This window comes from Cucumis melo, chromosome 3, assembly GCF_025177605.1.
Source record: "Cucumis melo cultivar AY chromosome 3, USDA_Cmelo_AY_1.0, whole genome shotgun sequence".
NCBI lineage: Eukaryota > Viridiplantae > Streptophyta > Magnoliopsida > Cucurbitales > Cucurbitaceae > Cucumis > Cucumis melo.
The window spans coordinates 9,318,157-9,390,245 of NC_066859.1; the positions used below are offsets into that span (position 1 = coordinate 9,318,157).

The window sequence follows — 72,089 nt, forward strand, 5'->3', positions numbered from 1 at the left end:
TTAGTTCTCCTTTTCCAACTTCATGTCCAATTAATGTCTGAATTCTAAAAGGTGTTGGATAAGAACTTAAAGTCCAACAAGTTTTTATGTTTTGAATTTAATAAGTTGATTTAGATATTCGATATTTTTCAAAATTTATGAATGTTCTGGACGTAGAATTGAAAGTTTAATTAGAATTAGAATTGGATATAAAATTCAATTTTAATAGTTTAATTAATTATCGAAAATTAACTCTATTGATTAAAAAGAAAAAGAAAGAAAATAAAAGGTAAGAAGAAAACGCATTAATTGAACACTACGTAAAGTTTGACTTTAAACCAAATAGACAAACTTACGAATGGTTGGACTGAGCTGAGAACTTAGAATTTAACGTAATTGATTTTGATTAAATTTACAAAGTTTGAGAAACATATGTTTGTGTAATTTTAATGTTTCAAGTTGCAACTAGTTTAAATAAGAAAGTTATACAGATATAAATTTGTTCAATTTGTGATAAGTTTGTGAGTTAGTATTTTGTAAAAGTCTAATAGATTAATTGTGACTTCTTTTGCAAACAACAGTGTCATTGGAGGCCTTATCATCGCAATTGGGCTTTATGCAGTCGTTTGGGGTAAAAGTAAGGATTATTCCACCGCCGACCACCTCCAAAAGCCAAACGCCGCCGCTGTACCAGACCTTCCAATCGTTGCCTCTCAACTCCCTGCCGAACAAGAAGCTTATCTTCAACCTTCCAAATGAATTTAATACAAATTGCTGCCCACAAAATCCATTCACTTGTAGACCTCTTTGCCTTATATTTACTTATGTCATAAAGTATCATAGTTTTTCTTTTAATTGAGTTTACAGACACGATCTCATCGTTGACGAGATTATATGTTTGAATCAATTGAGTTATGCTTAAATACATTTTACTTTCCAACTTAAAAGATGGTGTATATGTATAGACCTAGTTATTATAATAATGTCTTTCCAACCTATCTAAAACTAATTAATAAATATTATATCATCTCTTGTGGCACCCAAACACCGGAAGGTAGATGTGTGGGTGAAAATGTTAAATGAAAAATTTGTGTGCACGATTCGTGGTTGTCTGTCTGTGGGATCGTGGATGCTAGTTGTGATGGACTATGAGCGATCATAGTTGTGCAATTGTGATAAGCTGTGAGCGATCGTGGTAAGCTGTGAGTGATTGTGGTAAGCTGTGAGCGATCGTGGTAAGCTATGAGCAATGTTAGTAAGCTGTGAACGTTCATGCTACTTTACTAACATTAATCGTTGAACTATTTCTAATTGTTGGAAGAATTTTTTCATCGATTGTCATAATAATGGACGGTTACTTATCCGTTGGAGCCTCCCCCATCCACTATAAAATCACCATTCCGCCTCTCATTTGGAATATATCAAAATTTCCACCTCTTTGAAATCTCTCCAATATGTCTCAGTCAATCATCTCTCTCAGCCTATTATTTCTCTTGGCCAAAACTTTATTTTTACTCTTTATATTTGTTTTTTGTATATCGAGCATAAAAGTGTCTATCGAGTGTTGGAATTTTGGTATGGTTCTAGTGTAGTTCATACCGACGAAATTAGAGGTTGTTTTGTCCTGGAGATGACGGGACACGTGAAATTATATTGGCACATTTGAACAGAGTCACAAAACATCTTAAAGAGAGCGAGATCTACGACTTAACCTATTAAGACGATTCTTCGATTCTTCTGTTGGGATGGTTGGTGCAATTCAAGGAGACATTATGACCTCCGATCTCAACCAACCATTCCGCTTTGAAGGAGCACATTTCAAGCACTGGAAACAAAAGATGTTTTTTTTACCGTCAAAAAGGTTGTCATCGCTTGCACTACTGAAGAGTCAATGCTACCTGCCCAAAATCTAACTGAATAGGAAATTTGGAACCATGTTGCATGGACAGAGTCCGACTTCATATGTATGAATCTTATTCTTAAAGGACTTATTGATGAGCTTTATGATTACTATAGTACTATGTCCACCGCGAAAGAAGTATGACACCAAAGAGGTTGGATCCAAGAAGTATGCAGTGAGTCGATACTTACAATACCAAATGACTGACGACAGATCTATGGAGGTCCAATCATACGAGTTGTAGAAAATTGCTAATGAAATTATTTGTGAAGGTATGCCACTTAATGAGCAGTTTCAAGTTGCTGTTATTATTGATAAGTTAGCATTGTGGAAGGACTTTAAGAATACTCTAAGGCACAAGACGAAGGAGTTGTCATTGGAGAGTTTGATCACCCGACTAAGGATTGAGGAGGAGGCCCAAAAGCATGACAAAAATGAGGATGTGAACATTGTTCCTAGGAAGAAGTCCATTACGGTTCTAAAACCAAACCTGAAACCAAAAGGGAACAAAATGAAGGTTTAAAACAGAGGTCCCAACCACCAGAAGAACTCTTAGAGACCCTAGTCTAGAAGTTCGGTACATATTGTGTACTATTATAACTGTAATAAACCTAAACGCCTAACTAGAAATTGTAGAAACAGGAATCGTTCTACTATGCCGAAAAATCTGATAGAAGAGGATCTAGTAGCTACGATCACATAAATAAATGTGATTGGGTGTTTAAAGGTTGGTAGTTATACATTGATGCATTACTCCATGTCTGTCATAACCTTAGTTTATTTAAAAATATATATATAACGAAACTAAGGATAAGAATGTCCTTCTGAGGAACCACCACACAACCAAAGTAGTTGGCATTAAAGAAGTGAAACTGAAGGTCACATCTGGCAAGACAATCATCCTGAAGGAAGTTCTGTACACTCCTGAAATTCGAAAGAACTTGGTCTCGAATAGGATCAGATCTCTTTACCTTAACTGAAAATAATGTATTTCTAGGAAAGGGATATGCAACTGATGGCACGTTTAAACTAAACTTGGAAATGAATAAGAAATTGTCTTCTGCTTACATGTTGTCTTCTTTTAATATATGGCATACTGGACTTTGTCATGTAAATAAAAGATTAATTAGCAACATGAGTAGATTAAACCTGATTCCTAAGTTATCTTTGCATGACTTTGAAAAATGCACATGTTGTAGTCAAGCTAAGATAAATAAAACTTCGCATAAATCTGTAACTAGTAATTAAGCCTCTAGAATTAATTCATTTTAATTTATGTGAATTCGATGAAATGTTAACTAGGAATAGTAAAAGGTGCTTTATAACCTTTATAGATAATTTTTCTAGTTTTACTTTTTTTTTTATTTACTTAAAAATAAAAGTGTTACTTTTGACATGTTTAAAGTGTTTGTAACTGAAATAGAAAACCATAATTCAGAGACTTCATAGTGATAAAGGAATTGAATATGATTCAGTTGCTTTTAATAAGTTTTATAACTCAAAAGAAATAATACACGAAAGAATTGCTCCTTATTCTCCTGAAATGAATGAAAAAGCTGAAAGGAAAAATAGAACTCTAACTAAGTTAATAGTTGATATCTTGCTTGATTCAGGAGCAGCATCATCTTGGTGGGGTGAAATAATTAAAACAGTTAATTATATTCTTAATAGGATTCCTAAATCAAAAAAAAAAAAAAAAAACCGCACCTTACCAAGTCCTTTAAGAATAAAACATCAAACATGTCTTATCTCAAAACTTGAGGTTGCCTAGACTATGTTAGAACTCCTAATCTTAAAAGAAGAAAACTAACCAGTAGAGCTTATGACTGTACCTTTATAGGATACGCTGGAAATAGTAAAGCCTATAGGTTCTATGACTTAGAAAATAAGGTAACTATAGAATCAAACAATGCAAATTTCTTTGAAGATAGATTTTCTTTTAAATCTAGAAATAGTGGGGCCTAATTAGTCAAACTAGTAGGGGCTTAAGTTCCAGTAGCTTACCTTCAATTAGAATCAAAACCCAAGGTAAAGAAGTAGATCATAAACCTAGAAGAAGCAAGAGAGTGAGAACCATAAAAGACTTTGAAGAAGACTTCGAAATGTACAATATAGAAGATCCTAAAGATCTAACAAAAGTCTTATCCTCGGTAGATGCCAACTTATAGCAAGAAGCTATCAATGATGAAATGGACTCATTCTTGTGTTCTTTCTCTTTTCTCGTTGTTTTCCTCTCTAAATCTTAGATCTCTATCGTTTTCCTTTTCATTTTCCTCTCTTAATCTCAGGTCTCCGTCATTGGTTTCGTTGAATGGTCCATTTTCAACCTCTAACTTTCTATTCTCTTCTCCTTCTTTGTCCATGGTTTCATTAAAGGCTAGATTTCCAAACCTTGCCTATAAAACTCTAATTGTTATCTATCGTTGGTTTCGTTGATGACTTCGTTTCATCGTGTTACCATCGAAACCTTTCTCCTTTTCCCTCTTTGGTTTCTTTGAATGGTTAGGTTTCCACCCCTTGCCACCGAACACCGAAACCCTTCCTTGCATGTTCGAAGAGGCTTCTTGGTGAACATGCAAAGATCTCTTCCTTGCCGCTCTGACTTTCCCCTTGCTGATCCTACTTGTACCCCGAAATACCTGTGAACATAGAGATGTTACTTCTATTGTGAGATCCGAAGAATGGTAGAGGCCTCGATGTTTGAGCACGGTAGAGGTGTTGTCAGTTTACAACGGGTTTGTATCCCAAGCCCTTAAAGCCAATGATGAGGTCCTCTTCTGAATTTTCTTATTCTTTATTTGTGTGTTGCTTTTTCATTTTTGTTTGTTCGTTTTTCATGTATACGTTTAAAATAATGCTTATGTGATATGTTCTTGGAAATTTTTCTGGTTTGTGTTCTGATGCACTCAATCTTGTTCATTTTTTGGCATTTTTCACTTTCCATTGTACTCTTGATCATGTTTCGATTGTTTTTTTTTTTTTTATCATTTTTATATGTTGCTTTTTCATTTTCTATTATTATATGTGTTCATTCTTTGCTTACATTTTTATTACCCTCTACTCAAAAAATGTTTTTACTGCTCATTCCTTTTTATTTATTAATGCTTTTGTATATTAAATGAATTCTATCTTCCAATTCTACCATTGTTATTTAGGGTTAAAAAATATTTTTAACTTCTTTTAAAACCATATATGTATATAATGTCTTTAGAAACCTATGCTAATGGTTGTACTCCTTTGACTGTCAAGAGTTGAGAGTACCTCGAAATAGTGGGAGGATTGTTCATCAGCCTGACCATTACCTATTTTTATTGAAAACCAAATCATCATACTTGATGATTGTTTAAGAGGATCCATTAACTTATAAACAGGCAATGAATGATGTAGTTTATCTATCTGACATTAAGAAATGGTTAGCTACGCAAATCCAAATCTAATAAAAGATTTGGAATTGTGCTATGTGTTCTAAAGATCCAAGTTGTTTGGAACTACAAGAACAGAATACTAGCCAGTCTCAAGCATCTTATATAGACAAAATGATGTCTACATATAAAATGCAGAATTATAATTAAAAGGAATGGATTGCCATTAAGAACATCCTAAATGATTTAGGAAATTCAATAGACTACGTGCTCGTGTATAGTGCTAAGGATATGATCTTTACTTGATATACTAATTCTGATTTCTAAAGATGCTAGAAAGTCTATATTGAAATCAGTATTTACTCTAAATAGAGGAGCAGTAGTGTGAAGAAGCGTAAAGTAAAATTGTACTACCTTATCTAGGTATTTGTACTTTGTATTGACGTTATAGTAACCCTGATACTTGTTGAGCAAATCATGGTTGTTTGGTTTATAAAGTCCTTTACGACTAAAGTATTTGAAGGTCACCTAAATAGTTTAAGTCTACAAAGTTTGTGTACTAGGATAAGTGGGAGAGTTTTTGGGTGTATGCCCTAGTTTATTGTATTCATATGTTTATTGTACTCAAATGAGTAATTCTCTCATGGTTAAATTCAATATTTTTTTCTCACACTAGGAGTTTTAGTCCAAGTGGCAGTTTGTTGGAATGTATGTCCTAAAACTCGTAATTTGTAGTTAAATTATATTCTATTCGATAAAGTGGTTATTGAGGACTTATTAGTGAAAATATAATAGTATGATTTTGAATCCAATAAACTAAGGTCCCAAGGCTATCTGGTGTAGACTTGAACTTTATGTAGAGACATAAACATGGATCAAGTTCGAGTATATAGCCCAAACGGTCTATAGTGTATGAATAAGGTTGGGCGCCTTATTCTGGGAATACTATGGATGCGGTCTACTTTGTAGTTAGTACAAACAATGTGATTTTGAATCGTTCATGTAGAGACATGAAAGTAAAGGGCATTCTATGTAAAGTTTATATAAGACTGGAATCATGAAATAGTCACTTTTAAGTTATAACACCATTGACTATATAAAACTGACTATTTCGACTTATTGATGACCTAGGTAACTTAATCTTAATCTTGAGCTAGCTATGAACTTTTGTTCAAACGACATTATCCTTAGATTTGCATAAGTGAGGGTAGCTCAACAACGTTGGCCTAACAAGCCTCTCATTTCAAGAGTAAGATCGGGTGGATGAAGAAATTCACTCCTACCCGTTTTAGGGTTAGTAAATAGGTTGTTCCCTTATGGACTGAATCCAAGTCTTGAACAAGGGACCACACCCTCTCATTGACCCGAGAGGAATTCAGTTTATAGGTTGGACCTAAAACCAATTGTTTAATAGTGGATCAGTGGGATATAAGAAACAAGATGTAATCTCGATCGTAAAATGGTACTTTGACCCAACCTTGATTACAAACAACCTGTGAAGGATTAATTTGCTGATTATGGTTATATCAGATGGACAAAAATATATCCATAATGAGAGGAGTGCAACTATGGGACTTTAGTGGAATGACTGATTAATTAACGAATGTTGATTAGCTCGATCTAAAAAGGTTTAGCCAATTAATCTCGAATCGTTCGAGCCCATGATCTATAGGTCTATTAGGTTCTTCTGCTAGCTCATATGGAATTAACTTAGAAAAATATGATGGAATAATTCGAATTGTTTGAATTATGTAAAGAGAGAGAAACTAACGAATATATGTGATATAGTTGTCAGTTATCAGTTTTAGAAAGAGCTTTATATTTAAATGTGATTGGAATATTAAAAATATGAATACGGATTCATATTCAAAAGCTTGGAATTGATGGAAATAGTCAAAGTTGAATAAAGTCAAAATGTTGACTTTTTACTTTGAACAGTCAAACTTTGACTAACTTTATATTCAAATGTGATTTGAATTTCATAAAAATGAATGCAAATTCACGATCGAGATGTTGAAGTTACTCAAGACTGAAAAAATGGTAAAAAGTTAAAATGTTGACTTTTGACTTTTACTAGAATGGTCAAATAACCATTTTACCCCTGATCAAAGATAGTGGGAAAATCGAACATTTTGTTGGATAATCCCATTAATTCTTAGTGGGCTAAGTGGAAGCTCATGTTGATGACACCAAGCCCACTAAGAGAAATTATAGGGATAGTTGCAAATGTAACAATTGTATTCAAAATAATTAAGTATATAGCAACATTTTAAAAAAATTGCAAATATAGCAAAATCTGTCAAAATATATCAATGATAGGAGTCTATTAGTGATAGATCATGTAGCAAATGTTGGTCTATCAATGATAAATCATAAGAGTCTATCAACGATAGAAGTCTATCATTGATTGATTTTGCTATATTTGCAATTTTTTTAAATGTTATTACATACTTAATAATTATTCTAAAAATTGCTACCCATTGTAATTACCTGAAATTATAATAGTGATTAATTCTACTAATTATAAGTGGAAAGTGAGGTGTTGATTTTAGGTGAACTAATTACATGCAATAGGTTATTTAAAGGGCATTTTTAAATATTTGAGGACTTTTGCAAAAAAAAATAATTATTTTACATTTCAAAATTTCTTCCAATTTTATTTCTCTCCCAAAATCTTAAACCTTAATTCTCACCTCAAAATTCCATCTCTCTCTAAATTTCCTTCACATATTGGGTCTCACCACTCGATTTTAAGTTCGGAAGATAGTAGGTCAACTCTAGTGATGGTCACGACTTCACGTTCAGAGGAGATTGCAAGGATCGAGAGACTTCAAATTTGTGTTTCTCTTAACCCTAATTTAGTATAATTATGGTAGAATTATACTGCATGTTAATCACTAAATTTAGTTTAGTTGTAATTAGGATAATCTAAAAATTCCACTACACATGTCTCGTATTCCATCATGTGTCACATCTCTTCTTTCTTGGGATTTTTTAGTTGTCTATTGTGCATAATCTTCATTAACAGTGCATCATTAATTACTCTTACCCATCTATTACAAATATGATATCCCATTTTTCATTCCATTTCATTAACATTCGTGTTTGAACATTCATCCTTCCTTCGTTGGTATGTTTCCATGCTTCATTTACATGGTTAATTCATTTGAATTTCATATTGAGTTCGTCTTTCTAAAACCCTTCATTTTGTCCATGTTTAATTCTTCTTCCATTTTTAGTTAACGTCTTTGAAAAGCTTTGTTGTTGTTCCGAGATAAATTTGTTATTGCTTTCATTGCATTGCATCTTTAAAAATAAAATTTGTTGTTGTCCAAGTTGTGTGTTTCTGTTTTTGCTGCATTGCATCTTTCAACTAAAAATTTGTTGCTTTTCATGTTGTTTGTTATTGCTCTCATTGCATTGCATCTTCAAAATATAGTATGTTGTCGTCCATGCTGGTTGGGCCCCAAATTTTTGTTTCATTGCATCTTTAAAACATATTTCTCCTACATGAACTTCAAGTTCAAATGATTGAACAAATTTCGCTGCTCAGAGGCTCCCATTTTCCCCTACTTTCTTTGCTTTCTATCTCTTATGTTCACTGTTTCATTCTATTCTACAGGTCCATTTCGGTTATGGAATTGGTGTGTCATTTCAACTTTTCTTATTTTTTTTTTCCCACTTGGATTCATCTTAATTAACTTTTGTTTTTCATCTTTTGAGGATTCTCCTTTTCATAACTTATTTTTGTGAGGTAATACGGTTGTTATGTATTGGATAATTTATTTCCTATGTTTCAATGCTCTTAATTTTACTATATTGTACTAATTAGTCACTTCTTAAATAAACAATTGTACTATATTTCTACGTGGATTTGGTCTTATTTTTTCCAATGAATATATTGGTATAGTTTTATTACGAATATATCATAGTCATCTGCATTACTTTGTTGGATTTACACTTTGAAAAAATACTTATGAAATTTCATTTCAAAGTTTTTCTTAGAAATACGAACTATGCAAAATTAACTTAGGAAAGACATATAGGAAACATAAGATAGTCATGCAACAAATAATAATAAGTTATGAATAATAAATGAGAAAAATAATACATTGCAAGAATGAATTAGGAAAGTGGCTTGTTAAAAAATATTGAATAGAAAAAATTAATTTTAAAAAATGGTCTTTTCAAAAATATAACAAATCAGCAAAATATTTACACAGTATAAAACAATTCCAAAAACGAAAAAAGCCCACAAGCCCACATGGAAAATACCAAAAATTTCCCGTCAACCACGCTGTCAACAACGCGCATGTAATATATTTGGTACACGATTGTTTAAATTTGACTATAATTTATTTTTTCAATTCTATCGTTTAATTTTGTTACATGATCGTTTAATTTGAATATGTTTAAATTTGGTTACACGATCATTTAGATTGAACCCAAATTTAAACATTTTTTTTAGATTTGCTACACGATCGTTTAGATTTAGCTAAACTATTTTTTTCAATTCTTTTGGTACAAGATCGTTTATTTTTTTTTACACGATTGTTTATTTTTTTTCAAGATTCTTTAGTCCAAGATCGTTTAAATTTGGTTAAACGATTTTTTAAATTCTTTTGGTATACTATCGTTTAGATTTGTCTACACGATGATTTATTTTTTATACACGATCGTTTACACTTGGCTACTCCAATCTAAATAATTTTTTTCAAGATTCTTTATACACAACCTTTTAGATTTTGCTATTTTTTGTACACGGTCCTTTAGATTTGGTTACCCAAATTTAAACAACGTAAAAAAAAAAAGAGAAAAAGAAGGTTCTTTATATACGATCTTTTAGATTTTGCTACTTTTTGTACACTGTCTTTAGATTTGGTTACCCAAATTTAAATGACGTAAAAAAAAGAAGAAGAAAAGAAGAAAGACATGGAAATAAATCGCAACAAAAAAAAAGAAGATGAAAAGAAGAAAAACGATGGAAAGAAATCACAGTGGAAAAAAAAAAGAAATATGATGGAAAGATTAAACGAATTAAAAAAGAATAGGAAAAGAAGAAAAACGATGGAAAAAAATCGCAGCAGGAAAAAAAAGAAGAAAGACGATGAAAGAAATCGCAACGAGGAGAAGAAGAAAGACGGAATGACAAATCTGAAATATTTAGAAAACGACCAACTTCATAGGCCTAATTACTCGAGCCGTAAATAGTTTGATATTTGGTTACATTAATCAAAATTAATCTTTAGAAAATATGTTAGGCAGTTTAATATTTCAAAAACTTCCCAATTGGAAACTAAAGTTTCAAATTAATTTGGTTTCCAATTTTAATATATCAAAAAATATCATATAAGTTTATTTTGAAATTTAAAAAGAAAAAGAAAGAATTACCAAAAAGGAATATTCAAATTGGCTACCAGAGTGAGAAATAGAAGAGCGATGAGGAGAGTTGAGAAAATCTTTTTCTTTTTTTTTTTTCCAAAACAGAAAAGAGAGATATCAAAAGCATTTCTATAGTGCCAAACCAAAAGAGAGAGGCAGAGAGTGGAGAAACGAAAAGAGGGAGACAGAGAATGGAGAAGCAATTTTTTTTCCATAAGAAGAGAAAGAGATAAAAGATGTTTGGAATTTTACAAAAAAGTGTATATTTAGGTTTTTGGAATTTTACACTTTGAAATTAATACACCTTTTTTAAAAACTGTATTAATTTTGGACTTCTTTTTCAAAATTGTATGAATTTTACAAAAAATAGAGATTTGACTTTCAAAATTAATACACTTTTTTACGATTAATTAATATACTTTTTTACAAAATTAATTCACTTTTGAAGAGATATATTTTTTTACAAAATTAATACCTTTTTGAAGAGAGAAAATTAATACACTTTTTTTATTTTACAAAATTACAAAAAATTTTGGAATTTTACAAAATTAGTATATTGCAAAAGTACTGTATTGTTTCAAATTCGTCATATTAAGTTTTTTTTTTTTTTTTTTCAAATTGTTACTTCACAAAATTAATAAAATTTTTAAAATTTCTCATTTTAGGTTAGGTTATTAGGTCCGTATCTTTTCTTTAAAGAAAACTAGTTTTTTTCAACAATGTATAACTTTTTCAAAATTAATATAGTTATACATATTTTTCAAAACTTATTACCGCAGATAATGACTTACGAAAAATAGAACTGAATAGATTATTAGTCCTGATCTTGTAATGGATCCACAAGACATTGCTAAAATGCTAATCGTATTCACAATCTCCCAACGTCATTCACTAATAACATTGGAGTTATTAATGAACGACTACAAGAGGCTAGGGAATACACCCTTCAACACCAGTGATCGAATTAGGCCGTTAGCGTACTTCTACCTAATCCATGAGTCTGACCTAGTCTGTTGTCAAAGTACTAGAATGAATAGAAGATGCTTTGTCATTCTATGTCATCTACTTAGGACGACTGGCAGATTAGCGTCAACGAAAGTCGTAGATGTGGAGGAGATAGTTGCCATGTTCCTCTGCATACTAGTGTACGACGTGAAGAATCAAATCAAAGGGAGTTCTTGCGGTCTTGTGAGATAATGTCTAGGCATTTCAACATAGTCTTGTTGGCAATTTTACGCTTGCATGACGAGTTGTTGAAAAACCGCATCCTGTACTGAACTCATGCACATATCCTTGATGGAAGTGATTTAAGGTAAGCTATTTTATCTATGGTTGTTAGTTGGACGTGTCCCATTTACAGTTTGCAAATTTACAATTCTCCTACAATGCAAAATTACGTAGGTGCGTTAGATGGCACATATATAAAGATAAATGTGAGCACAAAATTGCCTAGGGTTTCTTGGATCTATACAGAGGAGAAAGATATCTCCTGCAAGAGTGACGTGGCAGGGGTAATGAACCTACAACACCACAAGTCTTTAACATGAAACATTCATCTGGATATAATGTGATTGAAACAACGTTCAGATTGTTGAAAGGTCGTAGGGCAATCCTACGAGAACAGTCACACTACCCAGTTCAAGTCCAGTGTTGAACGATAATGTCTTGTTGTCTCTTACACAACCTCATAAACAAAGAGATGACTAACACTGAAATGGCAGAGGATTACGATGAGGGTGATTCGACCTACGCCACTATTGTAGGTGACGACATTCACCACATTGAGATCTCCAATGAATGGAGTCAATAGAGGGATGATATGACTAAAGAAATGTTCAATGAATAGGAGTTACGTAATCATTAGTACTATTATAGTTATTTACCTTTTGTAAATGTGTAGCCTATTTGCTTGTTTTTTCATTAGTTTTGATTTATTTGTTCTTTTATGTGCATGTTATGATGATCAATCACTAACAAATTGAAATAAACACAGTTTAGTATGTTGCATACTGTCCGCCATATGTTACTCATTTCATTAACATGTGTATATATATTTACTAGTATGGCAAGTTCTTCCCGAGCACCTAAACACATTAGGATCAAAGAGGAAGAAGCAAAATCGGTCAAGTGCTTAGTGAGTTGATCTCTGTCGTTAGGTAGAAATCCAGTAATGGTACTTTCATACATGGGTATTTCACATAGCTCTAAAGGATGATGGCAGAGAAGTTGTCAAGCTATAACATCTAGGGATCGCTAACAATAGACTATCGAATAAAATCCCTTAAGAGGACGTTCTAGGCTATCACTAAAATGCAAGGCCCAGCATGTAGTGGATTTGGTTGGAACGACGAATACTAGTGCATCATTACTGAACGTGATGTATTTGATAGTTGAGTAAAGGTATGTATCTTCTGTCAACTATTTTACGTTTATAATCATAATCAACAACTAATATATTGAAATGTTTGCCCAAAGTCATCTTGCAGCCAAGAACCTCCTAAAAAAAATCCTTTTTAAAATGATCTATTGTACGTTTCTGGGAAAGGTCAGGCTGTAGGAGCACGAGCAAAGACATTCGCTGATGTAAGGTCCAATGTGTGAGGCAGGTTTGATGGCTTTCCCATTAACGATGCTAATGATCCAAAGATCTCAACAATGTATAGTCAGGGACTGGACATGTCGCCTAATGAGCTCATGGGCACATGACTTGGTCAATTGAGTGAAGGGAAAAATGCTTCAAGTGAAAGCAAAAGGAAATGGGGAGAACAGATGGCTGAAACGGTCGAAGTCATTTGCAATGCAATGGAATTCGTGAATGACCAGCTGAAGACCATTACAGAATGGCCAAAAGAGCAACGTCAAGCTGAGGACAAATATGGTGTACAATACGTGAAACAATTGCAGGATATCCCTGAACTGAATAGCCGCGATAGAGTGCGGCTTATGCAGATCATAATGCACAGTGTCCTAGACATGAAAGCATTCCTAAGGATACCCATCGAGCTTAAATTGGAGTATTGTACCGTGCTGCTAGAAGATAATGCTTGATGAATTGTTGACTTTTTTTTCCTTCCTTCTGTTGGCAGGTTCTTAAGTTTTTATGTGTTCATCTTTATTTGTTAATGTATTGTAAACTCTTTTGTTAGAAAGCCTATCCATGTTAATGAATTCATGTTTGGGTGAATACATATGGCGAATGTCTTTTATCTTGCTTTCTTACCTAAGTAACTACATAGGCAAATCGTAGCAATGTATGCTTAAACTAATATCGAACACAATAACCTAAAGCAATAAGGAAATGAGTTTGTGGAGATTAACTTAAAAATAATCGAATGAGGATCCTAATTAACAAGATTTAGTTATATCAATTCGGAATTATGTGTTTTTCGTTAAATGTTTAGGGGTAAAAAGAGTAGTGAAAAACAAGATTGAAGTAAGATTTATGAAATGAACGTCATGATTAAGAAGATTAAATAAAATCATTTAAAGAAAAAATTTATTTCATGTACCATATATAGGCATGCAAAAAAAAAGCTGTGAAAAAGTAAAATTGAAGCTAAATTTATGAAATGAATACCGTAACACCCAAAAATTTTAAGGTAATTTATTTTAATTACTTTAAGTTTAATTTTTTTTTTTAAATTTTGGGTGTTATTTGGTGGATTTATTTGATATATGAAGATTGGATTTTAGGAGATATTAGGAAAATATCTTATTATTTTAGTGTTTGGAGTTGATAAATTAATTGGTTGTAATTGAGAAAATTTGATTAAATATATAGTTGATTGCATAAATAATTAAATTGTGAAGGTAAGTTATTTATGCATGTGGATAATATATTTTAAGTAGAGATCTTTATTTTTTTTTTTAGTTAAAGATGATTGGTTTGGAGAGAGAGGGGAATTTAAGTTTAAAAGAAAGATTTTGTGAGATTTAAATGAAGAGAGAGTGTGACGATTTTGGGAAAGAGAAAAAGAGAAAATAAAAATAAAAGGAATTATTTTATTAAATAGGCCTTTGGATGTGTGAAGACACTATTCATCTTCTTCCTCAACACAAAAAACCGTAACTTCTATACCTCCAAACCCTAGCAAGTCAATCCATCATCGCCACCCATTCCGCTCGATGACCGCCGTGCAAGCCTACCCATCTCCGTGCAAACCAGTCGAAACCCGAGCCGTCACATTCTTTATCGTCAGTCGTTTCCCGTCGATGAGCTAAATGAGCCGCCCTTGTGAACCAAGTGCCATCGACCGTCTAAACCAGCAACGGAGCCGATCGTCTTCACGCTACCCGTCTCAGCCGACCATCACGTCGAGCCGTCCGTCAGCCATCATTGGAGCTCTACCCCAGCCACGTCGGAGATCGTCGAACACCCGAGCATCGTGAGTTATTTTTCGTCAGTCGAGCACGTTTGACCGTCAGAAGCCGTCGCGAGCCATCCCCGTCAGCAAACCGTGCACGTTAAGCTGAGCCACGCGCGTGCTTGTGCGAAGCCGCCGAGCCGCTCGTGTGAGCCAAGCCAGCGTCCGAGCTGCCTCTACGCGTGTAAGCCGCCTGTCGAGCCAATTTTCTCTGCCTTAGACAAGCCGATCACTGTCTTCCAAGCCGTTTTGAGCCACCTAGCCTATTCTTTAGATTTTCACCTTTTTAGTAACCCCAATTGGGTCTTGCATTAGTACCCATCAAATATGAATTTCGGACTCTGATTAATTAATTCTTGGATTAATTTGACTAGAGTTAACTGAAAACTGAGCTGGAAATTTTTCCAACCAAGTCTAAATCAATTTCGGCCTCGATTTTTTGGTAAGTAAATCAACTGGATTTTGGACCCTTAATCTTTTGCGAGTTAATTATTTAAACTTAGTTATTTACCCCTATCGTTTAGGATCTTTCTTGGGAAGCTCGACCTAGCTGTCAGGATCTTAATTCTCGGTTTAACTAATCGCCAGGTAAGAGACTCTACTACTAGACTTTTGGTTGAAACTAAGAGATCGCATGTGTATATGGTTATGCCTAGACAATAGCTAAATTGCATAACTCGATGTTACTGATAATGACTGACATTGTAATGATAAGTGACGCTGATGACTGACGTTATGATATGACTAGTGGTATGTTGATGAGGACGACAGTGTTATGTTTATGGTTAGGGTATTTTGGATGAGTATGCTATGATTGTTATGTTATGTCATGTTATGATAATGTTATGACACGTTACATGCTATGGATAGGGTTACTGTTAGCTTATTCTATTAGAGTCGTACCCACATGAGTGTTCCTCGGGATTACCACCTTTTTATGATTGCGTGGTCCGACGGGATCACCAGTCCAGTATGACATTGACATTGACATAGACATGATTATGAGTGATTCGACGGGGTCACTCACAGTCCGACTGTCTTAGTATTTTCTTCGGATACCCTAAAGATCAGTTTGTCCTAGGTGTTTCCTTTGGGTTCACCGAAGACCAGATATGTTCCCACGGGATCACAGATTGTACATGTTCGGGGACATGCTAGTTCAAGGGTACCACTTTACAGAACTCTAATAGGAAGTTAACAAGCACCTACCGGGACTAGTAGTGGGTCCCTTACTGAGTATATTTTTATAATCACTCTTTCATGTTTAATTTTTCAGGCAGAGGTAAAGGTAAGGGTAAGGGCAAGCTGGCGACTGACAAGAAGTGACCGTGGCGAGCCATAGGGACCATCTTACTTCCATTTTATGTCATAGTTCAAATTTCAGTATTTGTATTTTTATTTTATTCTTTTATTATTATTTTATTTCTTTAAAACTAGATAGGGCCCGAGTTAGAATTTTATTTTTAGACTTATTTCTAAATACATTTGTTTATGCTTTTAATGAGAAACTCAAGGTTTTGTTTTATTTTTCTATTTTAAATTTTATAAATTTTATTTATCTCTTAAATTAGTAATGACTTCGACTTAGTATAAGGAGTTGGGTCGTTACAATTAAATAAAATCATTTCAAGAAAAAATTTTACCATATATATGCATGCAAAAAAGATAGTGGAAAAATCAAGATTGAGGCTAAATTTATTAAATGAATATCATAATTAAAAATATTGGATAAAATCAATTGAAGAAAAATGTATACTTCATGTACAATATATATGTAGGAAAACAAAGTAGTGGAAAACTTAGATTATAATAATCTCCACCTAAACACAGCTTATAATAATTATAACCTACATCCCAAACGCAGCTATATATAATAACACAAACTATAATAATCTGCACCCCAAACACAAACTATAATCGTCTGCACCCCAAACGCAGACATAATAACACAAACTATAATAGTATGCACCCCAAACCCAGACTATTATAATCCATAGACTATTATAATACTCAGACTACTATAATTCTTAGACCATTATAAGTCACTCCTCGCCTTAAACGCCACCTGAGTATTTTGGTAATGTATGTATTACAATGTCCTTTACAAGTCAAAACCACTGAATGCGGGTACTATGTGATGAGATATAAGAGAGATATAATTACTCAATGGAGCATAGTAGTCACAGATTTGATATATTATTGTGTTTAAATGATTGTTTAAATTATTTTAGACAATTCAAGTATACAACTTAACAAATCAAAGTATTAACTTCAACATTTTGGACTTCATATCAGAATGATACAAGGAGCTCGTATAGTCAATTCAAGTTGGATGAAATGTGAGTAGAGCTAGTTCATTTTTTAGGTGGCCATATGTGCTTAGGGTGATTAGCTGAACTTTTTTGGGTTAACTAGATATATATTTTTTCTATTATTTTAGGTGAATCCATAATAATTTTTTAGTTCGTTTAGATTTTTGGATTAGCTAAACATATATATTTTGTTGATATTGGATACAGGTGAATCAAAATGTTGATATGGTACATTTTCAGGCAAGGCATATATTCTGTCATATTAGACATAGAGCTAGGTAGAACAATTTCTTCATATGGTAAACGTTTGGGTTATTGTATTTGTAATAATCAACTCTATGTATAGTTCAATGATTACAATTTGTTAAATATTATCTCTTAGATTGAAAATTTGGGTTGATTTATTTGTTCAATTAATATGTGTAATTTAGCAACTTTACTTATGTGTTGTCTGGGTTGTGTGTCATTGTAACACGTGCAATATAATTATATGGTTGTTTCAAATGGTATAATTTTTCACTTAGAAAATCGTGACATGCAAAACTTGTCAAGAATTAACTAAATTATCAATTTTTTAGTATCAAAAAAAGCTTTTGTCTGACAGGTAAAAGTGTCAAGGTTATTTATTCTTGACGAATACTACATTTCAAGAACAGATTCTTGACATGTAAAACATATCAACTGATCTCATATACTTGACATTTATAATGTGTCAAGTACATTTCATCTTAATGTTTATAAGCGGTAAGAAAATAAAGCTCTAATTCTTGATACTGGATTACTTGACACATTTAAAATCGTGATGTAAACAAATACTTAACTAGGAAAAAACGTCAAGTAATGTTATTTTTGTAGTAGTACACCCTCCTCCAAGCACCAAAATACTCTTAGACAACTCCAAACTCAAAGTCTCATTAATTGTTATCCTTAACTCCTTGAAATCTACAAACAAAATGAGAATAACATTAAAATTAAGAACTTAACTTTTAAATCTAAGAACTTGAATATGTCAAGTTTTACCCATTACTATCAGGATCAAACTATAAGCACAACTTTAAATAAAAATCTATGAAATAAAATCAATACTATATACTGATAAAATATTAACAATGATAAACATAATTTGACATTCATGAGTAATGATCAGAACTCAAACACTAATTCTATTTCCTTATTTTCTTATTATCAATTAATTAGGATAATGGAACGAATCTCCTTACATGAATGCATACATTGAATCGAATACAAAATAAATGATAAAGGGAGAATAAAAACCTAAAGGAAAGCTAAATTTATAATAAAAGTTAAAATTGAAATGAAAAATCTTGCCTTGTGTAGCTGATAAAAGTGAAAAGTCCCCCAAAAGATTTCAGAAGTTTCATCAACCCTGAGCTTCCTTTTAGATCGCACACACCTTCTAGCATCGCCACTTGACAAAAGCTCCAACGCTTTCGCTAAATCTAGTCGTTTGGCTTCAAATTCTGTCAAAAATAATTTTAAAACTTTTCAAGTAACTGTAAGCTATACCCTTAGATTGATTTCAACTGGTTAAAGCATTGATAACCGCCCTTAATAGTTGCATGTTTAAGTCTTCTAGTTTGAACTAAATAAAACAAGGTATTATTTTCTCTTCAAATTACGAGTTAACCATCCTAAGGAATTTGATAGCAACCACAAAAATGGGAGGAAAAAAAAAGAAAGACCTTAGAAATGGTAGCTATTGTGCATGGATGTTTAACTGTGTGAATCCAACTCTAGCGATCTTTATTATCACTGGTTGGCCATCCTTTGGATGATTTCCCTCTCACGTGGTATAGAAGAAAAATGAGTAGAAATGTGTTAGACCTCCACTACTATTTACATATAGTAGAAAACAGTGACACGTGAGAACGAGGAGAGAAATAAGGGAAGAGGGGACCACAACTGTGGGTCCAGCAGTTAGTTAGAGGAGAAAGTTAAAAGCTCAGGGAAAAAGGAGCGAGGCATGAAGATTTTAATGAAGGCAAGGGGCTGCTATACTCCTTGAGAGAGAGGAGAAGCAAAAGGACATAGACTTTTGTTCTAAGTTCCTTTTGTGAATTTTCTTTCATTGAATTGTTCTTAGCTTTTTTGTTCCATCTCAATGAGCCAACTTATCATCACCAGTGTACAGTTCAAATCGTTAAGGGAGAGGGGAGAAAACAAAAGAGAGAGAGAGCCTCCCACGGACATTCCTAAATAATCCCCCATACAAGAAAAAAAAACGCCTCACTCAGAATAGATCAATGGTTAACTGTTGTTCATCCTCTGTTACAAAAATAAAGCATTACACACTGGTTCAACACATACCAAGCACAATAACTGATGTAGTTCCATTTCCTACTTCCTCGTCTTGTGTCCAGCTATGTTCAATCATCGACTGTCAGCAGCAAAGGAGTCGTGTCATGCTAGGTCGGTAAAGCATTGAACAAAGTGAAAAAGGATGGAAATAACAAGCAAAAACGCTAATGTGGTAAATAAAGAGAAGAATAATAGAAAATTACTAAGAAACAGAAAAAAAAAAAAAAAAAAAAAAAAAAGAACATTAATAGAAAACATGTTTTTGCTGCTAGATGTGCAATATCCAATTCTTGGAGAGTGGCATTTCCATCATTGGTAACAACAATCCCTGTTGAATCACCAGAGAGAGTAGTCAACAACTAACTCGCAGGAGAGGAAACAAAATTAATAAAACCATGTTCGTTTCAAATATTCATAAGATGGGGAATCACTGGATGCTACTTGAAACAATTAAATAGTGACAAAATATTTTCACTTGCGACGAGAATATAAAAACAGCTTCGTATAGTCATCGAACCATTAAAAGAAAAGGGGAAAAATACAAACACCTCCTTGAGCATAAAGTAACATCTTCAACATAGATCTTAGGCCCAACGTGGTAAGAATAATATCAGCAACAGCCCGCAGGAGAAGTGGAAATGACATGAAATGGCAAGAACTTCGTATTAAAGTAAAGGATAAGAAGCAAATTATTGGAATTATGTGAGAATGTCGATCAATAGGGAATTGTTGTGTTGTGACGAACCATTGTCCGGAAAGCAATTTCGACCGATCGTGGTGTTAATCGTGTTGACAGTTGCTCCCCAAGGTTAACACAGCTTCCTAAATCTGACATGCACTCGTCAGAACTAGAAGTAGAAACAAGAACCAGACTCAGAACTCAGAGAAGGTAAGTGAGGGGGAAGAAAGAATTTGGTAGAGAGGAGAGGATTGTTTTCTGATGATGAAAGAAATAAGAAATGAGGCTCAATTTATAAGAGAGGAGCTCCAACTGCATTTCGGAAAAGACGTCGAATGAAAGGACGAGCACATGGGTCGACAACAGCTGGAGAACGTTCGAGTGACTCGTGCACACCGAAAGCTGTCGAGTGACCCAGTGGTATCTATCAGAATTATGAGTATATCTACTTAATCTACTGACAGTATATGCAATATCAGGTCTAGTGTAGTTCATCAAAAACATAACACTACGTACGATCTTTGTATATTCAGGTTGAGACACATTGTCTCCTTTATTCTTTTGTTTACTAGCGTCATGGGGAGTTCTTATTGGAGAAACATCAAAGGAATCAAATTTCTTTAATATTTTCTCAACGTAGTGAGATTGACACAGGGACAAATCATTTTCATTCTTCCTGATTTTAACACCAAGAATTATGTCTGCTACTCCTAAGTCTTTCATTTCAAAATGTGATGAAAGAAACAACTTGGTATCATTTATCAACTCCATGTTTGTTCCAAAGATCAATATATAGGCATATTATTATGCAACCAGTTCAAAACAACTTTGAATAAACACACGTATCTGAGGAATTTACTTTAAATTCATTGTTTATGTATTGTTAAATTTTTCATACCATTGTTTAAGAGCTTGTTTAAGACCATAGAGAGACTTTTTAAGTTTACATACTTTATTTTCTTGGCTATGAACTTTGAACCCTTCTGGTTGTGTGATATAAATTTCTTCTTCTAAATCACCATTTAGAAAAGCAATTTTTACGTCCATTTGGTGAACAAGAAGACTATGTATGGCAGCTAGTACAATCAAGAGCCTAATTATGGTGATCTTAGTTACAAGACAGTAGGTGTAAAAATAGTCAATACCTTCCTTTTGAGAATAGCCTACTACCACTAATCTCTTTCTATTGACCCATTTAGTCTTGTTTTACTTTTGAAGATCCACTTACACTTAATTGACTTACTTTAGGAAGGTCTACTAATTCCCATATTTGATTCATGGTTAGTGAATCCAGTTCATTCGTAATAGTCTCCTTCCACATACTCTATAGAGTTTAAGGCCTCTTGGTAAGTTTTAGGATCTTCATCTATTAAAAACAAACTTGTGAAATTACTGTCAATTTCATTGCGTCTTTCCACTATAAAGGTGCTTAAGAAATCCAGTCCAAAATGTTTCTCAGTTCTTTGTCTTTTACTTCTCCTGGTTCTAATTCACATCTTACGTTCGAAGTATTAACAGTTTCAGAAACTAGCGTTTCACTAACAACTAAGGGATTTTCGGGATAATGCATACTTCTAGACAGACAAGGAATAGACAGAGATTTCTTTAAAAGAAACATATGCTAAAAGAATTCTGCATCCCTAGATTCATTTATAATTTTATCATTTAGACACATAAACCTATATGCAGCTAATTTGAGCATAATCGATAAATATGCAGTCAAATGTTTTAGACCCTACCGTAGATTTCTTCAATGCAGGAAATGGTACCTTAGCCAAGCATCCCCAGACTTTTAAGTAGGAGAGATTTGGTGCATATCCTTTACTAAGTTCGTAAGGAGTTTTGTCCAGCTTTCTGTAGGGAACCCTGTTAAGAACAAAACACGTAGACAACACGACTTCTCCCCACATATTATCAAATAGACCAGAGCTTAACAACATGGCATTCATCATTTCTTTAAGAAATCTATTTTTCCGTTCTGCTATGCCATTTTTTTGTGGTGAGTAAGAAGCAGTAAATTCAATAATAATATCATTTGACTCACAAAATTATTTAAGAGTTTTATTAGAGTACTTTTACCTAATCTTAATCTTTTTATCTTTTTACTTAACTAATTTTCAGTTTCTACCCTTAATTTTAAAAACATGCTACTAGCTTCATCTTTTGTTTTTATCAAGTAGATCTTAGTAAATCGAGAGAAATCATCAACAAAAGATATATAATAATTTTTACCACATCTACTGGTAGTGTTTTTGAAATCTGCTAGATCAGAATGAATTAATTCTAATAGTTCGGTACTTCTAGTTACAACTGGTTTGAAAGGTTTCTTAAATAATTTACTTTCTACACAAGACAAATGCAATTCCAACCAACCAAAAAAAACTGATCAGAATGTGTCTAAGCTTTCAAAATGACCAAACAATGCCTCAGCGTAAGCTATAACTCACAACCTACCAGAATTTTAAAACGTGTGAAAAAAAGCAATTTAAGACTCAACATGTCAACGAAGTGTGTAAGTGCAACAAACTTTGTTTTAAACAAACCTAAAAAATGTTCAAAATGACCTAACAATGTTTAAGTGTAAGTTGTAACTCACAACCTACCAAAATTTAAAAAGGTATGAAAAAAGCACTTCAAGATCCAAAATCACAACAAAGTATGTAAATGCAACAAACTTAGTCTCAAACCAACCTAAAAAGTGTTAAAACCATGTGTAAATATCATTTGAACTTTCAAAATGACCTAACAAATATTAAGTGCATGTTCTTAACTCATAACCTACCAAAAAGTAAAAAAAAAAAAAAAAAAAAGAGCAAAAAAAGTACTTTATGACCTAAAATGGCAACCAAATGTATAATTGCAACAAACTTAGTCTCAAACAAACCTAAAATGTATTTGAAACGTGTCTAAGTATCATTTGAACTCTCAAATGACCTAACAACACAAAAGTGTAAGTTCGCAACTCATAACCTAACAAAAAGTTTAAAAACTGTGAAAAAAAGGATTTCAAGACCCAAAATGGCAACAAAGTATGTAAATGCAACAAACTTAGTCTCAAACAAACCTAAAAAGTGTTGAAACCGTGTCTAAGTATCATTTAAACATTGAAAATGACCTACCAAAGCATAAGTGTATGTTCGTAACTCATAACCTACCGAAAAGTTAATAAAGTGCGAAAAAAGTCCTTCATGACAAAAAATGGCAACTAAGTGTGTAAGTGCAACAAACTTAGCTTCAAACAAACCTAAAAACTTATCATAACGTGTCTAAGCTTTCAAACGACCTAATAACGCTAGTGTAAGTTCGTAACTCATAACCTACAAAAACATTCAAATAGTGTGAAAAAAAAGCACCTCAAGACCCAAAATGGCAACCAAGTGGTTAGTGTCATAAACTTAGTTTGAAACAACCTAAAAAGTGCTCAAATCGTGTCTATGTATCTCTTGAACTTGAAAAATGACCTAACAATCCTTAAGTGTAAGTTCCTAACTCATAACCTCCCAAAAAGTTCAAAAAGTGTGATAAAAGCACTTCAAGGCCCAAAATAGCAAGTAAGTACGTAAATGCAACAAACTTAGTTTAAAAAAATCTAAAAAGTGTTCAAAACGTGTGTAAGTATCACTTGAATTTTCAAAACGACCTAACCTTGCTTAAGTGTAAATTCGTAACTCATAACCTACCAAAAGTTTCAATAAAAGTTAAGAAAGCACTTCAAGACCCAAAATGGCAACCAAGTGTGTGAGTGCAACAAACTTATTTTGAAACCAACCTAAAAAGTTTTGAAAACATGTCTAAGTATCGCTTGAACTTTCAAAATGATCTAACAATGCTTAAGTGTAAGTTCGTAACTTATAATATACCAAAAAGTTCAAAAAGTGCGAAAAAAGCACTTCAAGACCTATACTGCCAACCAAGTGTGTAAGTGCAATAAACGTAGTTCCAAACCAACAAAAAAACTATTCAAAATGTGTCTAAGCTTTCAAAACGATCAAACAATGCTTTAGTGTAAGTTGTAACACACAACTTACCAAATTTTAAAATAGTGAAAAAAGCATTTCTAGACACAACATGTCAACCAAGTGTGTAAGTGCAACAAACTTAGTATCAAACAAACATAAAAAGTGTTTAAAATGATCTAACAATGCTTAAGTGTAAGTTCGTTACTCATAACCTACCAAAAAGTTTAAAAAGTGTGAAAAAAGCACTTCAAAACCTAAAATGGCAACAAAGTATGTAAGTCCAACAAACTTAGACTCAAACCAACCTAACAAGTGTTGAAACCGATCTAAGTATCATTTAAACTTTGAAAACGACCTAACAAAGCTTAAGTGTATGTTCGTAACTCATAATCTACCAAAAAGTAAAAAAATGGCGAAAAAAGAACTTCATGACCCAAAGTGGCAAGCAATTGTGTAAGTGCAACAAACTTAGTCTCAAACAAACCTAAAAAGTGTTCAAAATGTGTGTAAGTATCACTTGAACTTTCGAAACGACCTAACGTTGCTTAAGTGTAACTTCGTAACTTGAAAAAGCACCTCAAGACCCAAAATGGCAACAAAATGTGTAAGTGCAACAAACTTATTTTGAAACCAACCAAAAAAGTTTTGAAAACTTGTTTAAGTACCACTAATACTTTCAAAATGATCTAAGAATGCTTAAGTGTAAGTTCATAACTTATAACCACCAAAAAGTGCAAAAGAAGCCCTTCATGACCTATATTGCCAACCAAGTGTATAAGTGCGTAAAAAGTAGTTTTAAACCAACCAAAAAACTGTTCAAAACATGTTTAACCTTTAAAAACGACCGAACAATGCTTATCATAAGTTGTAACTCACAACCTACCAAAATTTAAAAAATTATGAAAAAAGCACTTTAATACCCAGAATGTCAACCAAGTGTGTAAGTGCAACAAACTTTGTTTCAAACAAACTTAAAAAGTATATAAAACGACATAACAATGCTTAAGTGAGTGTAAGTTCATAACTCATAACCTACCAAAAAGTTTAAAAAATGTGAAAAATGCACTTCAAGACCCAAAATGGCAACAAAGTATGTAAATGCAATAAACTTAGTCTCAAATCAACCTAAAAAGTGTTTAAATCGTGTCTAAGTATCATTTAAACTTTGAAAACGACCTAACAAAGCTTAAGTATATGTTCGTAACTCGTAACCTACCCAAAAGTTTAAAAAAAAAAAAGCAAAAAAAGTACTTCATGACCCAAAATAGCATCCAAGTATGTAAGTGCAAAAAACTTAGTCTCAAACAAACCTAAAAAATGTTTAAAATGTGTCTAAGTATCACTTGAACTTTCAAAGTGACCTAACAATGCTCATGTATAAGTTCGTAACCACAACCTACCAAAAGGTTCAAAAAGTGTGAAACGAGCACTTCAAATCATATACTGGCAACCAAGTGTGTAAGTACAACAAACTTAGTTTCAAACTAACCGAAAAAGTGTTCAAAGCGTGTGTAGTTTTTGAAAACGATCAAACAATGCTCAACTGTAAGTTGGCAACTCACAACCTACCAAAATTTCAAAAAGGGCGAAAAAAGCACTACAAGAACCAACATGTCAAACCAACTTAAAAAGTGTCTAAAACGACCTAACAATGCTTCAGTGTGAATTCATAACTCATAACCTACCAAAAAGTTCAAAAAGTGTGAAATAAGCACTTTAAGACTCAAAATGGCAACCAACTGTGAATCTACCTTATCCTTTTTAACAAGAAAGGGGTTGCTGGACTTATGCAAAATAGAGTTTGAACTAGGAGTGTCTACAACTTTACCAGTACGAAGAGTAAGAGCACTTACATTTGCAACATCAGATTATGAAGGAAGCTTACCCTTAGACTCAAGTTTACTCACCGTTGAAGCAAGTTGAGACATTTGGCTAGTTAAACTAGAAATTCCAACCCTTGTTTCTTGTTGAAAAGTTAAGGTATCTTTTTGAAAATCTTGCATTATTTGTTGAAAAGTCAAAATTTTCAAACAATAGAACAAAGTTCTTTTTTTTAAAAAAATAAGATCTAGTGAAATGTAACACAAACTTCATAACATAGTTAATAAGATAATGCAATATTGTAAGATATTGCTTATACATATACATGTATACAATGATTAAGGTACATAAATTAGATTTGAATGTAAGTTCAACCTAAAGTTGATCTATTCAACTAGAATAATAAGATAACTAAAGTGCTAAATAAATTTTAGAGCAACAAATGTGTTAGTGCTTTGATACTAGAAGCTCGTCAATTTGAAGGAAAGTTTCAAAACCATGTATAAAAGGAAGCACACTAAAACACGAAGAAGACAAGAAGATATATTTTTATTGTCTTCCCTTATTTGAAAGGAGAATGCAAACAAAGCAGTGCAAAATCACCCTTCAAGATAGCTGACTTATTTATACAGAGTGTAAACAAGGCACCAACACAATGTTTCTCTAAAACATGACACTACATTACATTTCATAGTGGTGATACTATGAAGGCTAAAGTATCAGACTTTATTAGCCATTAAGCTTTGTTATCAATGGTCATTGGTATTGCCTCTTGCTTAATTATGCAAAACTCATAATTACAATGTCTTATGTCTAAAACAGTTCATTTCAGGATAGAATAAGACTGAGAAATTAGCTATTTGGTTTTGTAACTTACAACAGACTTAGCGTGCTCCAACTTGTTCATTTTTGCAAAAATATTACCGTAAAATTGTGCATTTCTCTTGTTGTATTCCCTCACCTTCTCTTTTAATAATTTGCATTCAATCGTCGCATCCCTGCATCAACAATGTAATGATACACATGCATGAGCACTAGCATATATAAACATGTTTTGTTATGGTTAAACTGCTGAACTTGACTTTAGACGTTTGTGTTGTATACATGTTACCTAAGGAGTTTGTCAACCTATGAAACACTGACACTCCATATCGGGTAGTCTCTGGGTCGGGTTTGTATTTTTTTATTATTAATTTCAAACACTTAAAGACACATTCGAAACACTTTTGGAACACTCTTGAAAAAAGAATTTATGTTAGACCCAAATTTAAAGGTAGAATCAATTAGATAAAAAAAAAAAAAAAAACAAGTATAGATTTTGTGCCTTTTAGTGTCCATTTAGTATTTTATGTCTAAGTTATATGTACCTTAACAAACAAGAAATAAAATAAAGCTTCTTACAATGTGTTCGTATCCCAAGAAATAAAATTGGTGCATTTATGTGTCGTGGCTGTGCTTTTTAGTTATAGTCAATGAGCTACCTATTATCTGAGTCAATCTCGAGGGCTTTCTTGATATCTCGCTTAGCAAGATCAAGATCAACAAGTTGAATATATGTTTAAGTCCTTCTATATAAAGCTTTCACGTTCCTATTGTCAAGTTCCAACACTTGTTGATTAAGGGAAATTTGATGTGTATGTTAAGCCACTAAGCAAATCGATCCTACAATATCACCATAATTGGGGCAAAGTATCACAAAATGGACCTTTGTACAGAGCTTATCTGCTTGGTTGTAGTCTTTTAACTTTTAGTTTGCAAGCAGCATTGTTGAGGTTGCACGAAATCTTTAGTGCCTTGCTCTATTGCTTCTCCTCGTCATTAAAAGAAGTATCATATTCAATGTAGCGAACATCCTATCAAACAGTTGGATGATGAACAACAATGTTAGCCAACCTATTTTTTAGAGTTTCCAACCATTTTGAACTTCTCATGTTGAACTTTAAAATACCTTTTCATATCTTCTCGATGTTCTCTCATATTTTCCAGCTTTGAACATAGTGTTTCCTTCTTCCTTCTTTCCCTGCTACTTCTATTTTCTCTTCTACTTTGTTTAGGTCCCAAGATTCTTTTTCATGGAATAACAAAAGTTGGTATTAGTTTAATTGAACCTTCTCTTGTGAGAAACTTAGCAAAAAATGGATATTTCAAACATACTTTGACGAATGAAACTAGCTGAACTTCGTCATATACATTTGAGTTTGCAAGAACCACAACTAGATCTTGTGATGAATCAAAAGATCCAAAAGCATATTGTGGATGGATCGTCACGAAGGCAATTTCTCCCTTCTTCATCTTTCTCACAGCCAAATCGAGTCCTTTAATGACTTGTTTTGTTCCATATTCTGGATTACAGCTTAGTTAGTAAAACCATAATGATACGAATCCTTCCATGGTTAACGAACATCACCAAGATCAACATACCTTCGTCAATTTTGAACTCAAACAGTCTTTCATCATCACCCTTTTTAGTAAAAAGGTCTCATCGGCCAGTTTACTAGTAAGTTTCACTAGCAAGAATAGAAGCTCAATGTAGTTAGCTACTAAGTCAAATTACAATTTAAATCATTAGTAGTTATAGAACAACTGAAGTACGATTATATCACCTTGCACCACTACTCCCTCGTTTAGTTGTCCATTCCTTCTCCCTCCTTTTATGTCTTCTTTAACACCTTCTAATACCTGGTGATCTCTTTAGCAGTTTTCCAAGAATCCAATTAAAGGGTTATTTGAAGTGTACCATTTGGAGGCACAACATCTTATCAATAGTGAATTTGAAGAATCACCACACCCATGGATTTAAGGTCCAAAAGAACTTGAGAGAAGAGAATTTGCTTCACTCACATTGTGGTCTCACGGTCAACGAAGCTTTCTCCCCCTTTTCATCGCCTTTACAGTTGTTGCTAAGTTAGGACAGAAGTACCCTACACAAGCCAAGTAAGAAACTCCGACACCCCTTAAATTCAAGACAACAAGATTTCAAGTGCATTGAATAACCTACCCTTTTTGACACTGAATTCGACCCCATCAGACTTCGAGATCAAGGTACCATTCTCAAGACGAGCCTTATAACAAACTCTAAGAGGGGTTTGGGGGAAGCAAATGAATAAGGGGGAAAGGATTATGAAAAGGAAACGATTATGATAATTCTTCTTGAGGGAAGAAATAAGTGGAAGGATGTAACAACCCAACTTTTCAAACTATGTTGAGGTCATTACTTCAATACTAAAACACTTCATCAAAACATAAAACTTCGTAAAACTTATTTAAAATCAATGAAACATCCAAAAAATAAGAAAAATCTATCTTCGAGTCCTATTTCAAACAAATTTAAAAGTTCACAACATCATTTATGAAATCATCAAAAATAAATAAATGTCCTAAACCTAACGGTCATTTTCAATCCTCAAAACTAAAAACAGTAAAAACATTATGTGAAAGCATTTGAAAGAAAACAACACGTTCTCATATGGCAATCACAAGTCTTTCTTGCCCCTCGTCGGTCTACCTCTCGTATTACCTTTTCCTGAAAAGTTAAACATGAAAAGGGTGAGTATAAAATATATCCAGTAATAGACCCACTATTGGTCCCGTTAGGGGTAAAAACGATTAGCTTTCTATTAGGGGGTATCCTGTAATATAACAGTCTTGGGATCCCGTAGGATACACATATCAGTCTAGTGATCCCATAGGATATACACATTAGTTTAGTGATCCCGTAGGATGCACATACCAGTCTAGTGATCTCGTAGGATGCACATATCAGTCTAGTGATTTCGTAGGATACACACATCAGTCTTGTGATCCGATTGATGCACAACATGTAGTGATCCCGTAAGGCACCGTGCCCACAAGGTATACACCCCACAGATAAAGCTAACAGTTATCCCTCAGTCCATTCTAACCAGTCGAAGACAGTTACATTAAAACATATTTAAACCTAAAAATTCATTATCTACGCATAACTAGTCAAACCATAACTACGCATAACTAGTAGTAGTCAAAATATTTATTATCTACGCATAACTAGTAATAGTCAAACCTGTGACGACTCAACTTTTTATACTAAGCCGAGGTCATTACTAATTAAAAGATAAATAAAATTTCTTAAATAAACAAATAGAAAATAAAACAAAACCTCAAACTACTTATTAAAATCATAAACAAATGTATGTAGAAATAAATTTAAATAAAATCCTAACTCGGCCCCTATGTAGTTTTAAATGGAGAAAGTAAATAAAAACAAACTCATAAATACTAAAATCTGAACAAATAACATAAGGCGGAAGCAAAAGTGTTCCCTATGGCTCGCCATGATCACTTTTTATCATTCACCAGTTTTCCTCTGCTCTTACCTCTACCTTTGCCTGTAAAATTAAATAAGAAAGAGTGAGTATAAAAATATACTCAGTAAGAGACCCACTACTAGTCCCGCTAGGTGCCTGTTAACTTGGTATTAGGGTCTTGTAAAGTGGTACCTCTAAACTGGCACGTTCCCGAACACGTGAGATCTATGATCCCGTAGGAACATCTCTGGTCTTCGGTGAACCCAAAGGAACACCTATGACAAACTGGTCTTTAGTATACCCGGGGGAAATACTAAAACAATCGGGCTGTGAGTGATCCCGTCGAATCACTCATAATCATGTCTATGTTATACTGGACTAGTGATCCCGTCGAACTACACAGTCATAAAAAGGTAGTGATCCTGAGGGACACCCGAGTGGGTACGACTCTAATAGCTAAAGATAACAGTACACCTTATCCAAAGCATGAACATATCATCACATCATCAAAAACATGGCATAAGTATCAACCATAGCATTCTATTCAAATATTATCACCATAACATATCTCAATCGGATCTATCAGTTATCATAACTATGGAATAATTATGACTACCAATCACCATACACATTATCATATTATGCATACCAGTTACATCACAGCATAATAGAAGAATTTCTTACAAGCTCTCACTTCAATACGAAGGTCTAGTAAGAGAATCTCTTACCTCGAGACTAGCTTAACAAAATTATCCTAACAGTCACGATCAAGCTTCCCAAGGAAAAATCCTAAACAATAAAGGTAAATAATTAAGTTTAATAATTTAACTCGCAGTTGATTAGAGATCCAAAAATCCTATTGATTTAACTTACCCAAAATCGAGGCTGAATTCGATTTACACTTAGTTTGACAAATTTCGAGCTTAGTTTCCAGTTAAATCTAATCAATTTAATCCAACATTCAAAATTTAATTAATTAGAGTCCAAAAATCAATCTTTGTTGGGCACTAACCAAAACTCAATCAAAACTTACAAAAAATAGGTAAGAAAACAAAAAATAAGCTTGGTGGCTCAAATGGCTCAACTAGAGGGGAAAAATTGGCTAGCAGCTCGACTGAGGGAGGGAAACCGGTTGGTCGACTCGACTAAGGTGTGCACGCGGCTCGGGAGTGGAGAGCAGCTCGGCCAAGGTGTACGCACCGCTCGAGAGTGGAGGGCGGCTTAGCTAAGGTGTGCATGCTGCTCGAGGCTTACGCACGTGTGGCTCGACGACTGGAGACGTTTGGGCTTTGTGTGCGTAACTCGCGGCAGATGGATCGACGGACAGACAATAGCTATCGACGGCTGACGAAGATGGCCCGAGTTCATAATGATCTCCAGCGTGGGTCGAATGGGACTCTGACGATAGTGCACGTGATGACTGAAAGAGACAACTCGGCTACGCGATGAACCGTGATGGAAACAGATGACAACCGACAGATGCGACGGCTTGCATGGATCGGCGGCCGTTCGACGATCGATGGACAGACTGAATGACGGCGACAGAGACAAACAGAGATGGAGACGGACAGAGGCAAAGACAGCTCGGGTGAAGGTCGGGCGATCGACGGACAAGTCAGGCGACGGCGCCGACGGTTGAGATTAGGGTTTTTAGGGTTAGGGTTTAGTGAGGGAGATAATAAATGGTGGTTTTCCCAAGGCCTATTTAATAATAATAAATAAATTAGTGTTTTTTTCTTTTTCTTTTATTTATTTTTCTAATTAAACCAACCAAATTTTCTCTCACTTCATTTAAAACTCATCGAATCCTCTTTTAAATCAAATATTCTCTCTTTCCAATCACATCACTTTATCTTCCTAAAATATAATAACCCTAAATAATTACATTATCTTTATAATATAATTATTTTATCCTCAATTCACTTAATTATACCCTTAAATAATTATATTATCTTTATAATATAATTATTTTCACTTCAAAATCAATTAATTATACAATCAATGTACAATTAATCAAATTTCTACAAATACAACAATTGGATATTTTTCCAAAATATCAAATAAGTTTCAATTTCTACCAATCAAATATTTCAACAATTAAATAACACCCAAAAATTCAAAGATTAAATTTAAGATAATTACAAATAAATTACCTTAATTTTGGGGCGTTACAAAACCATAACTACGCATAACTAGTATTCAAACTATTCATTATCTCCTGACAATAAATCTTTTGTCTCTATATCAAATAGTACAAAATTTCTATAGAAAATCCTTCTTCATCTCTTTATCTTTGCTAATTTTAATAAATCTCTTGTGTGTGGGAATGTTTATTTTGAAGCTTCTAATCAGTTCCAATGGCGGATGATGAAACATCGTCTTCTTTAGTAAGCACTTTCGAAGGGGGTGAAAGATTTTTTCGATGAAAAACCCAATGAGGTCGAAGGGGTATCGTTAACGCAATCGGTGGAGAAGACAGACATTTAGTAAGGGTTGGGAAGGACTGCGTGAGGGAAAATCGGAGAGTGTGGAATGGTTGTGGAGATTTAAAGGAAGGAAGAAGATGAGCAGCCAAATTGAAAGGAGTGCGTGAGGGGAAATGGGAGAAAGGAGTTCAGTTGTGGAGACTTGTAGAGAGAGTGAGAGGAAGGAAGGAGATGAACGATCAGATGGAGAGGAAAAAAGGAGATAGCTGTAACGACTCAATTCCTTATACTAAGCTGAAGTCGTTACTAATTAAAAGATAAATAAATTTCATAAATTTATTAAAAAATAGAAAACAAAACAAAACCTCAAATACTCGTTAAAATCATAAACAAATGTCTTAAAGATAAAATTAAATAAAATCCTAACTCGGGCCCTATCTAGTTTTAAAGGAAAATAAATAAAATTAAATAAATTAAAAATGCATCACATCAAATGACATAAAGCAGAAGCAAAAAGAAATCCTTATGGCTCGCCACAGTCACTTCTTGTCATTCGTCAGCTTCCCTCTACTCTTACCTCTACCTCTGCCTAAAAAACTAAACAAGAAAGAGTGAGTATAAAAATATACTCAGTAAGGGACCCACTAGGTGCCTGTTAACTTCCTATTAGAGTCCTATAAGTGGTATCCCTAAACTGACACGTTCCCGAACACGTGCAACCTGTGATCCCATAGGAACATGTCTGGTCTTCAGTGAACCCAAAGGAACACCTAGAACAACTGGTCTTTAGTGTACCCGAAGGAAACACTAAGACAATTGGGTTATGAGTGACCCCGTCGAGTCGCTCATAATCATGTCTATGTCTATGTCATATTGGACTGGTGATCCCGTCGAACTACACAGTCATAAAAGGTGGTGATTCCGAAAGACACCTATATGGGTACGACTCTAATAGCTAAAGCTAACAACACAACCTAACCATTAGCATGTAACATAGCGTACATCATCATAAGCATGGCATAAGTATCGATCATGTCATTTTAACCAAACATTGTCATCAAAGACATAACACACTCGTCGTCATCAATATACTAACAGTAATAAACATGGTAACAGCTATATAATGACAGTCATTGTCAATAGCATCAAGTTATACATTTTAGGTATCATTAATGCATAACCATAAATACATGCGGTCACTTAAATTCAATTCGAGGGTCTAGTAGTAGAATCTCTTACCTGGAGATTAGCTTATCCCAAAATTATCCTAACAGTCACGGTCAAGCTTCCCAAGAGAAAATCCTAAACAATAAGGGTAAATAACTAAGTTTAATAAATTAATTTAACAATCGCCTAGGGATCCAATTCCAACTATTTCAACTTACCTAAAGTTGAAGATAAATCGCAAATTTATCCTTGGTTTAGAAAAATTCTTCAACACAACTCCCAACTGATCTACCATAAAAATAATTCAATCAAATCCATAATTAAATTATTTAGAGTCCAAAAATCAATATTTGTTGCGCACTAACCAAAATCCAACTCAAACTTACTCAAAAATAGGTAAAAAGTCACAAATAAGCTTGGTGGCTCAATATGGCTTGGCTAAGAGAAAAACTGGCTAGGTGGCTCAGCTGAAGGAAAACAGGTGGCTCGGCTCGGTAGGGAAATGCCTCGAACGGCCGGGGCGCGATTCAGATTCAAGCAGGTAGCTAGCGCGGGTCGGGCAAAGGTGTGCGCACGGCTCGGCGAAGACGCGGCTCAAACACGTTGCTCGACTACGCACGATGCACGGTTGGGCATTCACGGCTCAAGCTTTCTGAGCGTGACCCGCGACGAATAAAACGTTGGCAAACAGCGACTACCAACGGTCGACGGAGACGACTCGACTACGCGATGAACCGTGACGAAAAATGGACGACCGACGACTTTGCGACGGAGATGCTGACGGAGACGGAGACACTTGGAACGATCGGCTTGCAAAGACGAACACGACCGACAGGGCTTCGATGGCGATGCACGAACGCTAAGGCGAGGATGGAGGAGAGGATCCGCAGAAACAAACGGGGGCGGCAGCGACGATGGGAGCTAGGGTTAGGGTTTTCCTCTCTCTTTTCTTTCTTTCTTTTTTTTCCCAATGGAGAAGATGGCACAACTTCTGATGCCACATTTAAACAAAAAATTATTATTATTATTATTGTTGTTGTTGTTGTTGTTGTTGTTGTTGTTGTTGTTGTTGTTGTTGTTGTTGTTGTTGTTGTTGTTGTTGTTGTTGTTGTTGTTGTTGTTGTTGTTGTTGTTGTTGTTGTTGTTGTTGTTGTTGTTGTTGTTGTACAGTTTTAAAATAATAATAAAAAAATTCTTAATTTAAAATCATTTTTATAATTAGCTAAAATAAATTTATATCCATAAATCATTCCGTTTCTACCTCAAATATGGTAAGCACTTTCTATTAGGAATTTTCAACCTCAAAGAATTCCCACAGTACAAAATTTGCATAGAAAATCTTTCTTCATCTTTCTGTCTTTGCTAATTTTAATAAATCTCTTTTGTGTGAGAAAGTTTATGAGAAACTGAGTGAGATAATCAAATTAACCTCTAGTTAAATCTAAAGTATTTAACAATAGTAATAGCCAGAGGAACAGAAGAAGTAAATAACACAAAAAACTTTGGTAACTCAGTTCGGCCAATGTTCCCTACGTCTGGGGAGCTGCACACAACTCTGATGAGTAATATTATTAAGATTCGCTCTTAGTCAATATGCATCGATACAACATACGATCTCCGTTTAACTATATGACTACTATAACATGCTTATTAGCTATAGACTTCATGCTCCCCCTAAATGTATGAGTGAATTTACTTGACGATGTCTTCATACTCCTCCTGAGTTTAAGGTGACCACTTTGATCACGGCTTCGTCTTTCTCATTACACATCATAAGAATCATCAAAAATTAACACGTCGAGACCATAGATAGATAATCGCTCTACCTTCTTCCGCTCATAGTTATTGCAATAAAGATTTGACTAACAACTCTAAAAGCTTTCAAGTTGTTATTATTGTTATTATTGTTATTATTGTTATTATTGTTATTATTGTTATTAGTATTGTTGTTGTTGTTGTTGTTGTTGTTGTTGTTGTTGTTGTTGTTGTTGTTGTTGTTGTTGGTGTTGCTGCTGCTGCTGCTGCTGCTGCTGCTGTTGCTGTTGTTGTTGTTGTTGTTGTTGTTGTTGTTGTTGTTGTTGTTGTTGTTGTTGTTGTTGTTGTTGTTGTTATTATTTATCCTTTTTCTTTTTCTTCTTTCCCCAAATAACCATCCAAATTTTCTCTCACTTCATTTAAAACCCATCAAATCTCCTCTTTAAACTCAAATTTCCTTCTCTCTCCAATCCAATCACCTTTATCTTTCAAAAATAAATATCTTTACCTAATTATATTATCCACATAATATAATTATTTTAACCTCAAAGTCAATTAATTATACAATCAAATATATAATTAATCAAATTTTCTCCAATACAAACAATTAAATAATATCCAATAAGTTCCAATAAAGTTCAACAATTAAATGACACCCAAAAATTCAAAGATTTAAACTTAAGATAATTAAAAATAAATTACCTTAAATTTTGGGGTGTTGCAATAGCACACGAATTGAGAGGAAAGAAATGGATTGGGAGGAAGAAAGAGAATGATTAAGAAGGAATAAGGGGGATTAAACCTATTCCTCTCCCCCTTTCCCCTATACGTTGCCCCAACATGGAAAGGAAAGTCCTTTCCTTTCCCTCCCCCAAACAGCCACTCAAGTCTCACATTAAGAAAAATTCATCCTTACAAAGTTCAAATAATCAAAATTTACACCAAAAAAGTCCATATAACCATATTGATCAACTTTCTAAAATAAGTTAACGTTAAGCAAAACGATTCACCCCTAAACAAAAAGTTAAGAAACAACCAACATGAGCTTAGCTCAACTGGGATCTGTATATATTCTCGAGAACAATAGGTCTCGAGTTTAATTCCCCCACCCCCAAGCTATACTTAATAGACATTTTCAAAGAAAAAAAAAAGTTAAGAAGCACCCTTCAACTAAAGTCAAGCAAAAATTGCACAACCCACCCCATCAACACAACTAGTAAAGCAAACCCCTGAAAATAAAAGATATTAATCATACTACGAGCTGAGATAATAGATACAATAGCTAACGAAAAAAGCTATAATAGACCTTTTATGATCTTTTCGAAAGTCCTAATAGCCTATGTTATTAAAAATCTATGACATTTTATAGCATTTTTGTAAAGCTATAATGGATGTTATAATAAAGTATAAATATCTAGCTTAAATATGTTGCTATATATCCATTTGATAACATTTTTTAGTAAAGCTATAATATATTTATATAGCTAAAATAGAATGCTATCTTTAACGTAGAACGACATTCTTTTAAGGTTATAATATATTATTTATAATATATTATTTATAGCTATAATTATATGTTCAAGCAATGCTATTTAATCTATTATAATTACTATTATGATTATCATCATATTAACCAAACATCATAATTGAAATTCAAACACATGAAATACAACATAATAAACTAAACACCATAACTTCCGTTGATAATTCATCAACATTCAAAATAAAGTATTAAATAATTTCTTGGAATAAAATTGTTATTCAAACTAAACAAGCTAAGATAAAGTACCCTAGCTCTTAAAATGCACTTATTCATCAAGTATTCAAGGTTCAATGTAGTTGAGTGGTCATTGTTCGTTCTCTTTTGTTTTGGTAAGGTATCATTTCATCCACCTACATGAATATATAAAATATATATCAATGTATGATTACAAAATACTAATAATAGATGCAAGAGACATGCAAAGAAACGATCTTATCTCTAATGCTCCTAAGAATTGAAACTCTCCTAGAATACTAAAAGAAATATGTATCCAATACCAGACTTGTGACTACAAGAACTTTCTTAGAATAGAAACAAATTTCATTGGCTAATGAAATAAAATAAACTCTTTGGAATCACAGCACCAAAAAGTGAATAACATAAAATTCCTAATTCTTTTTCCCTGCCTGTACTTGAGCAAAAGCACCAAATACAAAACGATATTACAGGAAATGTCCGACCAATACCAAAATCAAAGTAATCCAACTTAAAGCAATTGTAATCGCGCATTGGATGTTTGGTTATGATCAATGAGAAGCTGGAAATTTGATTGAATAACAAATACCCGGATCATCCCATAGAGTTGGACGTACTAGTTTACTCTACGGAAGGATGCCTTACATCTTTTCTTAACTCCCCTGTTGTCTCCACTTACTTTGTCACATTGCATCTGCAATATAGAATGTGTAACTTTAGCCTACTTCGATACGATTTAGTTTTAATTTTAAAAATTATTCTATAAAGGCTTCTTGCACTAACGTTTGTTCTTTTTTTTTTTTTTTTTTTTTTTTTGTTATTTTCTCTTTTGGAATACATTTTTAATATTTTATCCAAATTTCACAGCCAAACATCATTTGTAATTATAAGGAATAAGGATTTCAAAAATGTTTTTCGCAATAGTAGATTAAAAATTGACGTACAGTGGGGATTATGAGTCTATAACCACTCAACTGAAAAACAAAAAAACAAAAAATATGACAATCAAATAGACCCTTGTTAACTAAGTTCGTTGAGAGGAAAATATACAGATCCTTTTGAGAGGAAACAGTACGAATCAATTTCAACCCTTGCATTAATCGAACTGAAGCTAGCGCCTATAAACAACTAGACGATAACAATACACAAAAAGGGAATCCAAAAAATATTCAACCAACGGAGAAACTAACATACATGAAAGGACCAAAAAAACAAAAGCAACAAACGTTGTTGAAGAAGAAAGAGGTTGGAGACCTATAGACAACGACAAAGGTTGGACGAAAAGGGGGTTGTGCGAGGCGGTAAAGCTTTAGCGAAAGAGAGGAGTTTGGTATTGTGGCCATCTGAAATCGCATGGAAGGGTTTTTGAAATTCGAGAATTAGAGGGAAAGAGATGTGAAATTTTGGGTAGCCTTTCTAATTTTTTTATTTAAGATATTTTCTACTTTCATTTTTCAACAGTACTATCGAAAATGAGTTATCCTCAAAAGCTATTAAAAGGCCCATTTCTTCTAGTACAAGTCATCCCTCAACCCAACCCTCAAGACAGCAAATCAAGAAAAGAGAACACATCCCTCAAACCCACTTTTCAACAGATCCTCCATTAGCAAAGTTCACCCACGAAAAATGGAAACAACAACAAATCATGTGAAGAGAACTCAATAAACTCAAACCCACCCCTCAAGATCTTAGTAATTAAGCATAAGGTTCACCCCACCTTCAACACAACAATGTTAAGAAAATCAAGAAAAGAGAACAACAATATATTAATAAGCAAATTTTGTCCCTCACCCTAAAGAACAACAAAAAATTAAGAAACTTAAACTTACCCCTCAACATCCTAATAATTAACCATAAGGTTAACACCACCTTCAACACGAGTGTTAAGAAAATCAAGAAAAGAGAACAACAACATATTAACAAGCAAAGTTCATCCCCCATCTTAAAGAACAACAACAAATCAAGAAACTCAAACTCACCCCTCAACATCCTAGTAATTAAGCAAGGTTCACCCCTTAAATGAAAACAACTTACAAATGAAGAGAACAGCAACGACATATTAAGCAAAATCATTCACCTAACTAACACTACAAGAAATTTAGTCTTTGACCTCGGTTGAAAAAAAAGATAAACTAATGTACAATGTTGGTTGGAGGAAAAACGAAAATGTGAATCTCTAATGTCGATTTTCGACCGACATTAAAGATTCTGAAAAAAAAATGGATCTTTAATGTCAGTCTAATCCATTTTTTAAGAAAATAATGTTTTTTAAGTTATGATGTCTAGTGGCAATTTTGAAAATAACAACTTTAATCATTTTAGTGCTTCATCATTCTAAGATGAAGAATGAATAACACATGATCAAGAGTGAATAGCAGTTGCATGGGAAATTAAAAAAGGTATCACACTTTTGGTTTTACATTTCTAAAATAGTTTTACATTTCTAAAATAGCATACTTTTAAATACCTCGTAAATTTGTTTTTCTTAGTCAATTTTGGCTGACCTTGACCCCAAGATTCTTCTCAAATTTTAAAAAATCGTTTCAACTTCTTTTCTCGATCTATCTCAACAAAACTTGACATCGAAGTTTTGGGTCTTGTTTTTAAATTTCACTCAAATTACCAAAATACTCTTGGAAGCCCGAACGTCTGATATTTGTAAACCCTAAACTTTTTACTTATCCTGGTTTAGACGAAACGTATTTGATCCCAAAACTTAAGAGATTTGACTAATTTTTTAGCGCCCATAATTTCAAAAAGTCATCCTCAAGCTTAAATCTGTGTCGAATGATTTCATAGTTTAGGGCTGAATTTTAAGTTCTATTGTAATGTCTTTTAGGAAATATGAGGTGAATGGGAAAATATGTAGTTGGTTTTCTATTGTATTTGGATATAGAACTCGATTTTAAGTTAATGCAAGTAGTTTCGTTTGATAAATCTCTACAATTACATGAATTTGGACTCATGTAGATGAAGAATCTCGATTGAGATTGATGAAATTGCCTCAAGATTTGTTGAATGCATCCCGAGATTTTTTGCATTTCATATGCATTTTGTAGCTGGGTAATCTTGGGGACTCGATTTTGCCCGAGATTAGGCCGAGATACGTTACAAATGTATATAAAACCCTTGTCTCGCAACATCCCGATGCAATGTTACCCAAGTTCCATTGTTAAATCATGTTATTCTCGATCGAGATAGGCCCAAGAGTGCCTTGAGTTTTAGGACATATTACTGATTTTTTTTTTTTTTGTGTGTTTTCTATTTGACAGATGCCTCTTGTCACCAAAATTTGCAGTGCAGGCTTCTTCCTTGTAAACTTGACCTGTTGTTCACACCTAGTGAGAATTGTCTCGAACATTAAAACCAAATTTACCTAGGTAGATGTATATGTTTAGAAAAACCATGTTTGGACATTTCTTGGACATTAAGTTGGTTTTCAATGGACCTCTATGCCACTACATGTTGCTTAAAGAGGTTTAGGATGAACTGCAGGAGTTTATTAGGTTTAACTACTAGGTGATAAGGTTTTGACATTATCACCGGGTTTACGTATAGGCCGAGACGTGCGGTTGAATTTGAAGAGGATAAAAGCCCCTAGACTACGACGATTATATTTGAGCGATAGGACAAATATGAATAGTGCTAAGTTGGATAAAGATTATCTGAATATTCAATTCCAGAGTGACGATGATGCGGTGAAGGTATCCCTATTTTGTGTTGATCTCCTAACAAAGAAAAAGATTGTTGGGAGTTTGAATGTTTTTCAATTATGATCTCCCGACGACCATGTACACATCGTCGGGAGTTCCCAAAACTTAAAATAAATTATATTTTATTATGGTTTATATCTTTTTCTATATCAACTGCCTAAATTTAGGAGCATTGTTAATCAAATAAATATTTTCAGAGAATGAACAAATAAAATTTATAGAATTGAGTAAAGGAAAAGTTTCCAAATTCATTAAAAAAAAAATAAGCAACATAAATTGTTATTTACATTGTTGTTACATATAAGAGAGAAAAGGTGACCAAAATTTTGGTCCATACATTTGAACCATTTCCATTCAACAATTTCTATTAGGCAACAACTTATTCAACCACTACAAGAAATCTAACATTTAATGTCGGTTTAAAACCGACATTAAAGGGCTTTAATGTCACTTGACAACCGACATTTTTGTGAGCGTTATTAAAAGCCTTTAATGTCGGTTTAAAAACGACATTAAAGGCCTTTAATGTCAGTTTTCAACCGACATCTTTGATAGTGTTATTGAAGCCCTTTAATGTCGGTTGGGCTTTAATGTCGGATTTAAACCGACATTTTTGATAGTGTTATTGAAGCCCTTTAATGTCGACTGGGCTATGATGTTGTTTTAAAACCGACATTAAAGAGGCCAATAATGTCAGTTTAAAACCGACATTAAAGGCTTGTTTTTGTCCATTTTAGAAATTTATATTTATTTAATTGTTGTATTATTGTCCATTTTTTATAAACCAACATTGAATCCATATAGATAAATATTTTTTTCTCGCTCCAACAAATTAATAAAATTAATACTATTTTAGAAACTATAATATTTATCTTTTAAATTTGTATACACAAAATGAAAACTTAATATTGTGTTTATATATACATTCTACAATAGTACATGAAACAAGATCCTAATACAAGACTTAAATAAGAAATTCTAAACGCATTCTCAGTCTTCAACCTTCAACGATCGTCTGGCTATCTACACAATCGCTTAGCTTTCAATCTGATGACCTCAATCATTCTACAAGCAATATCAAAATTATTGTTGAGAAAACATAGTAGATGGGAGAACACACAAGAAGGCATAACTCTTAATTACGATCTTCGACTAAACAGAGCAAAGAAACCCACACTTCCAACCAAAATAAATTTGAAACTCAAAAAAGATTTCATATCACTTGCTTCAATTCTTAGAATTTTTTTTAAGAACTAATCATCAGCAGCAGCATATACTGTTGTGACTTATTCTAACATATCACACACACATATATATTGTAACTTACTTTTCAGATCAAAGCTTTCAATAGAAAACATATCACGAAATCATTTGACGTCAAGAACTAACCTCAGTTAAAGAAACTGTTGGAGAATTCAGAATATCGACCTATTCCTCTTACAAACTAACTAATTCAATAACCAGAGAAAATTAAGCATTAAATCTACACAAATCCATAGGAAAAAAGATGATGTCTTCAACTACTATCCATTTACTTACAAGAATTTCAGTATTTTATACTGCCCAGGACTCTAAATTGTTTTGGCCTTATTTTGTTGGGAGTGTTCGGTTTCTTATCACAGAAAATTGTTAGGTTGTCATACATTATTTTTTTTCTTTCTGTAACCTAGAGTGGAAGTTCTTTATGCAATAGCTTCCCACAATCATAACCTCTTAGTTGTTTTGGACTTTTTTATGTGAATTATTTTGTCTCGAGAATACTTGCAGTTCACCCCTTGCAAGGGCAGGTTTTAATATGTTTGCTGCATCAATAGCTCCTTCTGCAACCCCTGCTCCAATTAATGTATGCACCTCATCAATAAATAGAATTATTTCATCACTTTGTTTTATTTCCTCCATCAGTTTCTTTAATCTTTCTTCAAACTCCCCACGATATTTTGTGCCAGCTACAAGAAGGCCCATATCCAAGGTTATAACCTTCACAACAGATGATTCTAAAAAAATTAACTCAATAACAAGTGTGCCAACAAATGGAGAAAAATAGCCAACAAAACCAAATTAAAAAAGAAAGAGTGTAGAACGGGTTAAACAAACAAAATGGTTCCTTGATTTGTATCAAGAGAACAATTACCAGAAATAAATATCATACAAAGTTTATGTTCCTTGTCTTGTCTGCTGCTAGCAAAGGGCAGCCTACTTGTATACTTCTGTTTGGTAGAAATAAATACTGTCTGCTGCTGCTAACAAGCATCTTCATGAAAAGGATCTATACTTCTTTCAGCCTTGGAATTATTTTCAGTATTTGTACTATCAAAGACAGCTCCAGTATTTACCACTCCATTTCTATAAAGAATATCTAATTCTTGAAAATATGGACGTCTTACCATTTGCAATACTAGCTTTCCCAGTTACGATGGTCCTTTTGAAATATTCTTCACAGCCTAAATAGATGAATAGAAAGTATACTAAAATAGAACGAACCTCCTATGTATCTCTTTGATACTTCCATGATCTCTTTAAGCAATTAAATCATAGTGAGCTCAAAGCCAAGTAACAAAAACAATGAGTGTCATTAGATTCACGTTGTAGATACCTTTTTCTCTCAAAGACATCCCCAAGCCCCAGCAATCAAGCCATTGAGTTTGCTTCAAGCTATTTTATAAAGCCCCTGGACCACTCACTTACTATAAAACCAAAATCGAAAAAGGAAAAGTCATTTCTATGAGTTCCACCACAACAAAAGGAAGAGATGGAGAATATTTCTTCTTTTTTTTAGTAGAATGACTTTTCTCTGATGAAAAAGATGAGTACGAAATTGTATTAGCTTAAGTCTGTGACAAGTCTTCAAACTCTCCATGAAGATTTCTACTTATGAAACATGACAAGAAAACATATTTTATAGCTCACAGTTTCGTAAATACATCTCAAAATAAAGTTAAACTTTAATGACAACCATGGAGACCCAATAGCTGCCACATTAGTAACTATGAAAATCTAGTGAAGATCTCTCAGATATTTTTTCAAACACCTTAACTACAACAAAAAGGTTATACTAAGTTATGAAAAGTACTTTAAAATAAACGATCGTCAAAATAAAAGCTCATGAAAATTTCTCATCAAAACTTTAAGATAAGAAAGTTATTTGTTATAGTAAGAACTAATAAATATAACTACAAAACTAAGTTTAAGGTCAAGTCTTATAAACATTACAACAATTAACTCCATCAAATTAACAAAAACAAATTAAAGTCACCAAGTAAACCAAACAAATTAAAGACTTCACTTGCATAACAACCAACATAGTTATTACTTCATTTACACGAAGAAGTAAACAGCCTTTAGAAACCTGAAACTTGTTTACATTAGAGAGTTCATCAAGATATGCTAGAAAGGAATCAGCCAAAGTAGCCTACAAACCCAAGAAAAGAATCTGAAAATTAACAAACAAGATAAATGACAATATATAAGAAGCATTCAAAACAAGAAGCACCATACCAAGTCGAAAAGCCTAATGAAAGTATAAGAAATAAGTCAACTAGAATTTACATACGAACGTAGCAACTAAACTAAACTAGCAAACAAAAGAAAAGTGTTGAAATCTGAACGTAAGAAAGTTACTAACCATTTTCTAAGCTTCGCTAGAAGATTTATAAATCTTCCCTGATCGTAAACAATTCGGCGCCAAGTTGAAGAACATCTGAATATCAAATTTTCAATTTCCAGAGTTAATGGAACATATGTATATATTAAACCTAAAAGGATAAAACCACACATAAATGCTTTAACACAAAAGAAAATCCCTAACCTCGAATGAAACTATGTTCTCCAATTTCGTATGGAAAAAGAACTAAAGTATAGAAAATGAGATTTCACAGCAAGAATAAGAAGAAAGAACGCCGATGAAGTCGCGAAAGAGTAGGAAAAGCTATTTAGCGGCTAGTGGTCGACGAAAGGGCTGGGCACGGTGGTAACGAAGGCTGGACACAAATGCACAAACGTAAGGAACGAGGACGGCGAACGGACGACGAACGAGCACAATAGTGACAGACGCAACGGTGGCTGAGCACGAGGGACGACGACAACTGTGTGCGCAGTGACTATTCGCCAGAGAAGAGAGGGTTGAAAGTGAGATTGAGAAGAGATGGAAGAAATTGATATGGAGAGGGAAGAAATCATGTGGGCATCGTGAGAAAGAAAAGAGTAAAGTAAGAGAGAAGATACTTTAAGTTTTTAAAAAATTAAAAAAAAAATTAACTATACCTTTAATGTCGGTTTGAAGCCGACATTAAAGCTCTCTCTTTAATGTCGGTTTAAAACCGACATTAAACATCCACATTTTAAAAAGCGACATTAAAGCTTCGTTTTCATTTTTTTCAACCGACATTAAAGACCATATTTCTTCTAGTGAACAAAGTCACTAATGTTGGGTTTTATATCTTAAAACTCGTAAATAGTAAATGTAATTTGTTAACCGTTATTAATAAAGTATTATTATTATAATTTCAGTAAGTGTTATTGATTATATTATTAGTTTTGTCTTAATAACATAAATCCAATAAACTAACATTCTAATTTGTTTGATGCTCATGAACAATATTTAGAGATATAGAAGAATCAATGTTCGAGATACAGCTTAAAGGGTCTATAGGGATAAGGTTGAGTACCTTATTCTGGTAAACACTATGGATACGGCTCACTTTGTATTTGATACAAACGCAATGATCCAACACATTCGTATAGCTAGGTGACATGCAAGTGAGGGTATTATGGAATGAGTTTGCATAAGACTGGACCACGAAATAGTAACCACTAGATGTAACTTTGTTAACTAGTTAGGTTTCTATTTTATTAGGATGACTTAGGTAACTTAGTTTTAATCTTAAGTGTATTATAAACTCCTGTTCACGAGGGATTGTCCTTTGATTTGTACAGGTGAGAGTAGCCAGATTGTCAACTTAATATGCTTATCATTTTAGAGACAAGACCGAGTGGGGAGCTGGGAACATAACCACACAAGATGGAATTCACTCATTCCCGACTTTAGGGTAAATAGATGAGTGTTCCCTTAAATGGTGTCTTCGAGACTTGAACAAAAGGTCTTACCCTCTTTATGGCACGGAAGGGGTTTCTATTTAGTGGTTGGACCATAAACAAGTTGTTCATTAGAAGAGCACTGGTATTTAAGGACTAGAAGTAACTCATGGATAAAATGGTAATTTGACCCAGCTAGTGTTACGAACACTTGTGAAGAACTAGCTTACTGTTATTGGTATAATTTGTGGACACATAAACACATTTACAGTGAGAATAGTTTAGTTGCGAATCTTTAATGGATTATACACACAGTTAATGAATATTGATTAATGTGGTTAATGAGTTTAGTCAATTAACTTCATATTGTTGTAGTTTCTGATCTGTAGGCCCATAAGGTCCCCTTCCTAGCTCGTAAAGGGTAATGAGGTTTATTTGTATTGGTTGTAATTTGAAATGTTCAAATTTAATTTAGAAAGTAATATAATGTATGGTGATACATTATAATATAAAGTTAATATTTTAATTAAACTTTATTATATAAATTTAATTTTGGATATGATTCAAAATTAATTTATGAGATAATGTAAATTAGATTCATATTATAACTAATGTGTATATTATACACATTAAAACTATAGGTTATGAGAGAATTTTATATTTGAATATGATTCAAATTTATATTAAATTAAATATAAGATATTTAATTTAGCAATTAATTAATTAGAGAATTAGTTAATAGTTTTGTTTAATTAAATTAAATTAAATTAAATTAAATTAATTAAATTAAAACTATAGGTTATGCGAGAGATATTCATTTAAATATGATTTAAATCAAAATATTAATTAAATATGATTTAATTAATTATCAACTTAATTAATTAATTTATTTATTTATTTTAAATTAAATTAAAATTGGAAATGTTGGTGGTTCTCCCATGTAACCCAAATATCTCTCAACCCCATCTTCTTCATCCTCAAGAAAAGGGAGGTAGGAGGACGACTGAGAAATAGGTTTTTTCTCTGAAAATTGGTACTATGTAAAATTCTCCTTTCAATTTTGGTTCCTACAAACTAAAATCTCAACTCAGAGAATAGAGAGATCTCCAAGTGATGGTGCCCCAAATTGACGTTTGGCAGCTACAAAGTCATCAACGAAAGTAAGTGTTCTTTCTTGTTCTCTGTATTTTGTTTATGTATATCATGTTTGGCCTTATAGAAATTAGTTTATGTAATTTGTCTACGTAATGTTATTTTTAGTTTCCAATTAAAATTAGGTTTAGGTTTTGTTAAATATTTCGTTACATAGGACTCTCATCCCTTCAACTAATTTGTTGAAACTTTGAAAGTTGTTGAATCATGTGAAAGGGAAAATAATATTTATTAACTACTTAATTATATTAATAATGAAACTATATAAAAAGTAATTAAGAAGTAAATCAAGATCATATGACTTACTTTGGTTTCCAATAATATCATATTGAATGCATTACAATTTAAGTAAATGGTTTTCAATCCTTTGAAATTTCGAAGTCGTGAAAAATGAGCAAATGATAATTTTCATCCAAATAAAAATAAAAAATAACAAAATTACTTAAAGAAACAAAAATAGTTTGGATCCTCAGTTAATATCATTGAACAATTAGTTTTAAGCAAAATGGTAACATTCATTATCATAGGTCATTCTATAACTATTACACCACCAAATTAAACAATGATATTATTGGACAACCTCTAGTTAATTTCAGCAAATCAAATTAGAAACTAGAGTAAAATAAAACAAAATTACCATTTGTCAAAAAGATAAAAAGAACACTTAATACACCTGCGATAAATAAACAAAGATACATTACAAAAGAGGAGGAGAGAAACAAACATTATAACATAGTAACAAACACACAAGAACAACAAACTTACAATCCATAAGAACAACTTTTGGAATAATTGAACACTTGAGAACTAATCTATACCCAAAATCTTTTGATATATATGCTAAGTTTAATTGCTTACAGATGACCTCAATTATACGTGTATAGATTAGATTTGAAAATATGGATGTGATATCACAATAAAGAAAACTTTGATAATTGCATCTAATCCACCCAAAGAAATATAGATGAGTACAGAGCACTTAAAAAAAACTCCTTACATTTGTATAGAATATTGGTTACAGCTTAACTCCTAAGTTTCAACTTTGAACGAGTTGGGATATATGCAACCAAAAATATTCATAGATGAGAATGGTTGAGAAAAGCCACTAGGGAGGCCGACAATGTATGAATGGCGGGATGAGCGGTAGTAGAAGCATCGAGTCTCGGGCAGTAGTGGCGAGAGGAGTCGGCATCGAACGACACCTTGGAAACGGCGAGAGGGAGAATTGCATGAAGGGAGAGGGTTTCACATATTTGCAAAAAACTTAGCATATATATGCTTTTTTAATGATGAGAACTCCCAACGCATAATGAAGAGCACCGGGAGTTATGCATAACTTCCGATGCCATCATGTATGACATTGAGAGTTGCCCTCATTTTTTTTATTTTAGATATCCAATTCCAAACGACATAATCACCTGTTGAGAGTTACTCCTAATTCTCGACGCCTTCATGTATAGCGTCAGGAGTTACCCTCATTTTTTATTTTAGATATCCAATTCCCGATGGCATAATCACCTGGAGTTACCCCTAATTTTCGACATCTTCATGTATGACGTCGAGAGTTACCCTCATTTTATATTTTAGATATCTAACTTTCAATGTCAGTATAAGGCGTCGAAAGTTGTGGCTTACTCTTGACACTGTCTGTAATCTGTCAGGAGAGACAATATCTTGTGACACATGATCTCTCGACGACGCTCGTTAAGAGGTCCTTTTTTTGTAGTGAGGCTTGATATTCCCTCTATGGAAGGTTTCATGGAAGACCCACTTGCCTTTGTTCGTCCTAGAGTCGAGTATGCTTCATTTGCCCATCCTCAAGTCTAGCATCAACTTCCACCTCTTCCTCTCATCGTGAGGAGAACTGTCACACCCCCTCCTAAAGTACATACCCTAAACTCTTAACCTGGCCCCAAAAGAGGGTATGAGGGTTGAATAGCATTGTCATACTTTGACAACAATCACCAACCATCTAACCTATTTGACTCCACCAACAGTCACAACCTAACTAATGCATGTTTAAACGCAACAACACAAGCTAGATGCTTTCCAAACAACTCGGACTACTAGGTGTAAACATAACATAACAGAACAACAACAGAAACATGGACATAATAAGAACTTACTAACTAGGCCCATAACTTGTAACTTGAACTATAAACACAGACATGCTTTCCCAAGACCCCCACTTACTGATCCCAAGATTAACTCTCAAGTTACCTTAGCAACTCCTATCTTACTGATTGATCCTACAGTAGTAAGCTCGCACTAGGGAATATACAATCTATACCTGAAAAGTGAGAAAACATTTGAAAGAATAAGTCAAAAGACTTAGTGAATGACAGTTTTTATAAAACATGCTTTTAAAAATAGTTATGCATACATCGTTGGCTTTAGAAACATTCAAGCAGTTGAATAATTGTTCATACACATGAAACTTGAATTTTCAAACATTTAGAAAACAATTCGTCAAATACTGGTTTTTCCTCATATAAATTCTAACCCAACAATCCATTCCTTAGGAGATGACAGAGCTAAATTAATACTATCTTCAAAATAAACCTTGATTCAGATAACTGAGTAAAATCGATATTAACGACCCCTCAGAGTTGGGGATGCTCAACTCTACCTCAAAGATAGGCGTCCCTAAGAGGCTCTATTTATAGGCGAGGCTTTATGTTGATATAAATCCTTATTGATATTAAAAAGATCTCAAGTGGCACCCCAGCTCTACCTTAAGTGGCACCATTACAAAGAAGGTTTTACCCTTTGTAATGGCAACACAAGGTACCAATTTCAGCCCTAATTAAAGGAAGAGAGAAATTGAATCTACTTTAACCAATTATTAGTTCATGATATATCTCAATCCCACCTGCTCAAAAAATGACAACATAACTCCTGTTATATTAAAAAATGACAATCATTAAAGACATGGTGATATTTCATACACGAAGCATATCAGATCGTGAGAAGAAAAGTCCAATGTTTATTTAAGAAGTCCCTAAGAGATGGCCAACTAGCTCAAATTAAAAACCCAACCTCCCAATTTTTTCACCTGATAAGTAGATAACTAAAAACCACTTCTACTTCAATGTTCATTAGCCACTAGTGGGAATTTTTGCAACAAACTAAGGAAGATATGTGAGAAAAAGTATCCTGCAAATGTTTTGAAAAATTACGTTAAGAGGTGACCATAAAGTTGATGTTCTTGGAATGTAACATAAATCTTGCTTTGACCTTCAACTGGTGCATAATTTCAATGACATTGTCCTTTTGTGCAATTTCAGAAATAGTCGGTTTTAATTTTGCATCTTCTTCAAAGTCTTATTTCTCAACCGCCTCTCCAAGTTGAAACTGTAGCATAACGACTAGAACTCATGAGTCAATTGAAGGGATAAAAGCCCTAGCAGAACCATAAACTCAATTTAATCACAACCATAACTCAATTTAATTGGAATTTTAAAAATACCAAATACATTAGCAAAAATAATTAAGAAACTAATTTCTAAATTCTATGGTTAAGTATGCTTTCAAAATTAAAATTAGATATCAGAGACAATAGGATTTACTCTCGTCGACTACTTTGGATCTACAAATCACCTAATTTCGAGACACTACCACTTGGAAACCTCCCTATTCTTTGAGCGAGATTTTGGTTGGTGGAAACTAAAATTGGAATGAAATTTTTAGAGAATTTTTCTTTCAAGAGAATACTAATACCTTACCTCCCACTTAATCATCCTAAAGAAGAGTTAGAGAGATTCACACATACGTGGGAAAACCAGACACGTTCTCTAAATAACTCCTTTACTGAGTTATTAATTTAATTTAATTAAAATAATTAATTAATTTAAATTAAATAATTAATTAAATCATATTTAATTAATAGTTCATTTAAATCATATTCAAATGAATATCTCTCATAACCTATAATTTTAATTTAATTAACCAAAATTAAACTAAACTATTAATTAATTCTCTAATTAATTAATTAGTCAATTTAAATATTTTATATTTAATTTAATAAAAATTTGAATCATATTCAAATATAAATTTGGGAAATTGCATCAAATGACAAAACAATTTAGAAAAAAAAAACAATTCATAACACATTTTTTTTTTACATATTACGAATATGGAAAATATGACGAATCATATTCAAATATAATTTTGGAAAATTACATCAGATGACAAAACAATTTAGAAAAAAGCAGCTCATAATACCTTCTTTTTTTTACATATTACGAATATGACAAATATGACAAGTAATTAGTGATATCAAACAACTATCAGAGGGTTATCCGCTTTTAAATTTGCTACTTTTGCAATTTAAAAAATGTAGTGACATGGATCTTATTATCAAAAATATTTTTGCTATTTTTGCATATGTTCCTATAAATTTCTCTCATAATATATAGTTTTAATGTGTATCATATACACATTAAACTTTAACTTATAGTTTTAGTATGAATCTAATTCACATTAAATTAATATTTGAACTCATTCAAATATCTTATTCTCTCATAAATTAATTTTGAATCATATCCAAAATTAAATTTATATAATAAATTTTAATTAAAATATAAACTTTATATTATAACATATCACCATACATTATATTGATTCCCAAAGTAAATTTAAACATTTCAAATTACAACTAATACAAATAAATTTCATTACCCTTTACGAGTTAGGAATTGGACCTTATGGACCTACAAATTAGAAGCTACAATGATATGAGATTAATTGGCTAAACTCATTAACCACATTAATCAATATTCGTTAACTGTATGCACACTCCACTAAAGACTCACAGCTGAACTCTTCTCACTGTAGATATATTTATGTGTCCATGGATATAGACCAATAACAGTAAATTAGACCTTCATAAGTGTTTGTAAAACTAGTTGGGTCAAATTACCGTTTTATCCTTGGGTTACTTCTAGTCCTTAAATATCACTACTCATCTAATGAACAACCTGCTTATGGTCCAACCAATAAATAGAAATCTCTCTCATGTCATAGAGAGGGTAGGGTCCTTTGTTCAAATCCCGAAGACACCATTTAAGGGAACACTCATCTACTTGCCCTAAAGTTGGAAAAGAGTGAATTTCATCTTGTGTGATTATGTTCCCAACTCTCCACTCGGTCTTGTCCCCAAAATGATAAGTATATTGAGTCAGCAATCTGGCCACTCTCACTCGTACAAATCAAAAGAAAATTCCTCACAAGTAGAAGTTCATAATACACTCAGGATCAAGAATAAGTTACCTAGGTCATCCTAATGAAATAGAAACCCAACTTGTTAACGAAGTTACATCTAGTGGTTATTATTTCATGGTCCGGTCTTATGCAAACTCATAGCATATGATACCCTCACTCACATGTCACCTACATGAATGTGTTGGATCATTGCGTTTGTATCAAATACAAAGTGAGTTGTATCCATAGTGTTACCAAGATAAGGTACCCAGTCTTATCCTTATACTATAGACCCTTTAAATTGATCTCGAACATTGATTTTTATATGTCTCTACATATCGTTCAAGACTCATCAAACAAGTTAGAATGTTAGCTTATTGGATTTAGTTTATTAAGACAAAACTAATAATAAAATATCAATAATACTTATTGAAATTATAATAATAACACTTTATTAATAACGAGCAATAGATTACATTTACTATCTACGAATTTAGTACATAAAACCCAACACCAATAACAAGTAAAATACCAATTAAAATAACAAAGAAAATGAATTCTACATAAGAACATAAAACCACTTACAAAAGTAATGTAATAAAAAGTAAGGAAGTACATATGTAGTGAGTAGTTGTTTAAACTATTGCACACAAACATGTTTGTTTAATAAGTAGAACATCGGCTTAATTAACAAAAGAGGAGAATTTCAACATAATAATACGAAGAACACTTACAGAAGAAATGTAATAAAAAGTTAAAAACTAAGGAAGTACACATGTAGAGACTAATTGTTTAAACGATTGCCCATAAACATGTTTGTTCACAATTACCCAGTTAAGTTACGTTAGATAATTGAAGTACGAAAAAAACAAAATGGGTAAAATAAGACCAAAAAAAAAACTATAACCTTAGAGAATGAACACAAAATTTCATTTCATGACCCTAAATTTCCAGTATGAGGCAATAAAATTGAACTATAATTATCAACCAAGAAACAAATAAAACCCCACTTAATAAAATCCAAAATCATCCCAATCTCTTGTATAAAATAATTGTAAAAGAAATTATATTGAATTGCTTGATTTCTTTCATTGATAGATGTTAACATTTATACAAATACAATGAGATAAATATGGTAGAAAATAATGACAATTAATTACAATTAGAGGCTTAAATTATATGGAATGAGATTTGAGAGATTTTCATTTATTTCCTAATATCCCCCATCAAATGGATGACTCAGGTTGAGTCAGTAGTTTGTTGCGAAGATGAAGAAATGTTGGAGACAGCAGTGGCTTTGTGAGTATATCAGCAAGTTGTTTGTCGAAAGAGATCTGAAAAATGGAGATATCTGTACGAAAGAATTTTTTTCGAACAAAATGATACTCAATCTCAATGTGTTTTGTTCTTGCATGGAAAATAGAATTATGAGCCAGAGAGACAAGCATAAGTATCATCACACCATAGTGTTGGTGAGGTTTGTGAGGAACACGAAGATCACAAAGAAGTTGTCGTATCCAGTAAAGATCGACAGTAGTAGTGGCGAGAGAATGATATTCTGCTTCTGTGGAAGAACAGGAGACTATAGGTTGCTTCTTAGAAGACCAAGAGATTGAAGCCGATGAAGGCAATGAATCCTGAGGTGGAGTGTCTATCAGAAGTATCACCTGTCCAATCAGAATCACAAAAGGTTTGAAGAGAGAATGAACTTTTGCAAAAAATTATTCCAAGGGTTGGAGTACCACATAAATAACGAAGGATGCATTTGACTACCAAGAAGTGAATGCAATCGGTTTGTGCATGAATTGATTGACACGATTTACAGAAAAGGCAATATTAGGGCAAGTAAATGTAAGATATTGTAAGGAACCAACTAGTTTGCGATATAGAGATGTATTATTAAAAGGTGGTACAATGGTGTCGAGGTCAAGAGAGGGAGACACTGGTGTCGTACAGGATTTTGCAAACATCATTCCTGATGTATGAAGAAGATCATTGAGAAAATTTGCTTGATTGACAAATATGCCATTAGGGTAGGAATGTATTTCGAGACCAAGAAAGTACTTTAAGGGACCAAGATTAGATATTTTGAATCCAAAGGTATTTCTCACCGAAAATCATGTCCTTATACTCCTGAACAAAATGGCATTGCAGAACGTAAACATCGTCACATTGTTGAAGCTGCAATGTCTTTAATTTTTCATTCCTCTGTTCCTCTTGAATTTTGGTCTTATGCCTTTTCTACTGTAGTTTTTCTTATTAATGGAATGCTCTCACCCTCTCTTCACATATCGTCACTATTTGAAAATTTTTTTGGTAATACTCCTGATTTGCATCATTTAAAAGTTTTTGGATGTGTATGTTGTCCCCTTCTAAAACCCTACACCAAACACAAACTTGAACCCAAAACCACACAACACATATTTTTAGGCTTCAACATAAACAAAGATAATAGAAAAAACCACACCTTTCGAACAGAGGTAAAGTTTTCATCCTGTTCGATTTCAGAGAAATACCGGTTCCACCTAATCCAATTCCATTATTCCAAAGAAGAAGAAGAAAGAAGACAAGTTGCTATTACTCTCGCTAGCTAGTACTGCCATTTGAACTACAATGACAAAATAAGGCAGAATTTCTACCCTGATAAACTTCAAATGGTTAAGAAGAAGAAAACATGTTTGTATGATTTTGAGTATTTGGGGATAATCTGTTGACACTAATAAAGTATAATGACTACTGTGGATTACCAATTCCTATGGTTAAGAAGATATATTTTCATACATTGGTTGGCTTAGATTACTTGCATAAACAACTTTCTATTATACATACTGATTTGAAGCCTGAAAATATTTTGTTACTATCAACCTTATCATTGTTTCTAATTTGAGAATCTCACATTTTGACCTCTTTAAGGATTCAATGAGCTCAAAGTTCTTTGTTTGTCTCTCAACTTTCCTTCCATTAATTTTACTCTCTCCTCAAGGTCTTTATTTGTGGACTAGAGATTATCGATGCATACATACAACGAAATTTCTCAGTTCTTGAAGATTTTTAGACACTATATCCTTGTAAACGAAGGAAAGTTGGCTTTGAAATATTGTTTCACAGTTTTCATCTTCTAATTCATGTTTATCTTTCCTCAAGCCTAAGATTTCATTTGTCGAGGACTTATTCTTAAAAGCCTTGTAGATCTCGGCATGTAATATCCGATAAGCCCCTTCCAAATCTTGCAACTTCTTGCATACATTCTCATTTTCAGTCATTAGTAATTCTTCCAACTAATGAGGACAAGGCTACATTTGAATTCGGGATTTCAAAAGAGATTAAATTTTTGAATGGAGATTTAACTAAACACCATAAGAGAAACATTCAAAGAAAGTTGAGGAGAAAGATGCCGACGGACGAAAAAAAAAAGTGAATCCTAATTATATAATAATTGCTTTGAAAGCAGAAGGAATGACACATCATCTGAAAGAGGAGCACAAAGGCAAGAACAAAAAAAATAAGAAAAAGTACAAAGCAAGAAACTATCACTTTTGCTACCTTTTGCGGAGATCTTGCTGAAACCCGGGGATATTATCGGGCTAAAAGTGCGATTTCTTAGGAAAAATGAAGAAAAACCTAACATGATGAAACGTCATCGATGACAGGCGAGGAGTTCTAGGGACGAATGGTGGGCGAAAATTATCAGTGATAGACGGTGTTTGGAGATGGTCGACGACGTTTGGAGAGGTTGAGGGTGGAGTTTGATCCTCTGATGGGCGGCGACGTTTGGAGACCTTGAGAGAGGTTAGAGTGAGGTTGAGCTTTGCGTGAGGGTTTGAGTGAATTTTATTAAAACTTATTTTATTAAATTTGAATAAATTTTTTAATGTTTTTACCTTTTATGACAACAAATAACTGTCACGAAAAAGTGGAATATGAAAACAACGTTTTTTCCACCAAAAACTTAAAATTTGACATTTTATGACATTCTTTTCTTCTCTCCTTTCAATTTGGAATGTAATGAAGTGTCATAATATGTCATTTTTCTTGTAGTGAGTATATTTTGATTGTATTTTCAACAATTCCTTCCCGTGCATATTTGTTTTGATTGTACTTTCAATGATTCCTTCCAGTGCATATTTGTTTCATTGTTATTATATACCATTACATATTTAAAACAATTATGTGCTATGACCTATATATACACCTAACACTTGTATATTTAAAATAATACTTAAGCAGTATGCAGTAACACATATAGTTCTATTATTTCTTACCAGGTATGGCCAAATTGGTTGTATATTATGATGGTCGTATCCTTCGACTAATTATTTCATGTTATTAATTTTCTTTCTTAAATTATGTAATATAGCATACAATATATAATGAACATCCTTCCCTTTCTCATTTAATACTATTGTGCGGTTAATGAACTCATTTTTTTTAAGTTTTTGGACTTTGGACCATTTATTCCTTTTTAGGATCAATGGTACACCCTAGTAACGTACAACATAAAAAATATCATACAGTTTATAGTATATATCGTATATCATTAAGCATTAAACATCACATACATAATATATAATTAAGCAGCAGACATAATATTTCATATACGTTACAGTATTAAATATCATTAAGCATTAAGCATTAAACATCACACATATAATATATCATTAAGCAGCAAACACATAATATATTATATATTATACAATATATATATAATATCATTAGAAATACCTTTTCTGAATGTATTGAAATAAATTTGTACTTTCACGTAATGTAAAATTTGTTACAAAATTAAAATACAATGTAAAATATGCACATATACATTGTTATTTAATAACCCGAAGATTAAGATTATGATTATTCTACTCCTTCCCCACTTTCTCATCACATCCCTCACTTCTCACTTTCTCCTCTGCCAATATTCCGCACTCCACCTCTCTCCTTCCCTATACTTTCTCCTTGTCGGTTCTTTTTAGTTACCAAATTTTGCCCATTCTCTGTCAACTATTATTTTAATATAATATGTAGTTTAAAATAGGAAAACTTTCATAAATGTAACAAAATACCAAACTATTTACGACCGTGTAACAAATCCCATAAAGTTAGTCATTTTTTAAATATTCCAAGTTTGCCCTTCCATCTTTCTTCTCTTTCTCGCGATTTCTTTCATTATCTTCCTCCTACGATTTCTTTCATCATCTTTCTTCTTTTCCTTTTTTTTTTCTGCTACGATTTCTTTCCATCATATTTCTTTTTTTTTTCTCTTATTTTTTTCTGCTGCGATTTCTTTTCATTGTCTTTCTTATTTTCTGATTCTTTATTTATGTCGATTAATCTTTCCATCGTATTTCTTATTTTCCTCTTTTTTTTTGTTGTGATATCTTTCCATGGTCTTTCTTCTTTTCCTCTTTTTTTTTACGTTGTTTAAATTTAGGTAACCAAATCTAAACAACCGTATAAAAAAAATAGCAAAATCTAAAAGATCGTATATAAAGAATTTTGAAAAATAAATCATTTAGATTGGAGTAGCCAAATGTAAACGATCGTTAAAAAAAATAAACGATCGTGTAAAAAAATAAAAGATCGTGTATAAAGAATCTTGAAAAAAATCATTTAGATTGGAGTAGCCAAATGTAAACGATTGTGTAAAAAAAATAAAAGATCGTGTATAAAGAATTTTGAAAAAAATCATTTAGAGTGGAGTAGCCAAATGTAAACGATCGTGTAAAAAAAGAAAACGATCGTGTAGAAAAAATAAAAGAGCGTGTATAAAGAATCTTGAAAAAAGATTATTTAGATTGGAGTAGCCAAATATAAACGATGGTGTAAAAAAAATAAATTATCGTTTAGATTCGTGTACCAAAAGAATTAAAAAAATTGTGTACCAAATTTTGGAAAAAAATCGTTTAGACGATCGTGTAACCAAATTTAAACATAACCAAAATAAACGATTGTATAACAAAATTAAACGATGGAATTGAAAAAAAAAATAATAGTAATATCTAAACGATCGCGTACCAAACAATAACCAAATATAAACGATTGTAAATATATTACGCGCGCGTTGTTGACGACGTGGTTGACAGAGCATTTTTGGTATTTTACACGGTGGGTTTTTGAACTTTTTCTGTTTTCGGAATTATTCTATTCAATGTAAATACTTTTCGCTTTGTTATATTTTTTAAAAGACCCCTTCAAAATATATTTTACAAATTTTAATTATGCCACAAGAAAAATAATCTAATAAATTTTGTTCATATATATCTCTAAAAATTTAGTTTAATTAAAAATTATATGAAATTTTGCCTAACATTAAAAATTTAAAAGATTGTAATATCATTTATGAAAATTAACATGACGATGGATATTTAAAGCCACCCTGACCACCTAATCATTTTTCATCTTTTAATTTGAAACAAGTTTAAAGTTAAATGATATTTCTCTAAAACAAATTCAAAATTTTAAAAAGGAAAATAACAATTTTATAAAGTTTTAAAGAATGTTAATAATATTACTATCATATTAGAATCAAAACTATTAAAATTTAAATGACCAAAACTTATAGTTTGAGTAAAATATATAACGTTTAGAAGTTTAAACATAAATTTTGAAAACATAAATAGTATAGATAAATATGTAAATTTAATTAATTAAAATAACATTTACATATTTCTTAGTTTCATTTTCACTTTTTATCTTTACAAGGTTCTTAAAGGTGATCTCATGCTTACAAAACGGTCATAAATTGTCAATTAACCCAATACTTTGATGACATATCATGAATTAAATTCGTTGACTTATATAACAACATTCTTTTTTTTTTAATAACTAATTATTGTTTTTCATAAAAAAAAATTATTATTTGAGTTTTTTTAGCATTTATGTTTGACGACCCTTCCTCTCCAATTCCCTATACTGCCACCAATTAGCCGCTCATGGTAGTGAAAAACCCTGTTTGAAGCTAAATTTATTAAATGAACATCTTAATTAACTAGATTTGATAAAATCAATTAAAGAAAAATGTGTATTTCATGTATAATATATATTATGCCAAAAAATGAGTAGTGATAAACCTAGATGATCATAATCTGCACCCCAAACACAGATTATAATAAGACAGACTATAATATTATGCACCTTAAAATAGATTATAATAAAACAGACTACTCCAAGCACATATTATAATACTTTACACTCCAAATCTCCTCACCCTCAAGTTGTAATACTTTCAAAAGAAACATACTAAACAACTTGAAAATATAGAGACTAAATTGTTACTTATATTAAAGTTAATGTTCCATAAGTAAATTTTGATCTATAATGAATCTTATAGAATTTCAAACTTTAAAAACTATTTAATATTTTCATAATCTAGTAGATCTTGTTAGACATATAATCTAAAGGTTAGATCCATAAAGTTTATTTTATTTTTTTGACAATTTAAAAATTGATGAGTTAGTAAATATTATATTTTCATTCTGTTGTCTACCATAGATACCTAAAGAAAGAAAGAAGTCATATAATCAAAGAATTGTTAATTTAACATCAACAGACGTGATGCTCACTTAACTCATCAACATCTTTAAATGACAAAATCTCGTATGCTCTTGAAAAGGACAAACCACCATTCTCCTATTCAAAATCACTTTAAAATATGCTTTCTTCATGTTTGTAGTATGAAGATAACGTCCAAAACGATAAAAATTCACATTAAACAGATCTTGAATGATAAAATAACAGGTATAAAAATGATTTTAAATTTGAAGAAAAAACGATTTCAATCATCCAAAATCACCCTATAAGTGTTTACTAGAAAAGTATGTATTTTTAAAAAACTACTTAATTGATTAATGTTTAACACAAAGTTAAGGAATAAAACATCCCATTGAAGAAATTGTTGAAAGACCGAGAAGAAAAAGCAAAGAAAAAAAATTTGTAAATAAAAAAAATATATGTAAAAAAAAAAAAACCAAAAGAAAAGAAAATAATTTACGGCGAGATAATGAAGAGAAAAAAGAAGCCATATATGTAATACAAAGACTGAGAAGAGTGAGTAGTGGTTAAAACAACCGTAAACCCTAGTACTTTAAATAAACTCATAAACACTCTCTTCGCCGGTCTCCCAAACTCTTCTTCTTCGTCCTCTCCTGTTGCGTTATTCTCGCCAATTCCATTTCACAGTCACGATTCTGGGCCAAGATTGCTGTTTTTCCAATTGGGTTCAATTCTTGATTGTTTCCAATTAAGTTGCGAGGACTTGTTTTTTCTTTCTCGATTTGGGTTTTGTTTTTTTGAACCCATATGGATCTTCCTAGCCTGGCTGTTGTTCTTCAAGCTGCTCTCAGCCCCAATCCCGATGAGAGGAAGGCTGCTGAGCAAAGTCTGAATCAGGTGTTTGTTCGATCATTGCTTTACTTACCATGGGGGGGGGGGGGGGGGTGGCGTGGCGGCGGCTTTGCATTTCTGGGAATTTTTCATTGTTTCTTTTTGTTTACTTTCTTAAATGGGGTTTTCATTTGAAGTTGTGAATTTGTGAAGTTTAGTTGAACATGGTGGTTCAATTGATTTTATTTTTGTTCTTTGATATCCGTTCTTATGGTGTTGTCTTATGTATTCATGTCTGCAGATTCAGCATACCCCACAACATCTGGTGAGGATGCTACAGATTATTGTGGATAATAATTGTGACTTGGCTGTTCGTCAAGTTGCTAGCATCCATTTTAAGAATTACATTGCTAAGAACTGGTCTCCCGTTGACCCAGGTACTGGATAGGTTTGTTCAATTGTTATTGAAATAGTTGGCTAGTTTTGGTGGCTTAATTGTTCTTGTTGTAATTATGTAGATGAACATCAGAAAATTTCTGAAAGTGATAAAGATGCAGTCCGGAAAAACATTCTTCCATTCTTGTCACAGGTTCCATCGTTATTGAGGTGAGTATCTGCTGTCTATTTATGTATCATGGAAGACTTGTCTTCCTGAATATTTTGAGTTTAATAGAAGTTTTGGAAACTCATTGTTCTATGAACAACTTTTTAGAGATATGGTAACTTACGATGATCATTGACTATGGCATGTGTCGATCTGAATGATGAATGATTTCTGATGCTTCAACATTTTGCATGTGCAGGGTACAGCTTGGGGAGTGCTTAAAGACTATCATTCATGCTGATTATCCGGAGCAATGGCCGAGTCTTCTTGAATGGGTGAAAGAAAATTTGCTAGCTTCAAACGTTTATGGGGCTTTATTTGTGTTGCGAATTCTTGCTAGAAAATATGAGTGAGTATTTTATGTTTTATAGTATATTTTTTTCCGCCTCTATAATTGCATTACATGCTGGATTGTTGATTGTATGCATTATTTTTAGTTTTAGTATCGCATTCCAATTTCACGGTCCACAAAAAGATCCTTGTGGTTTTAATATGTTCTAGTGAACACACAACACACACGTACTCCAACAAAGAGAGGGGTATTAGTTATTTACTTTTGTAGTTTTGTTAAATATTTCTTATTTTCTTTTAATAGGATCTTGTGTTGTTCGTAATTTGATCCATTGCCTTGTCATGTCTAAGGAACATTCCCTTGGAGTGTTCTATAGATCTTTTATTTATATATTTCACTTTTTAATATCTGGAATGGAACATTTGGGTTATTACATACTATTTACTAAAGGTTACCTTATTTATGGTTGATAGGTTTAAATCAGATGATGACAGGACTCCTGTCTATCGAATTGTTGACGAGACATTCCCTCTTCTACTCAATATATTTAGCAGACTTGTTCAGATTGGTGACCCTTCTTTGGAAGTAGCGGAGTTGATCAAGTTTATTTGTAAAATATTTTGGTCGTCAATATATGTAAGTATTGTTTTGTTACATCAAATGAAAATTATCGATTCCTTTAAAAAAGATATATGTAAGTCGTATCCGAAGATGCTACGCTCTTTTGATTACAGCTGGTATTCTACTTGGTTAGATTATTACCTTCCCAACTGAAAGTGAAATGGATATTCATTTATTTAATGCACATGCAAGGACGCTGTCTTCATTTGGTGTGCTCATCAGAGTTTCATGAACAATATTACTGTAATGGCAATTTGATGTTATATCTTCTTCTGCACATGCACTTTTGTAGGATAATGTGTATATAAATCTTTCCACCGTGGATATATTGGATATCATGCATTCCTTCAATTTTAGATGCCTTAAAAAATATTTTTCATATGTTTTAGATGGAGATTCCAAAGCATCTTTTTGATACACATGTGTTCAATGCTTGGATGATGCTATTCTTAAATATACTGGAGAGGCCAGTCCCCTTGGAAGGCCAGCCTGCAGACCCTGAACTTAGAAAATCCTGGGGGTGGTGGAAAGTGAAGAAGTGGACTGTTCATATTTTAAATAGGCTTTACACCCGGTGAGAATTAACATTAAATGTTCATGGCAGTTTGTTATTTTAAAGGTTTTCTTTGTAAGACGGAGTTCTTTTTCTCCCTTCCTTTCCTCTTTCTCTCTCTGGTCTATTCTTGCTATTGATGCCTAATTTGTAGGTTTGGAGATTTGAAACTCAAGAATCCAGAAAGTAGAGCTTTTGCTCAAGCATTTCAGAAGAACTATGCTGGGAAGGTCATGGAATGTCACTTAAACTTGTTGAATGTGATACGTAGTGGTGGCTATTTGCCAGATCGAGTAACCAATCTTATTCTTCAATATCTAAGCAATAGGTGGTCTAACTTCTCTTTTTCTTTTCCAATTACATGCAAAATAGTTTGTTTTTTGCATGCTATTTTCCCTTAGTTTTTTGAGTTTTTTAAATTTGAAGGTGGGAAGGACCATCACTTGATATAATTTTTATGCGTGTTATATTTTTCTAAAATTTTTGTGTATTCATCGTTGATAAAACTAAATTATCAATAATTTTTTACTGAAGTTCTTGCGTAGAATAACAAGTGTATGACACTTTTATTTAGTATTGAATTCTTAAGTTGTTTAAATTGAATTTCCAACTCCTGTGCTCAACTGTTGAGGAAAGTTAGTTGAACTTTAAGATTCAAAGTAGAAAGGGGGTTCATTCTGAAAGGGGATTTCTTTTTGTTTTTTGTTTTTTGTTTTTTTGTTTTGTTTTTTTTTTGTTTCTTCAATGAATTCTCATTATCTATTGTGCTTTATAAGAAGTAGAGAGGCATTTTAGTTTGACAAGCATGTTTGTTGTGATATTGTGTTTGTGTCTTGTATTCCTAATTTTGCTTCTTAGGGTTGTTTTACCCTCAAATTTTGATGATTTTTTTTCTCTATTTCAGTATTTCAAAGAATAGTATGTATTCTTTGCTGCAACCTCGACTTGATAGTCTGCTTTTCGAGATAATTTTCCCCCTTATGTGCTTCAATGATAACGATCAGAAGCTTTGGGATGAGGATCCCCATGAATATGTTAGGAAGGGTTATGGTAAGGCACATGGAAAATGGGTTTTAATGCTTGCAATGCTTGATGACAATTAAACGGCTTGTATTTTAATGCTTTGCACGTATTTTGTAGATATTATTGAGGATTTGTATAGTCCGAGGACTGCTTCTATGGATTTTGTCAGTGAGTTGGTTAGGAAGCGTGGGAAAGAAAACCTTCAAAAATTTATCCAATTCATCGTTGGAATTTTCAATAGGTATATTTATAGGTTTGATGCCAATGGTTGATACTGTATCCATGAAATATGATACAATATATTACTGTACAGGTACGACGAAGCAACTATTGAATTTAAGCCCTATAGACAGAAAGATGGGGCTCTTCTTGCCATTGGAGCACTCTGTGACAAATTGAAACAAACAGAGCCCTACAAGTCGGAACTTGAGCGCATGTTAGTTCAACACGTCTTTCCTGAATTCAACAGCCCTGTTGGGCATCTCAGAGCCAAGGTCTGGTAGACTTTTATGTCATTGGCATCTTCATTGTTGATATAAACAATACTATTACATGACAAATGTGATAATTTGGTCAACATGAACGACTTAAGTCCATAACTGATAATTTCCACACGATACACAAACACACATATTAAGGCCACTGCTTAAGCATTCTGCGAGATTTGTATTCTTCAACCTTAAAAGAAGAGCAAAACGGATACTACAGATTGTTTATTAGCTCTTCCATTTGATTCCAAACCTCATTTTCTTTGTACACGTGATTTGTAGTTCTTTCATTGTAGTGTCTTTGTGAGAACATATTGATGTGGTGCTTGGGTTTGTTTATCATAAGCTTGAAATTTACTTTCTTTTATTGTTTTGGTTTAATTGCTTCAGGCAGCATGGGTTGCTGGACAGTATGCCCATATCAATTTTGCTGACCAGAACAATTTTCGAAAAGCCTTGCATAGTGTTGTTGCTGGGATGCGAGATCCTGAACTCCCTGTTCGCGTTGACTCAGTTTTTGCATTGCGATCTTTCGTTGAAGCTTGCAGAGGTTAATAGTTTATAATAATATATTTTCTGAATTCAACAATTATTGGGGTGGGAGATCAAACCATTGGCTTTTGGGATGGTAATTAATGCCTTACCACCCGACCTATGCTTAAATTAACATATATAAATAGTTCTTCAGAGTACCCCATCTCCAATACCTAGTTGGAGACTATTAAAGGGATTAGATGCCGTTACCTTCTGAGCCTAGTTCATGTTGGCTATTTATACTTTATATTCGATCCTTTACTTACTATTATTTTGGGTTTAGATGCTGGTTTGGATGTTACTTAGTGATGGAATTGAGTTTCATTTAATTGCAGATTTGAATGAAATCCGTCCAATCCTTCCCCAACTTCTTGATGGTTAGTTGATGAACATGTGATTTTCATAAATAGTTGTTATTTTTCTTATCAAGTGACTGAGGTCGTTTTCTTTTCAGAGTTTTTTAAACTTATGAATGAGGTTGAAAATGAAGACCTTGTATTTACTCTGGAGACAATAGTTGATAAGTTTGGGGAGGAAATGGCTCCTTATGCACTTGGATTATGTCACAATTTGGTATTTTCAATTCTAAGTTCAATATAGAAATAGCTGTGATATTTTAATGAAGGCTTGGAGGTGACTTTTAGAAATTGGATCCAGGCTGCGGCTTTCTGGAGGTGTATGAATACTGCAGAAGCAGACGAAGAAGCTGATGATCCTGGTGCTCTTGCTGCAGTTGGTTGTTTGCGTGCAATTAGCACAATTCTTGAATCAGTGAGCAGAATTCCTCAACTGTTTGTCCAGATTGAGCCAACCTTGCTCCCAATCATGCGAAGAATGCTGACAACTGATGGCCAAGGTTTGGATAATTTTGAAATATACTTCTTTTGCGTCATTCTTTCGGTTAATATGTTTTTGACTATTTAATAATTCTTTTTACCCTATTCTTGTGGGATGACTTTCTTGCTTTCTTATTGTTTCTTTAAGTCTTATTGCCATTGTTTAAAAGATTAGTATGTACTTGGTGTTCTCCATTCTGCTTTTAATGATTATCGAAATTGTTTGTACTTTGAAGTATCGAAAACGTTGACACGAGAATATATTATTGAAGTTCTGGAAATGGGCCTAAAGATTCTTTACTGGTTTTGAACTTTGATTTTTATCTTTAGAAATTGGATGTCAGTGAAGAGATTAAATTTGCACAACAGTCAAACTAGTTATAAATCTAGATCACATTGAGTTCATAGGTCCAAGCCATTGTAGCCACACACTTGGGCAATAAACTTCTTGATGTCAAATGCTAAGAGTCAGAAAATTGATGGTAGGCTTAATTGAGGTATGTATAAACGGGATAGTATCCATGATTATGAAAAATTTTTCGTTTAAAAACTCCTTATTAGTACTTCTTTAATCTGTGAATATTTAAAACTTTAGGGGGGTGTTTGGCCCATGTGTTTGAAATTAAGGGGGTTTGAAGACAAACCCATGTTTGGACACTTGGAATAAAATTTCTGGGATTAAGAAACCTAACCCATGGGTTTGGAATGCCCTTTTTTATTGAATGACATACGTTTTAGAAAAAATTCACTTCAACAACCTTTTATCAGTGATCGATTGCGATCGATCGACGATCATGACGTTAGATTGTCTTGACCGTTGGCTTCGGACCATCTTTGATCGTTCGCTCTGGATCATCTTAAATGTCACCTTTGGACCGTCTTGACCGTCGATTATTGATCGTCTTGACTGTTGGCAATCAATTATCTTAATCGTTGGTGACGTACAACTTTGGACGTCAGTGTCGTCGAGGGAATATCTTGATCGTAGGTGAACAATAGTTATCGTTAATGATCGATCGTCGTGTCTATTAACAAAGGGTAGTAGTGATGGTCAATGACTAGTAGCCATGACCCTTGGCGATCGATTGTCATGATGGTCGGCGACCAACCAATCGCCTTAATCATTGGCAATTGTTGACTGTCTTCACCATTGATCGATGACCATCTTCACCAAGACTTCTTACACTCTTTCCCATGGGTTTGAATAGTAAACATTATTCAAGCCCACAAATTACCTTTTTTTTTTCTTTTCTATTTCAATCTAGAAAATTTGTTGGCCAATTCCAGACACCGCCCAACGACCATTGGGTGTCATTTTTGACAACTCTGTCGGCGAACTTTCGATCACCAACTTCGTCGACCACCTCCAACCTTGAAAAATTAATAAAAATGAGCTTTTGAAGAACTTTTTTTTTTGAGTCATTTCAAATAGTCTTTGATTTAATCACAACAATATTTTTTAAAATACAAATTTTCTCATTCTTCTATTTTATTTTCTTCTATAGTTCTTTTTAATAATAATCATTATTAGATCAGTCTTGTCAATGATCTTCTTCTTTTCTTTGTTTAAAATTAACATTTCCTTCATTCGAGGAGATTTTGTTTATTTTGTTTATATTTTTCCTAGGTGATAATTGATGACCTATCTATTATCTCGAGTATAAGTCAAATATTAATATATTGGTAACATAGTGAAAATTGTAAATATATATCGCAAATACCATGGTTTATTCTTAGTTTAATAACATTTTTTACTTTTTTTCGTTGGTTAAACTAGAAGACTTGTGACTTATTTGGATTGACTTAAGAAAAAAGTGTTTTTTTTTTTAAAAACCCAGTTTTATTTAAACCCTTCTTATAAAAGTAGTTTAAAATACGTTGCATGCATATCTAACGAAGGCAACCATAACCATGGCTAAAAGTAACTCCACCTGATTTTCGCTTTTGTTTGACCCTTTTGGTTATGCTTATTTTGTAACCTATTAGACCCTTATAAATGTTGGTTAACTGGAACTTTTCTAAATCTTATTATATTACATGACTTGTTATATTTTGTGAATGGTATACCTAATTAGACCATTCATGTTAATGCAATTGTAATCAAAATTACTGTTATTGAGTGATAAAATTTCTTTTCATTATTGTCATGAATAGGAAAAAAATATTAATTAAAAAATTGATACGTGATAAATTTAGGATGTACACTTAAAGAAAAAAAACTAAACATATTAGCTAAACCTAGGAATTCAAAACTAGCAGTCCAAACCCAAGCATCAGAAACCCAGTTTTCCAAATCCTGCACCTCAAACACAAACATTTGTATTTTCCAGGCATTAGAACCCCATCAGATAAGCCCACATGCATTTAATTTCTGTGCACAAAACGCCCCCTAGAGGTTATTTTGTTGGATGTAATCTATTACGATTTATCTTTGGGATGAAAGACATAGAGCCAACGTCAGATGTGAGATAGAAATTTTATTTTGGTGATACTACCTTCGATGTCCTTTCAGCTACAAAACGGATGAAGAAAAAGAATCTTTGATCATTTTTCCTAAGGCTTTTTCCATAATAGCGTCAATTCTCTATGAACTTTATTGATAGCATGATCGGTATTGTATTGTTTAGTTGAGTCGGCATTCTAATGCTTCATTGTCATTTGTCATCTTTAAAATACCCCTTGATATGCAGCCCGAGAGTTGGAATTATTTTAAATTTCATTATTATTTCTATTTTATAAAAATAGCGAACTTAGAATTTAATGCCAATAATGCTAATAAGTGCAATAGTTGTCAGTTCCTCTTCTTTTTTAGAACCTTTAATATCTAATTCACTCTTTATATATGCTTTTTGCAGAGGTTTTTGAAGAAGTCTTGGAAATTGTGTCATTTATGACGTTCTTCTCCCCTACAATATCTATGGATATGTGGAGTCTTTGGCCACTGATGATGGAAGCATTGTCAGAATGGGCTATTGATTTTTTTCCAAGTATGTTGTCTTTGTAGAAAGCCAATTTGTACTCATTTTTTTTTTGACTTCAATGATGGTTCTCTGGGCATATTTTATTTATCTACTTCTATTCATAATTCTTATCAGATGTAGTCTAGTGGTTTGGTTCTATTTGCAGATAATTTACGTGAAATTGCATGAAATAAGTGTAATGAAATTTAAAATATAGCAAAGTTGTAGACAATACAGGCGGTCCTAGGTTGGTTGGTTGGTTGGTTTACAATTATTTGCAAAGTAACTTAGTTTTCTTTGTGAAAACTGAAGGAATGTATATGGGTGTACGAAACACATTTGCAAAAGAAGTCCTTCAACTCCCTATAAGAAAAGAAGCCAACCCAAAAGAATAATACTAAGCCAATGATTACAAAATGTTCGACTATAGATGCCCAGAAAGATGTATCAATTCTTGAAACCTTTCACACCTTCCTTCTGTGAAGCATGTACACTTCATTTTAGATAGAGTGTCCATGTTCGGAGATGTGTCCAACACGAAAATTTCATGTCCTATTTCTGTTTATTTAGTAAACTTACTGGACATGTTTGGAACTTTTCTTCAAGAGAAAATGGTCCAACCTTTTATGGTGAATCTAAATTTAAAGCTCAAATCAGTTATGTTAAACTAAGATAAAAAATACAAAAGGACAGCCCTTCTTTTCTTTAACAAAGTTGAAAAAAAAACATAACCATCTAAAACTGAAGTTAGAAACCTAATGTTTCATCTCCTATAATCTTTTAATTAACTTGATATTTTATGCTTTTTTTTTTGTGGAATGCATTTGGCATTTTATGTTATATTTATATATATTCTAAGAAAATAATAATAAAAAAGAGTGTATCCCCAATGTGTCCATGTCCTAATATTTTGGAATTAGTGTATTCCTGTGTCAGCTTTGTCTGTACCCAATTTTCTTAGCCTCCCCTAGAGAACTTCCCCTCCTCCATCTATCAATTAGAAGTTTTCTTGTTAAATAGAACAAAAATCTCCATCTCTTTAAAGATTCTACTCTCTTTCGATTCGCACTCCCCACAAGATAGCCAAAAAAGAAAAAGAAAAGATATCTCCACCCTTCTAAAAATTCTACTATCTCTCCCGATCCAAACTCCTGACTTGGTAGCCCAAAAACAGAACAAAGCTTTGCGACATGCATGTGCAATGTTAAACTGATGTCCCTCTCTTTAGTATTCAGTTTGGCTGTTCCTGATTGATGAAGCTGTGAAGATGGAGAGAACGAATAGAAACCGTGTAGCTTATTGCCATTAGAACAACATAACTCGGTACATAATCATACTACACAGGGTTACACCAAATCTAGTTTAGTTGGTGTGCTCATATTGTTGATTTTATAACTTTGGGAGGGATGCAAATTAATTTTAGTAGGTTAGAGTCTAATGTTATTGTCGTGCATGCTCCATTTATATAACAGTCATTTCTGGTAGTAGCATTTGACTGGTAGCATGTATAAGAAATGAATGTAGGACGAGGTAGCATGGAAAGAAGATTGATTCTAATGTCTTTTTGTTCACAGATATACTTGTTCCATTGGACAATTATGTATCCAGAGGGACTGCGCATTTCCTCACCTGTAAAGCACCTGATTACCAACAAAGTCTTTGGAACATGATTTCCTCAGTGAGTTCCTACTCTTTAGATTGCATTCTTCTTTGTTAACTTGCCTCCACGCTGATAAACTTGCACAATTCCACTCTAGATAATGGCTGACAAGAATTTGGAAGATGGTGACATTGAGCCGGCTCCAAAGCTTATTCAAGTTGTCTTTCAAAACTGCAAAGGTCAAGTTGATCAATGGATTGAACCATATCTTAGAATCACAATAGAACGCCTGCAACGAACTGAGAAATCATACTTGAAGTGTCTTCTAATGCAAGTGGTAAGGGTTGAGGACCTAGGCCAATTTACTATAGTGAATAAGCTATTGTGCAATGCCCATACATCTCAAACTTTCTCCTTGGTTATTCTCCTTTGTTATTCATATTCAAGTATTACTTTCCAGAACTTACTATTGAGGATCTTTGAATTTAACTGTGCAGGGGGTTAAATATCTGTTGTTTCTTTCTTGTTTGGAACTTGGTCTCTTATGTGATTGCTTTCTATTCTGGGGTGTCCAATGGTATAACGTTTTAAAATCTATGTACATTTGGGGAAACATAATGATCCTTAGTGGAGGCCACTTTAGCATAAAGATATAATCCTTTTAGTAATCAATTTAATAGTAAACAACATTTGATTGCATGACATGATTTGAAATTTTGGATTGTATTTTTTCTCGTTATTCTTAGCATTTTTCTTATAAGATATAAAGGAATATTTACTTGAAGGTTTTAACTTATTGGTCTAGAGCATTTGGATGTCGGACTGTTTGAATTTCTAGCATGTTATATTTATGGTGTTTTCAGTTGTAGATTTTCTTTTAATTCTTACTAGGTATTTTTCTTCATATTCTTTGTTGGCTATGGAGTAAATTGTTCTTAAGGTTCTGTTAAAATTTCCTTTTGCAGATTTCTGATGCCCTTTACTATAATGCCTCATTATCACTCAACATATTGCAAAAGCTAGGCGTCGCAGCAGATGTATTCAATCTTTGGTTCCAGATGCTTCAACAGGTTAAAAAGAGTGGCGTTCGAGTTAATTTTAGAAGGTAAAGTATGGTTTTATTTTTCTTGTTGTTTACTTACTGTTAGTGTTGTATGCATGGTTTGGATCTTTGCCTGAATGATTTTGTCATGTTGCAGGGAACAAGATAAAAAAGTTTGCTGCTTAGGATTGACCTCTTTGCTTGCACTTCCAGCTGATCAATTACCTGGAGAGGCTCTGGGGCGTGTGTTTAGGGCCACCCTGGATCTCTTAGTTGCTTACAAGGATCAAGTTGCAGGTCTTTTTTTTTCCCACTCCCTCCCCTATTTATATCTATATTTCCAGGCTAAATCCTTGTATGTTTCTGCTCATTTGCACACAGAAGCTGCAAAAGAAGAGGAAGTTGAAGAAGATGATGAAATGGATGGTTACCCAAGCGATGAAGATGATGACGACGGAGATGGTTCTGATAAGGAAATGGGATTTGATGGGGAAGATGGTGATGAAGTTGACAGCATCAAGCTTCAAAAGCTGGCTGCACAGGTCTGCACATCGTTCATACATTGTGTGTAATAATATCAGAATTTTATGGTTATCCCTTAGATAAGTTATACTATATGCCATGTCTCGATGGTTCTTTTGTGTTCGATACTTTGATTAGATTGAAGGGTTAAAAG

The 72,089-nt window shown here is 33.0% G+C and overlaps 2 protein-coding genes and 1 pseudogene across 3 annotated transcripts in view; 2 read left to right on the top strand and 1 right to left on the bottom strand.

Moving 5' to 3' along the window:
• The window catches only part of LOC103504048 (WAT1-related protein At4g08290), a 6,828-nt gene extending 5,853 nt beyond the window's left edge, over positions 1 to 975 (top strand). For both annotated transcript variants that reach the window (XM_008468478.2, XM_051081863.1), the window contains one exon: positions 561 to 975. In XM_008468478.2, the coding sequence (XP_008466700.2) occupies positions 561 to 738 (178 nt within the window). In that variant the 3' untranslated portion in view covers positions 739 to 975. The remainder of the gene's footprint in view (positions 1 to 560) is intronic.
• Positions 976 to 23,563: 22,588 nt separating this feature from the next.
• On the bottom strand, positions 23,564 to 48,892 carry LOC103504104 (peptidyl-prolyl cis-trans isomerase FKBP65-like; annotated as a pseudogene).
• Positions 48,893 to 60,587: 11,695 nt separating this feature from the next.
• The window catches only part of LOC103504047 (importin beta-like SAD2), a 13,343-nt gene continuing 1,841 nt past the window's right edge, over positions 60,588 to 72,089 (top strand). The window contains exons 1-20 of the mRNA XM_008468477.3: positions 60,588 to 60,926; positions 61,162 to 61,297; positions 61,379 to 61,466; positions 61,664 to 61,813; positions 62,230 to 62,392; positions 62,767 to 62,951; positions 63,085 to 63,258; positions 63,835 to 63,980; positions 64,071 to 64,194; positions 64,267 to 64,447; positions 64,832 to 64,991; positions 65,311 to 65,352; positions 65,430 to 65,548; positions 65,633 to 65,831; positions 68,667 to 68,798; positions 70,346 to 70,449; positions 70,529 to 70,708; positions 71,337 to 71,476; positions 71,571 to 71,710; positions 71,795 to 71,955. Of these exons, the coding sequence (XP_008466699.2) occupies positions 60,837 to 60,926; positions 61,162 to 61,297; positions 61,379 to 61,466; positions 61,664 to 61,813; positions 62,230 to 62,392; positions 62,767 to 62,951; positions 63,085 to 63,258; positions 63,835 to 63,980; positions 64,071 to 64,194; positions 64,267 to 64,447; positions 64,832 to 64,991; positions 65,311 to 65,352; positions 65,430 to 65,548; positions 65,633 to 65,831; positions 68,667 to 68,798; positions 70,346 to 70,449; positions 70,529 to 70,708; positions 71,337 to 71,476; positions 71,571 to 71,710; positions 71,795 to 71,955 (2,814 nt within the window). The 5' untranslated portion in view covers positions 60,588 to 60,836. The remainder of the gene's footprint in view (positions 60,927 to 61,161; positions 61,298 to 61,378; positions 61,467 to 61,663; positions 61,814 to 62,229; positions 62,393 to 62,766; positions 62,952 to 63,084; positions 63,259 to 63,834; positions 63,981 to 64,070; positions 64,195 to 64,266; positions 64,448 to 64,831; positions 64,992 to 65,310; positions 65,353 to 65,429; positions 65,549 to 65,632; positions 65,832 to 68,666; positions 68,799 to 70,345; positions 70,450 to 70,528; positions 70,709 to 71,336; positions 71,477 to 71,570; positions 71,711 to 71,794; positions 71,956 to 72,089) is intronic.